The sequence below is a fragment of the Lepus europaeus genome, unplaced genomic scaffold (genome assembly GCF_033115175.1).
Source record: "Lepus europaeus isolate LE1 unplaced genomic scaffold, mLepTim1.pri SCAFFOLD_3_1, whole genome shotgun sequence".
In the NCBI taxonomy this organism is placed as follows: Eukaryota; Metazoa; Chordata; class Mammalia; order Lagomorpha; family Leporidae; genus Lepus; species Lepus europaeus.
In genome coordinates, this window is record NW_026909276.1 from 10,726,443 (window position 1) to 10,798,531 (window position 72,089).

The following is a 72,089-nucleotide window of genomic DNA, read 5'->3' on the forward strand; positions in this document are numbered from 1 at the left end:
AGCCTGTAAGGGTTAAGATGATAATTCCCAAATTACAGGGTCCTTCTGCCCTTCTAAAACCTGGATAAATAAAAACGTTTGTTGTTTCCTTACCCAATCCATGTTGCTGTGTTGTTGTTAAGAGAACTAAAGTGATACCCCCTAGAAAAAGCTGTGCGAAGAGGTCAGCATCCTGGAAGAGACCCTGAAACCAACGTGTTTAGAAAACTTGGGAGAACCAGGTCCCCATGGGGAAGGAAGGAGGAACCAAGGGCTGCATAAATGAAAGCTCCTGCTCCACATGAACCCCATACCCAGAGCCCACATTCTCCCTAGTGAGCACCCCCGTCCTCACAGCAAAATCTGGGGTGACGCAGAGCTGCTGCCACACAGCTACTCATCTATGGCTCCTGGGTCCGAGAAGTCTCGTTAGCAGGGAAGGAGCAGGGCGTTGGGGGTAGCGGGTGCTGGTGCAGCCCCCAACCCATGGATCTGAGAGGACTGAGCGAGGCCGTGTACCAGCGCCCACAGATTCTGGAGGCGCTTATCCTCCTGGCCTTCGGCTCTGCCTTCCCACTCTGTACACTGCGGTCCACACACTCACCATGTCGGCTCTCGGCTCCCTAGATGTCCAGCATCTCGGTTGAGCAAAGGTGGAGAGCCGCAGAGTCCGACTTCCCTTGCGAGCCTCGGGAGCCTCGCGGCAGCAGAGACCTCTCCCTCTCCACGCTCCACCTCAGATTGTGATGTCAAGACCCCGCGGGATGACTTTTCATGGACGTCACCATGCCTGAATGGACAGCTTGCATGGCCTTGAGCGAAGCAGCTTCACAGAAGAAGAGCCGATCAGCATTCCCCCAGAGCATGGACCTGCAACCTCAGGTGGTGCTGGATGGGATCAGCTGGAGGGCCTCTCACCTCTGCACTCCTGCTGCTCACAGGGACACCCAGTGTCACCCAGGCCTTCTCCTTGGCGGGTCCTGCCTAGAGCTTGTGGTAAGTAACATGCTTCAGGTCTGTTTATCAGCTTCTGGGCCTTTCTTTTTCCTCATATTTCTGCTCATTTTTCTGATGGGTCTTTTGTAATACTTTTTGATGTTGATTTGAAGAATGCTTAAAGACATCACATGATTTAATCTTTTTTTCCTTTTCTTCTGTCAATATTTGTTTTCCACTCTGCCTATTGACCTTTAATATTTTTTATTTGTTTCTTGCTGGTACATGGTAATCTAGTAGATTTTAAAAATATTAATCTTTCCCACAGTCTCATTAAAATCATTTTCAATTGTATCTGTTTTTAGATTTTATGGATTCTCTCTAAATAAATATCTCCAATTTATTGGCAATTTATTGTTTAGAAATTGATCTTTACTCCTTATTTTTATTTTTTCTCTTTCCCCTTCCCTTGACTACTCCCCAGTAAGAAGTTGGAGACAGTGGAAGCATCCTGGTCTAGGTTTACTTACAGGGAAGAAGCTATCAATGATCCTGTATTAATTGTGTTGTTTGTTATAGAATCTTTTTAAACAATATTAATCCAAATAAGAAAGCCACTGATTTTTTACTATGCCACTAGCAGATTTTTAATTACATGCTAATTTCTAAATGCTTCTCAACATTTAATCTAAATGGCCATGTGTTTCTCTCGAGTTTTTTCACCTACCTAGAAAATATATATGGCTCATTTAGAAATGTTAACCACCTTTTGCGTTTTTTCTTATGTGGTACTTTTTTAAAATTTTTTTTATTTTTGACAGGCAGAGTGGGCAGTGAGAGAGAGAAACAGAGAGAAAGGTCTTCCTTTGCCATTGGTTCACCCTCCAATGGCCGCCGCGGTTGGCGTGCTGTGACAGGCGCACCACGCTGATCCGATGGCAGGAGCCAGGTGCTTATCCTGGTCTCCCATGGGGTGCAGGGCCCAAGCACTTGGGCCATCCTCCACTGCACTCCCTGGCCACAGCAGAGAGCTGGCCTGGAAAAGGGGCAACCGGGACAGGATCGGTGCCCCGACTGGGACTAGAACCTGGTATGCCAGCGCCACAAGGCAGAGGATTAGCCTAGTGAGCCGCAGCACCGGCCTTATGTAGTACGTTTTATTCATTATATTTTCATATGTGGTTTTATTTATTATAAAAATACTAAGGATATTTGCATCTGTTTAAGAAAGAGAGGCTTATGCTTAATTCATATTTCAGGTTCTGGTCAACTTGCATCATGATCAATGTAATGCTGACTTTCTAAAAAAATCTGAAAATGTTCTCTGCTTATTTATATTTCAGTACATATGGGAAATATAGGCATGGTTTTTTATTCCTTAAATTGTTTGGAATATTGTGTTTCTATAATTGAAGTTTTACTCCTGTAACTTTTATTGGTTAGTAGTCTTCAGATTAGGATTCAACTTTCTTGGTTTAACTTGGAGTTTTCCTATTTTACATTTGTTATATTGGATTTTGGAAATTTATATTTGTGTTTTTGGAATTTGATTTTCGAAGTGTTGTGGATTTTGATCTCTAGTAAAATTTGTACTCATAAGAGTTTTACAAATTTTTTCTAGCATCTTGACAATGCTATATTCTCTGTAAAGAATTGTGGTTTTTTTGGGTTTTTTTTGTTGGTTTGTTTGTTTTTGACAGGCAGAGTGGACAGTGAGAGAGAGAGAGACAGACAGAAAGGTCTTCCTTTTGCCATTGGTTCACCCCGCAATGGCCACTGCAGCTGTTGTGCTGCGGCCGGCGCACTGCGCTGATCTGAAGGCAGGAGCCAAGTGTTTCTCCTGGTCTCCCATGGGGTGCAGAGACCAAGTACTTGGGCCATCCTCCACTGCACTCTATCTTGTGTAATTCAGAGAAAGAGATTTAAAACCATGACACATGGGGCCAATGCTGTGGTCCAATGTATTAAGCCACAGTCTAAGGCACTGGCATCCCATATCAGAGTTCCCAGTTCATTTCTCAACTGCTCCACTTCCAATCCTACTCCTACTAATGTGCCTGAGAAGGCAACAGAGGATGGCCCATGTGCCTCCCATGTGGGAGACCCAGATGGAGCTCCAGGCTCCTGGCACTGTCCTGGCCCAGCCCCAGCTGTTGTAGTCATTTGAGGGAGTAAATCAGTGTATGAGAGTGCCCCCCCCTTAACTCTGCCTTTCAAATTAACAAATATACTTTAAAAACCCGCCTATTTGCTACCCGCCATAGGTAGCAAAGCAGCCAGAATTATGCATGGTATTCTGAATTGTCTTGGTAGACTAAAGAAAGTACCAGAGGATGGGAGTTTTTCTAGGGCTGGCATCTTGGCATTGCTCTGTTTCTAGGATCTACATGTGCATTTAATTCATAGTAAATGCCCAATAAAATGATCTTTAGTTAATATAAAATTTTAGTTACCTATAGAGACTCAATGACTAGGTTTGGTTAAACATATATCAAAATAAATGTTGTAAACTTGCACATTTTTCATCCTTTATAGATCAGTATGTTCCTGTTGGGAGGACTCTGTGGCCAACCAGTGGAAAGAGGCCACATTTGATAGGATCAGTGTTGTAGAATAATTGTGTGTGTGTGTTTTATGTGTGTGTATTTAGCATTGCTGCAGCTGGGTGATGTTCTCATAGAGGTTTTAGTCTATCTTTGTACATGTTTGGAAACATCTATAAAACACTTAAAAAATACAATGTGTGGGGTGACATTGTGGTACAGCAGGTAAGTTGCCGCCTAAAATCTTGACATCCCATATTGGTGCCTGTTCATGTCCTTGCTGCTTCACTTCCAATATAACTCCCTGAAAATGGTCTGGGAAAGCAGTGGAAGATGGCCCAAGTGTTTGTGCCCTTGGAACCCATGTGAGAGACCTGGATGAAGCTCTTGGCTCCTGTCTTCAGCCTAGCCCCACCCTGGACATTGTGACCATCTGGGAAGAGAATAAGCAGATGGAAGACCTCTGTCTCTCTCTCCCTACATAACTCTGACTTTCAAAGAAATAAATAAAAATCTTAAATAAAAGTGTGCACAAAGATTCCATGCATCAACAAAACGAAAAATTTGAGCTCTCTTATCCCATCCATCACCAGGAAAGGAAGTTGCCCTGCAGAGATGTTGACAGCATGTCAGAAGATGAGGAGGGGTCAGCATTGTGGCCTATTGGGTTAAGCTGCCACCTGCAATGTCAACATCCCATATGACCAATGATTCAAATCCCAGCTGCTCCAGTTCCAATCTAACTTTCTGCTAATGCACCTAAAAAAGCAGCACCCATGTGGAAGACTTTGGTCTCCTACACCCATGTGGGAGTCCTGGAAGAAACTCATGAATCTTGGCTTCAGTCTTGCCCAGCTCTGGCCTTTGGGGAGTGAATCTGTGGATGAAAGAGTTCTATCTCTCCATCTCTCTTCACCTTTCAAATAAATAAAACAAATATTAAAAAAGGAAGATGACAAAGTCTTCAGATATGTCACTCTGTGCCAAGTAGTGTATGATACCTAAAACAACAGACTACAAGCATTATAATTAAATATCAATATATGAGTATGTGTCATTGGATAGCTGAAAGAATGGGCTCTGGAGTCAGACAACCATATTCAAAAACCAAAATTTCCTCTGTAGTTTTCAGCTTGTAATTGAGTTCATTACTTAATTAACCTATGCCTTATTTTCTACCTATGTGAGATGGGAATAATTAGAATTTGGGGGTAAATTAAATAAGATATATGTAAAGGAGATAGAACAGTGCTTGGTTCATAATTGACTGCCGGTAGTTGCTACTGTTATCCTGGGGGAATGAAGTGGGAGGAATCCCGATACGTTCAGTTCCATGGATTGAAGGACCATGGTGAATTTCTATGAAGTAGTAACACTGATGCCAGCCAGATATCATGACCAATAGAATCCACAGTACCAACTTCATTAGAACTGGAGTGTTGGAACTTCAGCTCTTCCCATTTTGGTCTATGTCCTCAATAGTTTTTTGTGATGACACAAGAATAGTGAAGTTCAAGGTAGCTGACAGAATGGGTTGTAGAGAAACACTCTGACTCACAGAAGGAAGGCAAAGTGGCGTGACTCATGTTGGACAATAAATAGAGCTGTCTTACACACTTGGCAGAGATGACAATTTCCCACTTAGGCAGTTCCATGGATGCTGGGAAAGCCTTAGAGCCTCTTCCCAAATTCACCCTATACATTGATTGATGTCTCATATTTCCTTGTGAGACTCAATCATTTTATTTAAATGTGTAAGCCTTGTCAAAATGCACATTTCCTGATAATGTCACATTTTGAGTCATTCTAAGACTTTTTTTAAACTTTTATTTAATGAATATAAATTTCCAATGTACACCTTATGGATTACAATGGCTTCCCCCTCCCATAACTTCCCTCCCACCCACAACCCTCCCCTCTCCCGCTCCTTCTCCTCTTCCATTCACATCAAGACTCATTTTCAATTCTCTTTATATACAGAAGATCAATTTAGTATATATTAAGTAAAGATTTCAACAGTTTGCATGCACATAGCAACACAAAGCGAAACATACTATTTGAGTACTAGTTATAGCATTAAATAAAAATGTACAGCACATTAAGGACAGAGATCCCACATGAGGAGCAAGTTCACAGTGGCTCCTGTTGTTGACCCAACAAATTGACACTCAGGTTTATGGCGCCAGTAACCACCCTAGGCTCTTGTCATGGGTTGCCAAGGCTATGGAAGCTTTCTAAGTTTGCCAACTCTTATCACATTTAGACAAGGTCATAAAAAACAGGATGAGGATAGTAACCAATGATCCTAAGAGTGGCATTAACCAGGTCTGAACAATTATACAGCATTAAGTGGGGAAGAGGACCATCAGTACACACAGGTTGGGAGTAGAGCCATTGGTGGTAGAGTAGAGGTTATGATTACAAAGGAATGAGGCCCAAGTGCGCTAGACAGGGTCTAGAACAAAGGACAGAGTCATTAGTAGAGGAGCTAAGAAAGGTGCTGTCTAAGCTACAATCAAGTTTTCTGATTGAGAGGCAAATAGAACCTGACAGAAGGGGCTTGATAATAATGTGTTGGGCTTTAGGCCTTGTAAGTTAAGAGGCCCAGACCTATCTATCTCTTCACATGGGGTACATCCTAAGGGAGGTGTGAACCTCCTAGGGGAAGGCACTCTGTTGACCTTCATTACTTGGCTGTCCTGGGAGGAGAGCTGGCCAGGTAAAGGCAGGGGGCATCTCTAACAAGAAATTTACAGTTCTGCCTGCAATGTTGCTGACCCTACTTGGCCGTCTCCTCAGCTGCAGTGGTCACTTTGGAAGCTAGGCTGAGTGAAGGGCTTTTCAGCTTAGAGCCAATAAGATCTGTGGCTCTGACCTGGGCATCCTTCAACTCCAGGGCAGGTCCATTTCCAGTGATCCAACTCTTGGCAGAGCTGCCAGGGCTCTTCACAAGCTGACTTCTGCTGAAGCTCAGGCTTACCACATTGAAAGCCACTGCAGTGGACTGGCCTGTTGGGTCTCCTTGAGGGCAGATCACTGTACAGATCAGCCATTCATAGGCCTGCCACCCATTGCTTCTGAAGCCTAGCTTTCTTTTCCTCCTGGTTTTTGTTCAAGCAGACCAGAGGATACAAGTCAAGGGAGTGCCCAAGTCCAATCTCTAATCTTTGGTGGCCTAAACTACAAGCCTATAGTCACAGGCATGTTCTGAAGTAGTTTTTCTAAGGTAGACAATGCCCATGAGGAAAATTATATTCTCACTTTAAAGCTTTCTTTCCCTTTGGTCTGAAAGGGAGGTTTTTTCTGCTTACTGTTTACTTTGCTGATGGCGAAGTAAATCTAGCTATGAAATTATAATTTAAGCTCTTATTTTGGATATTCTATTACAGAAAAATGTTAGCCATCTTTTTTTATAAGGTCTAAAGATTAAATTGTGCATCCTACAGATTCCTTCATAATAGAATTAGTTTCCTACCTTGAAGAGAATAGAGAAATGAAAGAACAAGTTGGGCTTAGAATAGAGAAATGAGGGAGCAAGTCCTAGATCGCTTGCTGACAATAGCAATATCACAGAATACTTAGCAAACCATTTCAACCATTAGATAACAACTTAAGAAAACATTTACCAGAAGGTCCAATGCCTTCTATAAATTTTAAGAATCATGTATTTGGAAACAACTCTTAAATATCTAACATGGTGTAGTTTGTTTAACCAGTAAACTTAAGCACAAACATATAAAATGTTTTTAGTTTCTTTCTACCAACAAGTCTAAAACATATGATACACAGATTCAGGTCACATGAATTAAAATGTATCTTTGATTAATTTTAGCAGCTTAAATTTATGGACAATCTTATCTATAAGCCATTTAAAATAAAACTCTTAATAAAATTTCCCCATGTGGACATACAATATGTACACACATATAACATAACATAATAGACTAATATAGCAATTTTAATACTAGCTTTTAAAGTCTTTATCTCTTTTTGTAAATTGCCAATTGATTTGAATTGCTTTTTGTTTTTAGTACCCTCAGTTAACCATACTTTTTCTCAGTTGGTACTGTTAATACATTATTGGCTTCATCTGTTTACAGAGCCATCCCAAAGTACTGAATACAATAGAATTGGCTAGAAAAAGTCCATAGGAACCTATAGGAGGACAGCTAAACACAGAACCAACGACACTTTAGTTTAATGAGCAGCAAATCATATATAACTGTGGATGACAAAAGACTTTAAGTCGCCATGTTTAAATTATAAACTCATCAACCAACAAGAGGCACTTGCTTACTTCACAGTATTTTTGAAAGCACCTGTAGGATTTTACAAGTATTTAACCTTTTAGGCCTCTGGGGCTTTCTCATTAAGATAACTATCATGTCTAGTAACATAAGATCATTAGACTTTTTAATTCTCAAACATTTGTATTAATAGCATTTTCCATTATAGAAACTTAAAATTGAGTACCATGTCACATCTTGAAAGTACTTCTAATATAATCCAAATAGCCTGATTAGTTGGTGTCTCTATAAGATGAGAGACATAGGTCCTTCGATTTTTTCAGTTGGGCCCAAACTGGAAAAACCAAAGTCCAGGATTTACGGGAAATTTTAGAGACCAGATTGTTTGAAACTTTGATTTTTCGAATGCCTGTCAAGAATGCCAAGAAGGCTCCAAATCCGAAATATCTGGTTGAAATAAGATTCCTTAAAATCATGATATAACATAGACCAAATTTGATCATTGTTACAAGGTGATTATTCAAATCTTTGAAAATAAGCACATATTTAAATAACCCATAGCTCTTAATAAAAATTCAGCTGTTTTTGAACAATTAGAATTTAACAGACATCAAGAGAATATAATAGATTACTTTAACACATTGCTTTAACAGAGAATCAGATTTTAATTCTATGTCAAAGAGAAATTGAGCTTCCTGTGATCTTTTGCTGTGAGGTTTCCTTCCTTTACCTTCTTTCATATTGGTGACCATGTTTCTGTGTTTCTGTGTGTAACACATCTTTAAGCATCTTTTGCAGGGCAGGATGAGTGGCAACAAATTCTTTCAGTTTCTGTTTGCTATGAAAAGTCTTTATTTCATCTTCATTCATAAATGAGAGCTTTGCAGGATATAATATTCTGGGCTGGCAGTTTTTCTCTCTTAGTACCTGGGCTATGTCTCGCCATTCCCTTCTAGCTTGTAGGGTTTCTGATGAGAAGTCTGCTGTGAGTCTAATTGGAGATCCTCTGAGAGTAATCTGACATTTCTCTCTGCACATTTTAGAATCATTTCTTTATGTTTCACTGTGGTGAGTTTGATTACAACATATCGTGGTGAGGATCTCTTTTGGTCATGTTTATTAGGAGTTCTATACGCTTCATGTACTAACATGCCTCTGTCCTCCAAACCTGGGAAATTTTCTGCTAGTATCTCACTGAGAAGGCCTTCTAATCCTTTCTCTCTCTCCATGCCTTCAGGAACTCCTAGAACCCAAATGTTGGGTTTTTTAATAGTATCCCGTAGATTCCTGACAATATTTTTTAGGTTTCTAATTTCCTCTTCTTTTCTTTGGTTTGCCTGTTTCTTTTCCTGTTCTCTGTCTTCTAATTTGATATTCTCTCTTCTGCTTCGCCCATTCTGTTTTTAAGGCTCTCCAATGTGTTTGTCATTTGATCTATTGAATTCTTCATTTCATTATGATTTCTCATCACTATCACAGTTTCTCATTCTACTAGTTGTTTCATTTCATTTTGATTCCTCCTTAATATTTCATTTTCACGAGAGAGATGTTCTATCTTGTCCATTAAGGATTTCTGTAGCTCAAGAATTTGTTTTTGAGAATTTCTTAATGTTCTTATCAATTTTTTGAGATCTGCTTCTTGCATTTGTTCTTTCTCATCATCTTCATAATCTTGAATTGGGGTGTCTTTTTCATTTGGGGGCATCATAGTGTCTTCCTTGTTCTTGTTACCTCAGTTTTTGTGTTTGTTGTTTGGCATGTTGGGGATATTTGATTTCTTCACTGTGGTGTTTTTTCTTGTTATACTATGGCTCTAGATTAGGTAGACTGTCTGCTTTTGGTGGAGCCTTAGAGGCTTGAGATGAGTGTGGCCTGAGAGCTCTGTTTGGTTCCTCAGGGTTGAGGGTGTGCCAAAGGTGACACTCCCAGGTTAGGCGTGGTAAATCTCTTTCTTTCTTTCTTTCTTTCTTTCTTTCTTTCTTTCTTTCTTTCTTTGATTCAATAGGGAATTAATTCCACACAGCTGAGTGGAATTGGAGGTAGTTAGCAGGCGAATGATATACCCACAGGAGCCAGAGATCAGAAGCTCTTTCCCAAGGACCACACAGGGAATCTGTGCTGCCCTCAGTGTGGGCTCCAATTCTCCTGCAGTCTCCCACTGGGTTGCCAACTTAGATCCTAATCTCCTGTTATTTCACCCCCCCCCCCAGAGTCAGGTGTTCCTGCTAGGCTTGGGCCGGTGCAGACCTGAGGTTGCCTTGCTTATGACATATGTCCAAAATGGCGCCTGCTCTTTGTCTTGCATGCCTTTGAGAGGTGAGCAGAGAGAGAGAAACTCATGTCCATATCGGTCACTTTTTTTGTCTCTCTGTCTCTCTTCTAGTTAGCCTGGTGAGCTTTTCCCCAAGGAGTTTCAAGCCTCATTCCCTCTAGTCTCCTTTTTCCACTTGCCCACCAGTGTCTCGGGCTATTGAGGTTCGGCTCACCTCACGTTCCAGTGCTGGTGTGTTGAGTCTGCCACTGGTGTCCTGAACTTGGGCTCCCATGCTCTCCACGCAGGTTCACTGTGAATCACTAGTTCCAGGATAGTTTCCTCTGCTGTTTCTTCCCCTACTCTTCCTTGAACCTGCAGTATCTCCACTTTTATTAAACTGTCTCTTCCCGGACTATCAGTGTGCTCCCTTCCTATTCCGCCATGTTGCTGCTCTCTCTTTCCATTCTAAGACTTTTATACTTTATTCTAAATAAATATTCATATAATTTTATATGATTACATATATGTGTGATGGGCAAAGAAACTTGATAATTTCTGGATGTCTTTGGAGAAAATGTGGTGAGGACATTGCAGAAACAGTTGCAATGTGGAGAGACTGAAGGCCAGAAATCACTGCTTACATTTCACTTCTCTTTAGAGAGCTAGTTCTGGGTAAATGCAGTGGCCACACAGTTACAAAGCTCAGTAAATAGGCCCCTTCAGAGCCAATGTTGAGTAGTAGCATGGAACATGGACTCAGCCACCTGGGATTTTATTCTGGCTCTGTTAGTTTCCTCTTCCTTAACCAGCTTACTTAATCTGTTTTCTCATGTGTAAAATGTGGATAATAAAATTCTATAATTCTTAAGATTTATGTGAGAAATAGAGGAGTTAATCTTTCTAAAGTGCTTAAAATGGAAGCAAGTATGCAGGAAAATTTCAATAAATTTTAGGAACACATTTAATTTACTTGCTATGGTACATATTAGAGAGCATATATACTGAACAACCACCATTGATGTTGGGATGGAATGAGGGGTGATGTAAGACATGAAAGGGAGAAAATGGCTTCTGCCCTCATATAACTTCCAGTTATTTGGGGGATGTTGTATTTTATCAAATGCTTTCTCTGCATCTACTGAGATAATCATATAGCTTTGATTCTTCAATTTGTTAATGTGATGTATTACAGTTATTGATTTGTGTATATTGAACCATCCCTACATACCAGAGATAAATCCCAGTTGGTCTGGATGAGTGATCTTTCTGATGTGTCAATTACCTAGTATTTTGTTGAGAATTTTTCATCTATGTTCATAAGTGATATTATTTTATCACTCTCTTACCAGCACCCATATCAGATGCCGGCACTGCAGGTGGCAGCTTTACCTGCTATGCCACAGTGCTGGCCCTGATGATTCTTTTTTTATATGTGATATTCATTATAACATCTCTTTTTTCATCCCCAATTTTCAATATGGGTTTTCTTCCTTTTCTTGGGTTAGTTGGGCCAATGGTAAATATTTTTTATTTTTTCCAAAAAGCAGCTCTTCATTTCACTGATCTTTTCTATATTTTTGGCCTCAATTTTGTTTATTTCTTCTCTAATTTTAATTATTTCTTTCCTCCAAGTATGGATTTGGTGTGTTCTTGTTTTTCTGGGTCCTTGAGATACATCTTTAGATCATTTATTTGATGTCTTTCAAGTTTCTTGATGTAGCCACTGGTTGCTATAAATTTCCATCTTAACACTGTCTTTGATGTTCAATTCCTGGGTTTACAATCTACTAGCTGTGTGATCTTGGATAGTAACTTAACCTCTTTGAAAGCTCATGTGTCTAGTTTTAAAGATTTTATTTATTTACTTTGAGAGGTAGAGTTATAGACAGTGAGATGAAGAGACAGAGAGAAAGGTCTTCCTTCCATTGGTTCACTCCCCAAATGGCCGCAATGGCCAGAACTCTGCCAATCCAAGCCAGGAGCCAGGTGCTTCTTCCCAGTCTCCCACATGGGTGCAGGGGCCCAAGGACTTGGACAAACTTCTACTGATTTTCCAGGCCACAGCAGAGAGCTGGATTGGAAAAAGAGCAGCCAGGACTAGAACCAGTGCCATATGCGACACCAGCACTGCAGGCAGAGGATTAACCTATTGCGTCATGGTGCAGACCTCATGAGCTCATGTGTCTTATATAAAAAGTGAATATGACAATGCCTTCCTCCTGAATTTTGAATTGCAAATATGTATTGTGAAGTTATTATCTTAAAACTACATTAAATGCTACAAAATGGCAATAACAATTATATGCAAGTTTACACAAAGATAATAAAACCTAGAATGATCTCAATTACTTTAGAAAGCAATTGAAGTTATTAAATAATTCAACACATACTTTATAAGAATTAAATTCATGTGCAAAAGAGTGAGTACAAGATCTGAGATGCCTGAGAAATCCCTTGCAGGGAATGGTTTAAGGGAGTGGAGGCCTGTGTTGGATGCTAGCAGAAGTCAGAGAGGCAGTAGCATTGTCCAGGGCACAGCCAAGTGTGGAGCTAAGCTGAGGGAAGGATGTTTGGAAGGAAAGTGAGTGGGACTGAGTGAAGGTGGCTAGGATTCAGAGCCAAGAATTTGGACTTCATCTTGTTTATAATGAGAAGAGAGGGATATCATGAAAGAGGTTTAGGTTTTAAGAAGTGTGGTGTGGCCCATGGACAGTGGGAGAAAGTTCAGAATCTGTGCTCTATGGTCTTGTGTTAGGAGACAGCCTCTTGACCTTATGTGGTGAGAACAGACTGGCAACAGTAAAAGTCAAGAGTGAAAAGGGCCTGAATAGGCAGGAGGGTGAGGTCTGATGCTGCAGGCAACTTGTGGAATCAGCACTTGGGTGAAGCTCTCATTTGGGCAGGCAGGAGTCATGAGAGATTGTTGGGCCAGAGGTTTCCTGAGTGAAGTGAGGCAGTAATCAAACTTTTGTGAACTGAACAAAATGGCTGATGAGAAAACTTGTCAATTTATTTCTCATTTTGACAAATATTTGTCACTGATGAAAGTGACATAGTTAACAAGAGGGAATTCTTTCCTGAGAGTTTAGATATCAGTGTTGGGGATACAGATGAGTTGGGGGCAAGGGCTATTTGATATGTCACTTACTATGTGAGTAGAGTGGTCTACACTGGGGCTCAAGTACTTGGGCTTAAGTGCTTGGACAATGAAGTGTTGGGTTCCTCACTGCAGCTGAGGGATCTTAGTCAAGGTGGCTTACTCTCTTCTTTTTGCTCATCTAAAAATGGAAAAAATAGTAGTATCACCCTCAGAGGGAGGTTGGGAGGCTGCTGCATGTAAAGACACTTGGCACACATAGGGGTTCTTATAGGCAAACTTATATGCATAGATGTGTGCCTGGTACATGGAAATGTTCACAAAAGCACATGTGCATGCATGGATATGTGCCAAGTACACAAAGGTGCTAACATACACACACATACATGTGTATGCATGCATACATGTGCCTGGTACACAAATGTATTCGCACACAGACATGCACAAGCACAGATGTGAGCCTGGTACACAAATGTGCTCACACCTGCACATGAGCACACAGATGTATGCCTCATATACAAAGGTGTTCACACAAGCACATGTGCATTCATGGATGTGTGCCTGGTATACAGAAGGTACTGCTGTGTACATGTGAATGCACAGACATGTGCCTGGTACAAAATGTTTTTACACATAGAAATTACATGCACAAATGTGTGCCTGGTACACAAAGGTGCTCACACATGCCCATATGCATCCATGGCTATTTTCATGCTACACAGAAGGTATTCACCCTCCCATGTACAAATATGTCTCCAAAGATGGAGGTAGACACAGAATGTGTTGGGTATCCAGGCACCCAATTAAGACAGGAGAGCCCAGAGCTGCAGGTGAAGCTAATTAGGTAGAGTGGCAAGTCAGAGATGTCTGAACTTCTTTGCACATAGGAGGTACCAAATATAAGTTAGCTCTCTTCAGCCTACAGAAAATGTATGGCCCACAGGGCATGCAGGCCACAATGCCTTCTCATAGCATCTACTGGAGCACATAACTGCAGAGGAGGCATTGTTCAGGCCTGTCTTGTAGTGGGATCATTTTTCCTCTGATTTCATCTGTACTATTCAGAAGATTGTGCTTTTCTCAGTCTATCAGCAGGGATCTATCTGAAGTGGAACAGGAAGGACACAAACCAGCACCCATGTGTTATACCAGTGTTGCAGGTAACAATATTATGTGTTATGTCACGATACCAGACCACAATGACAAGCTTTTTGTCTAATTGTTTGACGCACTCTTATTTGATCACAATGAAACTCTCATTTCTGCCTGACTTATTAAATTAAAAAATACAATAAATACAGGTTAATTTGAGGATCATAAAAGCAATGTGATTACTCTGGGTGACAGAGTAGGGAGGGAGCTTGCTGCTTTACTCTAGTAGAAGATAGTTTTTAAAAAGTGGGCCAGTGCTGCAGCTCAATAGGCTAATCCTCTGCCTTGCGGTGCCGGCACACTGGGTTTTAGTCCTGGTCAGGGCACCAGATTCTGTCCCAGTTGCCCCTCTTCCAGGCCAGCTCTCTGCTGTGGCCTGGGAGTGCAGTGGAGGATGGCCCAAGTACTTGGGCCCTGCACCCAATGGGAGACCAGGATAAGCACCTGGCTCTTGCCATCAGATCAGCGCAGTGCACCGGCCGCAGTGCGCTGGCTGCAGCAACCATTGGAGGGTGAACCAACAGCAAAGGAAGACCTTTCTCTCTGTTTCTCTCTCTCACTGTCCACTCTGCCTGTAAAAAAAAAGTGGAAGGAGTGCAGTCTCAGGGGAAATTTAAAGAGAAAACAACAGCAAAACAAAAATAAACATCCTGGGTATACACAGACAATGTTACAGTTGAGAAAGAATTTCTAAGATCAATCCCTTTCACAATAGCTACAAAAATAATCAAATACCTTGGAATAAATTTAACCAAGAATGTCAAAGATCACTATGATGAGAATTACAAAGCATTAAAGAAAGAAATAGAAGGTACAATAAAAATGGAAAAATTTTCCATGTTCATGAATTGAAAGAATTAGTATCATCAAAATATCCATTCTTCTAAAAGCAATTTACATTCAATGTGATATCAATCAACATAACAGAGACATTCTCCTCAGATCTAGGAAAAAAATGAAGCTGAAATTTATATGGAAATACAGGAGATCTCAAATAGCTAAAGCAATATTAGACAATATAAACAAAGCCAAAAGCATCACAATACCAGATTTCAAGACATACTGCAAGGCAGTTATATTCAAAAAAGCCTGGTACTGGTAGAAAAACAGATGGATAGAACAATGGAACAGAATAGAAATGCTAGAAATCAATCCAAGCATCTACAACCAACTTATATTTGACCAAAAAGCTAAAACCAATCCCTGGAGTAGGACAGCCTCTTTAACAAACGGTGCTGTGAAAATTGGATTTCCACATGCCAGAGTACGAAGCAGGACCCCTACCTTAGACAAAATTCCATTCAAAATGGATTAAAGACCTAAATCTATGACCTGATACCACCAAATTATTAGAAAACATTGGGGAAAACCTGCAATATATTGGCACAGGCAAAGAGTTCTTGGAAAAGACCCCAGAGGCACAGGCAATCAAAGCCAAAATTAACAAATAGGATTACATCAAATTGAGAAGCTTCCATACAGCAAAAGAAACACTCAGGAAAGTGAAGAGAAAATCAACAGATTGGGAGAAATTATTTGCAAACAATACAATTGATAAAGAATTAATAACCAGAATACGTAGAGATCAAGAAACCCCATAACAACAAAATAAACAACCCAGTTAAGAAATGGGCAAATGGGGCCAGCACTGTGGTGTAGTGGGTAAAGATGCCGCCTGCAGTGTCAGCATCCCATTTGAACTCCAGTTCAAGTCCTGGCTGCTTGATTCCAATCCAGCTCTCTGGATTGGACCTAGGAAATACAACCCAGCTCTCTGGATTGACCTAGGAAAGCAGTAGAAGTTGGCCAAATTCCTTGAGCCTCTGCACTCACGTGAGAAGACCTGGAGGAAGCCCATAGTTCCTGGCTTCAGATCAACATAGCCCCGGCTGTTGATGCCAATTGGGTAGTGAACCACCAGATGGAAGACCTCTCCTTCTCTCTCTGCCTCTCCTTCTCTATGTAACTCTTTCAAGTAAAGAAATTTTTTAAAGAATTATTTATGTTATTTGAGAGAGTTACATAGAGAAAGAAGGAGAGGCAGAGAGAGAGAAGCTCTCCATCCATTGGTTCACTCCCCAGTTGGCTGCAATGGCTGGAGTTGTTCTAAACTGAAACCAGGAGTCAGGAGCTTCTTCTGGGTCTCCCATGTGAGTGCAGGGGCCCAAGGACTTGGATCATCTACTGCTTTCCCAGTCTATAGAAGAGAGCTGAATCAGAAGTAGAGCAGCTAGGACTTGAACCAGTGCCCATATGGGATGCCAGCACTGTAGGCAGCAGCTTTACCTGCTACATCACAGTGCCAAACCTGATAAATAAAGAAATCTTTAAAAAAAGAAATGGGCAAAAAACTTAAACAGACATTTTTCAAAAGAGGAAATCCAAATAGCCAACATACACATGAAAATGTGTTCAAGATTACTGGCATCAGGGAAATGCAAATTAAAACCACAATCAGTTTGACCTCACCCCAGTTAGGGTGGCTTTCATACAGAAATCAACAAAGAACAAATGCTGGTGAGGATGTGGGTAAAAAGATACCCTAATCCACTGATGATGGGAATGTAAACTGATACAACCAAAATGGAAAACAATTTGGAGATACCTCAGAAATCTGAATATAGACCTACCATATAACCCTTCCATCCCACTCCTGGGAATTTATCAAAGGGAAATGAAATCAGCAAAAAAATAGTTATCTGCACCTCCATGTTTATTGCAGTTTAATTCACAATAGCTAAGACATTAAATCAACCTAAATGCTGGTCAACTAAAGACTGGATAAAGAAATTATAGCTTATATAATTATTATTATATATTATATCATACATAATAATATATAATAATATTATATATACAAACCTATATATATTATATGCATATAAACCTATATAATATATAGGTTATATATTCATAGGTACTCTATGAAATACTACACAGTGGTAAAAAAAATGAAATCCAGTCATTTGCAACAAAATGAATCAATCTGGAAAACATCTTCATGAAATAAGCCAATCTGAAAGGGTCAAATACCATATGTTCTCCCTGATCTGTGATATATAATAGAACACCTAAAAGGAAATATGTAGAAGTGAAATTGACACTTTGAGAAGCAATGACTTGAACATCCCTTGTCTTGACTGCTGAGGAACAGATTTTTTTTTTCTCTTCTTCATACCATTTGTCAAACTCTTTACTTAACATAGAGTTAATCACATGTGTATAAAGTCAGTTGAAAATAGATCTCTCTGGGTTATCCCAGCAGTTAGCCTGAGCCCAGGCACATTTCTCCCCACCCTCACTTTCTGCCAATCAGGTAAACTGATCCCAGGTGTGGCCCTGGCCCTTTAGGCCCCCCAGAAAAGCTGAGTGGAGAGACATATTGGTATCAGTATCAGTTCTGTCCTATAGTCAGTGTTCCCCTGAGTTAGTTATGTTCCTTCTCCCTGCTCTTTAAAAAGCATATGTGGCTGTTAATAAATGGATGTGTTCCCCAAAACTTGTCTCTGGTGTTCTTTGTGGGAAAGGACACTGCTGCCCTACTCTTCCACAATGGTATGGCTTTGCAGGACAAGCTACAGTTGGTGACCTGAACAGGGACCCGAATATGTAAGGTAGGTGAAGAGCAGGGTCCTCTTTTGCTCACTGGTCGGGCCCCCGAAACCCTCCCTCCTGCTAGGTGAAACTCCTATACATCTCATTATAGAGATTTTCCCTCCCCCCACCGCACAGGCTTCTGGGCGTCTCTGCCAGGAGAGAGGAAATCATGTCTCGTTGCACAGATTACGCCCGTGACTGGCCCCAAAGATTTCCATCTGCCATAGCCACAAGCTCCCCATGTGGAAAGGGGACCCAGCAACATGGTGAGAAATGGCTGCCCAAGCCTTTTTGCTCTGCTCCTCCTCCTACACTAATTCGTCTCTGCCCTCTGCCCAGGCTGTGGGCAGGGATGGGGAAGGTGGGGCTTGGGTGTGCTCGCACTGTAGAGCATGTTCGCACAGACCTGCCTGAGACCTGTATTGGCTTCTGCCAATGCAAGAACTCCACAGCGGGGAAGGCACCTCGTTCACGGCGGTGGTGGTGTTCACCCACACCACGGCCACCTGCATTCTGGTGGTTCAGACATGCACTGCAGCCCCAGGCCACCATGAGGCATGATGGCAGTGCCCGCTCCAGCAGGCCCACCCTGGGCTCCCATGGCTCTTCAGGCTCATATGTCAACTTGCTGCTCCCAAATACAGACACAGATGAGAAAGATTTTTCAATTTAACCCTATAGTTACTGTCACAGGTTGTCCCCACCTTGTAACTGAATACTGAGAAAATCTCTCTCTTTGAATCCAGCAGAATTGCTGCCTTCAAAATTATTGCTTTGTAACATGTCAAACTTATTTTGCAATATATATTTTAACAGGTTTCCAGTGCTAAAGAAATGGGTAATCAATCAGTACTAGATGAAAACAGCAATGGGTAATCAGTACTAGTTATAGATAAATGCAGTTTTGATTTTGATTAAGTTCAGATAGAGACATAATACAATATAATATAATATAATGTCAGCATCATAAGTCATTTAGGTATTAAGTGCTAAATGTAAAATTGGGTAACGCTAATGAGATGAATGTGTCTATATAGAAAAACCACTTGGGCTTGCTAACATGTTTTCCTAAATTGTCCATATGAAAATAGTTCAACACCACTTGGAAATAACTAGGCTTGAAATTTGATGTATTACCATATTTTAAAAAGTGTTGTCTTAATTCAATGTGCACTATGAGAAGTTAGCTGAACGATACCTAGAGAAACAATGGAGACTGTCTTTACCAAGCACTTTTACCACGCGGCCTCCTCTGGAGCCATCTCATGTTGGAACTTTTAGTAATAATTTACTGGGCCATAGACCTTTTATCTCACAAGAAAATGCAGGGACTTCAACAAGACCACAGCCTTCCTACCACAGCATGCTGCACCCTTCAAACATGGTTAGAAATAATTGTCATCTTTCTTTTAAGTTTCAGACTTTTTAAAATATTTTTTAATTTTGTAAAATACTGAATTTGACTCACTTATGTTAAATGTCATAATTATCTTCATTAGTATTCAAAGGGAACACATTTCCAACTTTTTAATAACTTTATTCAATGAATGTGACCCAACAGGCACATTTTAAAGTTCTTTAAAAAAAAAAAAAGTGTTGTCTTAATGTGGAGAATCCTAGAGGGTTATTTCAAAATGTAAATCTATTCATCTATTTGACATAGAACTAAAATCTGATCCTCTGTTACAGCAATGAAGACTTTACAATGCATGTGTTAGTAAATATTCCAAAATATTGCTAAAAATCTATTTAAAAACCTGCAGCATCTCCTTTTGATAGCTTTGTTTAATCAGTGACTCTGCTCAGTTTTCTAGCCAGCTCCAGTAAGCTATTCTCTCTTCCCTAGTTCTGACCCTGTTAAGACATCCAAATTATGGGATTTGATTCAATATACCAGCTCTTAAATTTAAGGTTTTATTTATCACTTTTGGAACAACCAAAGAGATGCAGATGTTGTGTTAACTTAACCTATTATGTTATCTTAATGTCTCTGCTAGGTTCTAATTGTTTAAAACAGCTGAGTTTTTATTTGGGTTATGCTTTGTTTAAAATATATGCTTATTCTCAAATGCATATAATCACCTTATAACAATGATCAAATTTTATCTATATGATGTCATGATGTAAAGGGATCCTATTTCGACCCGATGTTTTGGATTTTGAGCCTTTTTGGCATCCTTGGCAGGCATTCAAAAATTCAGTTCCAAAAATTTTGGACTTTGGTATTTCCAGATAGGCCCCTGGAAATATCAAAGGACATGTCTCTCATCTTGTAGAGACACCAAATCATCAGGCTATTTGGGTTGTATTAGAAGTACTATCAAGATATGAAGTGGTGCTAAATTTTAAGTCTTTATAATATAAAATGCTACCAATACAAATGTCTAAAGATTAAAGTCTAATGATCTTGTGTTACTAGATATGATGGTTATTTTAACGAGGAAGGCCCAGAGGCCTAAAAGGGTTATTTCTCTTACAAAATCCTACAAGTGATTTTTTTAAAAGATATTGTATGGAGTAAGCAAGCACCTCTTGTTGGTTAATAGGTTTGTAATTTTAAACATGGCTATTTAAAATTTTTGTCATCCACAGTTTTATATACCATATCTGCTGGTCATGAAACTAAAACCTTGTTGGTTCTATGTTTAAATGTGTCATTTTAGGTTTAAAAGGATGTCTTTTTCCCTGACCTCTATTGTGTTCAATACTCTGGAACAGTTCTGTAAACAGATAAAGCCAATCACGTACTACAGGTTCCAACTTCACCAAAGTTTGGTTAATTTAGGTTATTAAGAGCAGCATGTAATTCTAAATGGTTGTTGATAGGCCGGCGCCACTACTCAATAGGCTAATCCTCCGCCTGCGGTGCCGGCACACAGGGTTCTAGTCCTGGTTGGGGCGCTGGATTCTGTCCTAGTTACCCCTCTTCCAGGCCAGCTCTCTGCTATGGCCCAGGAATGCAGTGGAGGATGGCCCAAGTGCTTGGGCCCTGCACCCCATGGGAGACTACAATAAGCACCTGGCTCCTGCCTTCGGATCAGTGCAGTGTGCCGGCTGCAGCACGCTGGCTGTGGCAGCCATTGGAGAGTGAACCAACAGCAATGGAAGACTTTTCTCTCTGTCTCTCTCTCTCTCACTGTCCACTCTGCCTGTCAAAAATTTTTTTAAAAAATTAAAAAAAATTAAAAATGGTTGATGATAATAAAAAACAGCTAAAGATTTTAGGAAACTATTAACAAAACTGCTTCATTGTTCTGTCTTGTATGTTGTGTTATATGTGTGTATATATTGTACACCTACATAGGAAAATTTAGTTAGAGCTCTGTCTTAATTAGCCTATAAATGAAAGATTGCTCATAAATTTAAACTGCTAAAATTAAATCAAAGACACATTTGATTCATGTGACCTAAATCTCTTTGTAAGATGTTTTAAATCTATTGGTAGAAAGAAACTAAAAATGCTTCATATGTGTGTGCTCAAGTTTGCTGGCTAAGCAAGCTACACTGTGTTATATATTTAAGAGATATTTCCAAACATATGTAAAGGTCCTGGCAAAGAAGTGCTCATTGTTCAAGAAAGGACCCACATGACTGTTCTCCAGGTCCAAAGAAATCCTGGGATGCCTTTCATTAACCTTGTTGTCCTGTTGCAAAAGGAAGTAATATCCCCCTGTTCCCTCAGCAAGGTAGAATGGATGACCTCCCAAATTAAAACCCAGGAGATCTAAATAAAAGCAGTTATTTTGGCCTTAGGGTTCTTTAAAGATCAACCCTTTAATCTTATTGCTGATTCTTGATATGTTATAATTTATTGTTTCATTTACCACATGCTCAAATTAGGCTGTGAGAAGTCAGATGGGTTAATAGGCAATCAGGGTAGTCGGAATGGAATTGGGGGTGTAAAATGCTTCCTTTCTCCAAAAAGTTGTCCTTAGCAAGGTCAGAAGTGCCTGCCTGCCCAGTCTTTAGAATCTCACAAATTTACCATGAGAATAGCAGGCAAGTAGTGAGCTCCTGAGCTCCCAGTTTATTGTGAAAACAAATTAGGCATCCTACCCTTGTGATTTTTTTTTTTTAACATAAGCAAGCCAGATATGAAAAGGATTGCAAATTGGGTCTTTTGATGGGTTTTGTCCCTGCCTCTTAGCTGAATGCCAATCTGTCAAGTTTTTTTCCTTTAAAATTGTACTTAAGAAATTGTACTTAAAAAACCTCAGGTGCGGGTGCCATGGAATCTCTTGGGTTTTGCTTTTCTTACAGTTCCCTTTCATGCCATTCTGGCTGGAGGTCTTTGACTCTAGTAAATCTTGCTTTTAAACCTTTAAATATTGCTTTTCTCTTTACCTTATCAGCTTGGAAATTCTTCCATGTGAGACAAAAATCTAGGGTAATATTAATTTCTTTGCTGCTGTTTTCCCATAACACTACCAATGATCTTAATTTACTTAGTCATTTTTTATTAACCTTACACTCTGCTATGCCAATCCCTTTGCATGCTGCTATATTCACAGTCACTCCTCTTTACCAGGTTTTCTTTCAGAAGGCAACAGACATGTGGATGAAGCTTCACATGTCAGTGTCCTACTTATTGATCCTCTTCAGTCATGAATTTTTCATTAATCAGCTAAATCTCTCCATAAACAGTTTAAAATTCCTCTTCCTGATGTTCCTGAAACAATCTGTAATTGTTCCCAATGTGATCAAACTCCTCATTATTTTCCTTTTGCTGCTTTCAACCCTCAAGGCCATCATGCCAATGAGCTTTGACAAATGGACATAACTCATTGTCCTTTATCAAAATCCTTCTCTTATTGACATGTTATTATTAATACCCATTCAGGTTACATTTGGACAACTCCACTTAAAGGAGAATCTACTTGCTATGTCATTGTGTTCAATTTTTTTTTTAATAAATCAAGCCCAGACATTTGTTTATAAAAATCTATTTGGAGGAAGGATGATGGTATAAACCATTTACATTAGTTTTATCTTGACAAGTAAAGCATTATCCATAATCTAAGATTTGTTACTTGTGCCCCCTACTTCTGTTTTTTTAAAGTGTATAAGTTTGTAATGTGGCAAAAAGAATATATGAATTATATAAAATATATATAAAAATTTCCTTTTATCTCTGCTATAAAGAAACTATTTCTCCAAATGAAAAATCATGGTTGTCATGGACAAACTTATTCAATTAAAGACTGATAGTGGGCCCACCTATACCTCTTCTGCATTCAATCATTTTTGTCAATTATAAGATATTAAACTTACTCATGGCATTCCCATAATCCTGCAGGTCAAGTCATTGTTGAGCACGCCCATCATATGCTTAAAACCTTTCTTTAAAAACAAAAGAAAAGGGGGAAACACCCCTGGGGAGATTAATCATAAAATGGCCATTCTTTTATTTACACTTAATAATTTAACTTATTTTTCAAAATTCAATTCTACCTCTCTTGATTCTGAAACCCTATCACAAAAGCATTCCCATCCAGCTCATGAAGAACCATGACTGTTAGTTTATAAGTAGCCCCCCCATCCTAACTCAAAGGGCTCTAAACCACTCAAAACATGGGGAAGAGGGTTTGTTTCTGTTTTATGCCTTTACAGGTCCTGTGTGGATTCCAGCCCACTGTGTCTGACCTACAGACACCATGAGTTGGCACCAGCAGTTACAGGATACAATTCCTCCTTTACAGCTAAAGAAGACAAAAACTCAGTGCCACTGTTTCACCCTCTTTCAAAGAATCAAAAACAAAGCCACTTCATTGCAAGTCCCCCAGGACAAATCGACCACCTGGGGAGATATGAAGTCATTGATTGCTGATTGCTTCTGCACAACAGAAACACATAGAAACTCCTGAGACTTTATTTACCACTATTTTTGCTCAACTTACATACAGTTCTACTTTGATCTTGTTAATCATTATGTTATGCTTTTCTCTCCCTGTTGGCTCTTATTGTTTAACAACTGTTACTCCTGAAGTAAAGATACCTGTAGGAAACCCTGTGTTGTTATCCTGTTTTTGGAATTGTTATCACCCATCTTCCTAGAAGAGCTTGCCTATTTTTAAAAAAAAAACTGCTAAGGCCATCGCTGCATTTAGAGTTAATTCAAATTCATGAAGGTGTTTTACAAAATTATGCTGCAACAGATAGACCAGTCTAAGTTTAAAAGTGATAATATAAATAACATCAAGTACCTGGTAAAAAATAGAATTAAAAAAGAAGGAAGGACCAACATGGGAAGCAGTTCACACAGCAGACTCCTAGAATGACTTTTGCAGTAAATAACATTCTGACCTCAGAATCAACCCTTAAGGCTTCCTGGTCAAGCTGAAAGGCCTGCAAGAGCATTTCAGGCATGGAAAGACAAAACTCTGACAAAAAAAATCCTACACGGAGGATCTCTGTGAGACCTCAGAGGAAAGAAAAGGTCATCAAAGGAGACACTGTTCTCTGAAGGAAGAAGAGAACATCCTCTTTGCTTATGGCCGTGTCCAAATACCAATAGCGTCTATGGTCACAAAAGGCTTCCATAGCCCTGGCAGCCCATGACAAGGGCATCAGATGATCACTGACATCATAAAAAGAGTGTTAATTGTTAAAGGAACAACAGTAGTCACTGTGCACTTGCTCCCCAGGTAGGACCTCTGTCCCTATTGAATTGTAATATGAGAATCAACTGCAAATTCTCTCCCTAAACTGTACCCTACATGTTGTGTGTTGGCATGGGGGCAAGTTGTTGAAATCTATGATTAGCATAGAGTTGGTCCTCTGTATATAAAGTCCTACTAAAAATGATCCATAATGAGGAAGGAGATGGGAGAGGGAATGGGAGGTGGGATGGGAGGGGGATGGAGGGTTAGGGGGAAAGAACCACTGTTCTGCTGAAGTTGTATCTATGTAAAAATGAATTCATTAAATTAAAAAATTGTGCTGCTCTTGATTATTTACCACTTAAACATCAAATTGGATGACAATAATTTCCAGGATTGTGTTGTTTCAACATCACAGATAATTCTAATTTAATTCAAAAGGAAATTGATAACATCAGAAATGAAATTTCTCATTTAAATATTAAGCCTGAATGGTGGCAATTGGGATTCTGGCTGCATTGGCTGCTGCACTTTGTGGTACCAGTTATTATGGTCCTCATCCTGTGTTTGATACATGCATCATCTCATGCATACCTAATCTAGATCTATGCTTAAAATAAAGAAAAGGGGGAAGTAGAGGATGCTGCCTAAGTGAGCACACTCCCCTGAAGTTAGAGGCATAGCCACAGTTTCTGATATCCACCAAAAGAGGCTGCGGAATGGGCACACTTACCCTCAAAGGAATGTGGCAGCAGAGACAGCAGGGGGCTAATGGACATTAATTGGTACCTGGCATGTTTTCCAGAATTTGTAGACTTCCAAGTATTTGAATGGACCTGTCTTTGAAGATTTACACCACTGCTCTGTTCTCTGTCATGGATCACCAGACTGGATTCTTTTCCCACCTAAAGTTGTACACCAACTGTGCCTATGTGCTTGCTATCTTGTAGGCTTGCTGGTATCCTCTAATAAAAAGTGCTGGCCAGAGCAATCTGGGGAGCACTCTGTATGTGAAAATGTCTGTGTTCTGTCTCATTCATTTTTGAAACCCCACACCTTAGATGTATTGAAAGTTTGTTTATTTGGTGCCTTTCCAATTTTTTGATGTAGGCATTCAATTGTTATAAACTTCCCTCTTACACTACTTTGGCTGTATTCTATAAGTTTTGATGTGTTGTGTTATCTTCATTCATTTCCAGAACTTTTTTTTATTTCTATTTCTTCTATGACCCACTATTCATTCAGGCACATGTTCTTCAGTCTCCATGTGTTTGCATATGTTTTATAAATTCTTGAGTTGTTAATTTCCTGTTTAATTCCATTATGGTCAGAGAAGATGCATGGCATGATTCAGATTTTTTAAGATTTCTAAGACTTGCTTTATGGCCTAGCATATGGTCTATAATATAGAATGTTCCATACAATGATGAAAATAATGTGTCTTACAACTGTGGAATGAAAAGCTCTGTCAATATCATGTAGGTTTACTTAATCCATAATATCAATTAGCTCTGTTGTTTCTTTGTTGATTTTCTGTCTAGTTGATCTGTCCATTGAGGAAAATCAGTGTTGATGTCTCTCATTACTATTGTATTGGAATCTATGTCTCCCATTAGATCTGTTAATATTTCTTGTAAATAACCAAATGCCCTGGCATTGGATTTTAAACATTTATTATTGTCTCATCTTATGTTGAATTGATCACTTAATCTCCACATAGTGCCCTTCTTTGAATCTTTTAACAATATTTTGGTTAAAGTCTATGTTGTCTGATATTAGGATGACTACACTTGGTTTTTTGTTGTTGTTGTTGTTAATTTATTTGACAGGTAGAGTTATAGACAGTGAGAGAGAGAGACAGAGAGAAAGGTTTTCCTTCCATTGGTTCACTCTCCAAATGGCCACTGGTGCTGCACCAATAAGAAACCAGGAGCCAGGTGCCTTCTCTTGGTCTCCCAAGTGAGTGCAGGGGCCCAAGCACTTGGGCCATCCTCTAGTGCCCCCTTGGGCCACAGCAGAGAGCTAGACTGGAAGAGGAGCAACCAGGACTAGAACCCAGTGCCCATATGGGATGCCAGCACCACAGGCAGAGGATTAACCAAGTGAGCCATGGCACCAGCCCCTTTTTTGCTTTCCATTAGTGTGGAATAACTTTTCCCATTCTTTCACTTTCAATTTGCATTTCTCCTTGCTGTTGAGGTGTGTTTCTTGTAGGCAGCAAATAGACAGGTCTCGATTTTCAATTCATTCAACAAGTCTGTATCTTTTAACTGGAGAGTTCAGGCCATTTACATCAAGGTTATGATCAATAAGTAATGGCTTGGCCCTGTCATTTTTTTCTATATATATTCATATTGTTTGCTTTATATTTCTTTTGTACTTTTACTGCCTTCACATTCTTTCATAATGAAGTCTAACTTTCTGTGTTTCTGTGTGTAGCACATTCTTAAGGCACTTTTGTAAGGGTAAGCGAGTGGTGACACTCAATTTCTGTTTGTTATGGAAGCTCTTTATTTCACCTTAATTCATAAATGATAGCTTTACATGGTACAGTATGTGGGGTTGACTGTTTTTTCAAAGACTTGTATTATGTCTCTCCATTCTCTCCTAGCCTGCAGAGTTTCTGATGAGAATTCAGATGTGAGTGCAGTTGTAGACCCTGTGAGAGCAATTTGGTATTTTATGCTCATTTTAGAATCTTTTCTTTGTGTTTTATTGTTGAAAATTTGATTGTAATGTGTTGTGATGAAGACTTTTCTTGTCTTGGCTATAAGGAGTTCTGTGTGCCTCGTGTACTTTGACTTCTCTTTTTTTTTTTTTCCAAATTAGGGAAGTTTTTTGTAATTATTTCACTGAATATGTTTTCTAATCCATTTTCTCTTTCCACACCTTCAGGAACTCCTAAGACCCATATGCTGGGTCCTTTGATAGTATACCAACAGTTTCCAACACTGTTTTAAATTTTTCTCATTTCTTCTTCTTTTTTTTGTTGTTCTTACTGAAAAATTCCCAGTGATTGTGTTCTAGCTCAGATATTCTTTCTTCCGCCTCAACCAGTCTGTTGTTAGGACTTTCCACTGCCTTTTTATTTGACATATTTAACTTTTCATTTCTAATAATTTATTTTGGATTCTCTAAAAATTTCAACTGTATGGAACAAGTTTTCTTTCATGTCATTTATGAATTTCTTTCATTTTTGAATTTTTTCTCATTGCTTCTTTTTTTTTTTTAAACAGGCAGAGTGGACAGTGAGAGAGAGAGACAGAGAGAAAGGTCTTCCTTTTTGCCGTTGGTTCACCCTCCAATGGCCACTGTGGCCGGCACATCTCGCTGATCTGAAGCCAGGAGCCAGGTGCTTCTCCTGGTCTCCCATGCGGGTGCAGGGCCAAAGGACTTGGGCCATCCTCCACTGCCTTCCCGGGCCATAGCAGAGAGCTGGCCTGGAAGAGGAGCAACTGGGATAGAATCCAGCACCCCGACCATGACTAGAACCCGGTGTGCTGGTGCTGCAAGGCAGAGGATAAGCCTGTTAAGCCACGGTACCGGCCTTCTCATTGCTTCTTAATCCTTTAATTTTTTTTTTGACAGGCAGAGTGGATAATGAGAGAGAGAGAGACAGAGAGGAAGGTCTTCCTTTTTGCCGTTGGTTCACCCTCCAATGGCCACTGTGGCCGGCACATCACGCTGATCCGAAGCCAGGAGCCAGGTGCTTCTCCTGGTCTCCCATGCGGGTGCAGGGCCCAAGCACTTGGGCCATCCTCCACTGCCTTCCCGGGCCATAGCAGAGAGCTGGCCTGGAAGAGGGGCAACCAGGATAGAATCCGGCGCCCCAACCGGGACTAGAACCCGGTGTGCCGGCACCGCAAGGCGGAGGATTAGCCTGTAAAGCCACGGAGCCGGCCACTTTGATTAATTTTTTGAATTACATTTCAGGTATTTCATCAACCTCTTCATCTTCAAAGTCTAATATTGAAGTGTTTGCATTCCTTTGGTGGAATTATGTTGTTTTCTTTTTTCTTTATCTTGAATTTCTGCATTTATTTTTAGGCATTTGTGGAAACATTTATTGGATTTTTCCTTTGATGGATTATTTTTGAACTATGCCTCTGTGGCTTAGTGGAGCATCTGCTCTTTCAGTGACTACCCAGATGCTTGAGCTGAGTGTGTCCTGGGGGCTCTAGTCTGTGCTCCAGGATATAGTGAGTATACAGGGTCACACCCATTTTGGACATGGTATGTCTTCTTAATTGTCAACAGAAAGGAGGGAATGACCACCTATGTTGGCATCATCACACCTTTCCCTCTGCTCTTCTAAGGTGTCCAATGCCTGAGTGTTAGGCCCCAGTGGGTGTAACTTTCACCTATGCTGGTATATGAATTGCACAAAGGATGAGCACAGATCCTGCTGAAATGTCCCACCTTAATTAGGGAGCTCAGAGTGTGTGGAGATATAAACAGTAATTACCCAGAAAACCAGCAACACCCTGTACTCTCTCAGTCACAGAGTTCCCATAGTGTTATCCCACAAGGCACAATCACAGTCATGTTGTATATAGGATCCACTCTGCCCCCACTAGCCTGGCCCCATTCACAGAGAGGCAGAGATATTCCCAGAGCCAGCTGCATGTGAGTATACTGCATAGACGGTTTGAACCTCATGGCAGCAATACATTGAGAAGCTGGGGGCACCTCACAGTTGTACATGGGTGCCCAGCCCCCATCAAACCAGCAGACTTAAAGACAGTGGGAAACATGGATTTTTTTCTCTCTGGTAAAATCCCTGGATCCCACATGTGCACAATACACACTGGCTGCAGCCTTACTCATTTCAAAATCACCCCTTCTTCCCACCAGTTACTGGGCACATACAAGAGTCTCTTCAACTGTTGCTAATGTCAGCATGGCACCTTATCTGCCCCCATTGCATGGAGCTGCCAAGATGGCATCTGTCCTTGCTAGTTTCTGGGCAAGTGCACAAGAGCTGCTATAGCTGCTAAGTACTTATATGCAAAATGGCACCCACCCTCTTTCAGTTGGTTTCCAGGCACTGTTGTGTGTGTGAGGGAGATAGATAGGTAGAAAGAATTATGCCCCTTTTTTTCCTGGGTGAGCATGCACCCTGTTCCCCTCAGGTCTCCTGGCCAGATTCAAAGTGTAGTCTACTAGGCTCTCATTCTGACTATATCACCAGTGTTACAGGATGCTGCAGTCTGATCACACCTCACCCTCCAAAGCTGGTACTTTCTCCAGCTCTTGGCTTCTGGGGTTATGTGGTGTGTCTGTGCACATTGCTGCACATCTGCACCTTCCATACAGATCCACAATGTCTCTCCTCCTTCCACAGAATCTTCACTGCAGTTTTCCCTCCAACTCACTCCTGAAAATGCACTTTCTTCACCTTTTTTTATTATTTTCTTCTAGCCTAGTGTAGTCTGATCTTTCTCTATTCTGCTACCTTGGAATCCCTGGCAAAATAAATTTTGATTTGAAGTGTATAATTATTTAGATGTTTGTCATGACTGTCTTTGAAATGAAGTTTAAAACTTGAAAAAAAAATAAATTTTGGGGGCCAGCGCTGTGGCACAGTGGGTTAATGCCCTTGCCTGCAGTGCCAGCACCCCATATGGGTGCCAGTTTGAGACCTGGCTGCTCCACTTCCAATCCAGCTCTCTGCTATGGAGTGGGAAAGCAGTAGAAGATGGCCCAAGTCCTTGGACCCCTGCACCCAAGTGGGAGACCCAAAAGAAGCTCCTGGATCCTGGCTTCGGATCAGCACAGCACCAGCTGTTGCAGCCAACTGGGGAGTGAACCAGTGGATGGAAGATCTCTCTCTTTCTCTCTCTCTCTCTCACTCTTTCTCTCTCTCTCTCCTCCCCTCTCTCTGTGTAACTCTGTCTTTCAAATAAATATATAAATTTTGGTAAATAAATGTTGGTAAACATTCTTCCAGTATGAGAATAAGTGAAATCATGATATGCAGTATTGAAGCACATAATAAAAACATATAATAAAGCTCTTTTTGTAAGAAAAAAAGATGTTGATCAAGATATGTAGCATAATGTTAAAGAATGAAAAAGTCAATTATGACATGAAAATGATATTATATGCTTCCACAAAATCAAATTTAAAAATTAATTCTCAAGGTTGGTGTTGTGGTGTAGCAGATAAAGCCAGTGCCTGCAGTGCCAGCATCCCACATTGGTGCTAGTTCAAGTCACAGCTGCTCTACTTCCAATGCAGCTCTCTGCTATGGCCTAGGAAAGCAAAAAAATGGCCCAAGTCCTTGGGCCACTGCACCTGTGTGGGAATACCTGGATGAAGCTCCTGGCTCCTGGCATCAAATCATCCCAGCTCTGGCCATTGCAGCCAATTGGGGAGTGAACCAATGCCTGTTCTGGGAGCTGCTTGAATGAGCAGCCTGGATGAGGTAACTTGGCCACATTTTTCCTTGGTTTTTAACCAGAGTTTTTCTGATCAACTTGAAGATTAGTTAAGCCAGTTAGCAGCAGGATACCTTGAGTCATGCTTGACAATTGCAGTATAGAAAGGAAGAGGGTATCCCAGATGAAATTGGGGTGCTCTGCACGTGAGATGGGGACAGGGGCTTCAGTGTGGTTTGGGCAGTACCTGTCTGCAAGGGCTTCCTGCTAGCATTGTGGGAGTCTTGCCTGTACTGGGCTACTTTCTGAGTAAAGCGCTCACCAGCCCTATTGGCTCAATAAACAGCTTCAGTAAGGAGTGAATTTCCTCTCTCTCTCTCTCTCTCTCTCTCTCTCTCTCTGCTTCTCCTTTTTTCTCTGTATAACACTGACTTTCAAATATATAAATAAATCTTTAAAAAAGAAAATTGGCTGGCACCACGGCTCACTAGGCTAATCCTCCACCTGTGGTGCCCCACACACCAGGTTCTAGTTCCAGTTGGGGTGCCAGATTCTATCCCGGTTGCCCCTCTTCCAGTCCAGCTCTCTGCTGTGGCCCAAGAGTGCAGTGGAGGATGGCCCAAGTGCTTGGGCCCTGCACCCACATGAGAGACCAGGAGAAGCACCTGGCTTCTGGCTTCGGATCAGCACGGTGCGCCAGCCACAGTGCACTGGCCACAGCGGCCATTGGAGGGTGAACCAACGGTAAAGGAAGACCTTTCTCCCTCTCTCTCTCTCTCTCACTGTCCACTCTGCCTTTCAAAAAAAAGAAAGAAAATTAATTCTCAAAGTTATTAATGTTACTCCAGTGTATATTCATTATATCAGACTAAAATGATAATGTTGGGAATTTGCCCACTATGGTATTCAAAATGTATGGTATTTCAATGTACTGTATGTATCCAATTAGACCAAACATTCTGCACTTTTTATTTGATAAAGCTGGCAATCTTAATTGCTTGAAATGACATTACCTGGTGCCATGAAATTTAAAAATAATTATTTTAGGTGTGAATTTTGTACTGGAGGTCTGGTGGACAGTGTTGCTGATCTGGGCCAGCTCTGGCTAATCTTGCCTGATCTTCTATAACATCCCAGTATGCTATTATAGGATGGCCTTACATTTTTATGTCAATTTGCTCACCATTGAGTGGATGTTTGGCACAGATGTTAAATCACTATTTGGTGTTCCTTCATCTGATACATGAATGCCTGGGTTTATATCCCAACTACTTCTGGTTTGTGCTGCTGTACACTCTGGGATGCAGCAAATGATAACTCAAGTGAATGGCTCCTTGCTCCTTTTGTTGGACCTCTCAGTTGCAGAGATGCCCACTTGCTCGGGAGGACGCCCAAAGATCCAGACTCCAGACCAGTTGATGCAAAAAGCACGAGGTTTTTATTGAACGTTTGCGCAAACAGGCCCCCACCTCAGGTAGTGAGGAGCCCTGAGCAGCAGTTTCACACAGGTTATATAGGCAACGAATTAGCATATTCCTAATGTGCATGCGTAGGATTGGTCAGTTCAGAGGGACCATTAGCATATGGGAGAATGCTGGCGAAGAATGCTGGTGGAGAGTGCTGGTGGAAAATGCAGAGGTGGCACGGGATTGGCTGGTTCGGAGGGACAATTAGCATACCGGAGAATGCTGAGGGAGAGTGCTGAGGTGTTACAGGATTGGCCGGTCGCAGTGACATCATAAGTGCACGCCTAGAGACTCTCCAAAGGGGAGGGGCAGCTCTGCTCTGGGTGCGCCCAGAGGTTTCCTGGAGGGGAGGGGCAGTTCTGCTCTGGGCATGCCTAGAGGTTCTCTGAAGGGGATTGACTTTTCCTTCCCAGAGAATGTCCTGCCCACTAGACTCTGGGGAACATCTAACCTCTTAAGAAGCCCCTGATATTTGCCCAGGCCTAGTTTCTTGTCCCTCTCCCCCATAAGGGTCCTTCACTTTCATGAGAGGTACTCATTGAATTCCTCTCTCATGATTTATCTGACTTAGCACTTGTTATTGTGGACATTTGGAGAAATGAACGACTATTTCTCTGTATCTGTATGTGCCTTTCAAGAAAATAAAAATTAGATAACAACTTAAGATTTAAAACAAATAAATTCAAGTTTGTTTGATATTTGTGTATTTGAGGCAATTTTATCTTGATGCTCACTATGAGGCTTGAGAACAAATGGGAAAAATTACTTCAGGTTGGAAATATGCACATGTATATTAGCATTTTTATTGAATTCTTAACAGTGTCTATGTTTTATGGAACCATTAGTTCAAGTGATAGAAACTTACATATCCGAAGACATGTCAACACATCTAGTCATTAAACTAGAAAGACTCATAGGTTATTGTGCACCCCATATCTGCTAAAATATAGCTTTTCTTATTTATTATGATCTTTGAACCATTACTTGTCAATATCGTCCACTACAATTGCTGGAATTTAGCCCCTCTTGCTGGTTACCTCAGCTAGATCTGAGTTTCCCAGGAATCTCTGATTCTTGCTTTTTCTCCTTTACAACATTGAGTTGGGACACAGAACCCTAAGACATTGCCACCTCAGTGCCCACAGTTTCCCTCATGAGTATAGAGTTGGCCTTCAAACTGTGCTGGATGGTTTTCAGGATGACCACAGTCTGTCTCAGATAGGAAGTTGCATTGCTCTCCCAGCCAACTAAACTGTTATAGTTGACTTTCTAACTTCCCACAAAACACCTCAGAGCAAGTTTTACAATTACCAAGAACTTACTGAAGATTTTGAGATAAGTAGGAACATAACACAGGCACATCTCTGCATATCCATCAAGGAAAAAAACCAAAGCTGCCCATAAGCCTACATCAAGTTAGAAGACACCTCCATCTTACATTGTAATGATTCCATCGACTACACCAGACTTTGGAAATCTGCATAATTTGACTGTAGTCTCAGATAGGAAGAACAGTTTCATGTTTGTTTGCGTCTTAAGCACACTTACAAGGCCTACCCTGAAATTCTTATTTTCTGGATCGTATTTTTTCTAAGATGGTGGCTCCCCTTGGGCCTTCTTTAAGAGATTTTAGCCTGACCCCCTGAGACTCAGGGACCCACTGGCTCCTTTCTGACCATTGGCCACAATTAAGGAATAGATGTCTTTAACCCTGGGACACAACCTATATAATGGTGCAGAAAAAGGCAAGCTCAATCAGGCACAGAGTGAGACCTCAGAATGGCCCTCCCCTTGTGCAGAAGAGGCCTCAGCACTGCATAAACCACAACTACCTCACATCCAGCTCCATCCCTGCCAGTTACCCTGGATCACTCACCGGGTCAGTCAGCTCTAATCTAATGTTCACCAGGATGAGCACTGTGATGGCAGCCAGAAACAGGGTCCCAACCCTATGGAGACCTGTCTTATCTCAAGGCAGGTGTTTCTAAAAATGGTCTCACAACTAGGATGAGATGCAGACCAATGACTCACTGCAGGAACCCCAACCCATCTATGACTAGGCAGCAGCTCACATCCTTCTCCTCCCTAGGCCCCACCTGCTTCCCTCCTTTGTAATGCTGCAACCAACAAGGAGACTCAGGTGAATGACCAGAGGCACTTGGATTCTAGGGGCAGCAGGGCAGCCTGTCTGTCCTGAGGGATCCCAGGGCCCTGTGACCACAGGCACAGAACAAGGTTGGATTCTTCCTCCTTTGTGGAGTATCCAGGTCTGTAACTGCTCATCCTTGGCCATGGTGTCTGCTCACCCGTTTGCCTACTACACCTTCAGGGCCCATATCTGCAAGAAGCTACAAGACAAAAACATTTTCATAAAACAATACTGGATAACTGCAGGGAACTACCCTTCACAAAGCTCTTGTCCATTTCATCAAAGGAAGATTCAGGTCCACAGACAGGTGTATGACACCTGGAGTCTAGTTTCCAGAAAGGTGACTTCTTTGAAGTACAGGGACAGAGGGAGCATCAGACTTAGAGTCTTTGTCCAACTTCTTTGACACACAGGAAGACTGCTCCTCACACAGATTGGGTTATGAGTATCCTCCAGCAGCCACATTTTCCATCATAAAGGGCCATTCCCATCACATTATAGGTCATGAAGTCTCTGAGTCTGGTGCACCCACAGCTGTGAGATCACTGTTGACTATAATGGCTCCCTAGGGATTCATGTCCCTCCACAGATCCGTATCAAAGGGAAATTTGCACCCATCCCACAGGGTCAGAAACAACTATATTCATATGCAGTATACAGTGGACACCACTGGGGGTACAGCAAATATCACCTTCCTCATTAGCCAGGAGAAGTCAGGGCCACATACCTTGTAGGGACTGTCCCCAACTCAGCAGGAAATGAAGAAAGCAGGTCCCAGCCACCTGTGTTCTCCTGTGATGAATGAGCTTCCTAAATTAAAAAAAAAAAACTCCAAGTCAGTAAGCCTCTAACTGCAGTAGAACATAGAGGGGTGCTAGGCAACAGTGACATCATGGAACCAGCCCTGTCACAATGGTACACTCCACAGATACTAGGGCCAAAGTCAGCCTCCTCAACACACTGAATAACCAAAATCTCCAGGGATAGATCTTGGGGTCTCTCTAGGAAACGGGCAAAAAGTAAGATGTGCAGTAGGTATTCCATGTGACTAGCTATACCAGTGCCTTCTACACTTGCTATACAAGGTCCCAGGTTCCTGCAAGCCTCTACCTCAAACCCATCCTCCTTCCCCCAATGCAATTATATTTTGTAACAGTTTTTTTTTAGTTCAATGTAGAATTCTTTTTTTTTTAACTTTTATTTAATGAATATAAATTTCCAGTGTATAGCTTATGGATTACAATGGCTTCCCCTCCCCCCATAACTTCCCTCCCACCCACAACCCTCCCCTCTCCCGCTCCCTCTCCCCTTCCATTTGCATCAAGATTCACTTTCAATTCTCTTTATATACAGAAGATCAATTTAGTATAAAGATTTCAACAGTTTGCACCCACATAGAAACACAAAGTGAAACATACTGTTTGAGTACTAGTTACAGCATTAAATCACAATGTACAGCACATTAAGGACAGAGATCCCACATGAGGAGCAAGTGCACAGTGGCTCCTGTTGTTGACCCAACAAAATTGACACTCTAGTTTATGGCGCCAGTAACCATCCTAGGCTGTCGTCATGAGTTGCCAATGCTATGGAAGCCTTCCAAGTTCGCCGACTCTGATCATATTTAGACAAGGTCATAAAAGACAGAGTGAGGATAGTAACCAATGATCCTAAGAGTGGCATTTACCAGGTTTGAACAATTATACAGCATTAAGTGGGGAAGAGGACCATCAGTATACACATGTTGGGAGTAGAGCCATTGGTGGTAGAGTAGAGGTTATGATTACAAAGGAATGAGGCCCAAGTGCACTAGACAGGGCCTAGAACAAAGGACAGAGTCATTATTAGAGGAGCTAAGAAAGGTGCTGTCTAAGCTACAATTAAGTTTTCTGATTGAGAGGCAAATAGAACCTGATAGAAGGGGCTTGATAATAATCTGTTGGGCTTTAGGCCTTGTAAATTCAGAGGCCCAGACCTATCTATCTCTTCACATGGGGTATATCCTAAGGGAGGTGTGAACCTCCTAGGGGAAGGCACTCTGTTGACTTTCATTACTTGGCTGGCCTGGGAGGAGAGCTGGCCAGGTAAAGGCAGGGGGCATCTCTAACAAGAAATTTACAGTTCTGCCTGTAATGTTGCTGACCCTACTTGACCATCCCCTCAGCTGCAGTGGTCACTTTGGAAGTTGGGCTGAGTGAAGGGATTTTCAGCTTAGAGCCAATAAGATCTGTGGCTCTGACCTGGGCATCCTTCGACTCCAGGGCAGGTCCATTTCCAGTGATCCAACTCTTGGCAGAGCTGCCAGGGCTCTTCACAAGCTGACTTCTGCTGAAGCCCAGGCTTACCACATTGAAAGCCACTGCAGTGGACTGGCCTGTTGGGTCTCCTTGAGGGCAGATCACTGTACAGATCAGCCATTAATAGGCCTGCCACCCATTGCTTCTGATGCCGAGCTTTCTTTTCCTCCTGGTTTGTGTTAAAGCAGACCAGAGGATGCAAGTCAAGGGAGTGCCCGTTTCCCATCTCTAATCTTGTAACAGTTTTTTAAGCCCTTTTAATTTTGAATCAAAATTTTTGCAATGAGTCCCCACACAAACCTACTACATCTTCCTAAGGTTCCCATACTCTGTTTCCATTCCTTCAATAAGAACTGAGTAATACAATGGTAAAACCTCCTCCACATAAGAGTCTTCACACAAGCCCTGCTGATCCAATCTGATGCCTTCTGCTCTAGTACTGCCCCATCTCTCGTGCTGTCAACATTGGGCTCCAGGGAGTCCTCCTGGAATGGTGGAAAGGGGAGAGTTTAACTGAGCACAGCCTGCCTGGGATCTTGAGCTGTACAATCTGTATGAAAAACAGGGACACTTTTCTTGATGCAGGTGAGGGGTTAAGGGGTGGATCACTCTTACTTTTCCTGACACTCATGTGCCCAACACTAAGGCTGATGTTGAGAGTACCTAGGATATCTGCACACTAGGAGGACCCTGACTCAGAGTGGCAGACATCCCTGTCACAAAGAGCAGCCCCATCTCTCCAAGTCCTACTCTCCTCCTGTTCTCTTCTGGCCCTGCAGAGGCAGCAAGAGACTGGTCAGTTTTCTGTAGGTTGAAAAACTAGCTCCTGCTGTACTCCAGCTGTTTCTTGCTCTCCCCACCCTGGACTGCATTCCCCTGTGTAGTTCATGGTTGTGCCACTGTGCATGTGAATAAGTCCATGAGTATCCTGTGGGTGTGTATGTTCTACCACTCTAGCAGGGCCTTGCTGATTCATGCTCAATATACAAAACTCATTGTCACTGTCACCTCTTGAATGAGACTTCCATCAGAGTTGCAGCAGGTGCCTCCCAGTTTTCCCAGCATACTCCAGGGGCCATCATGGGGAAGTATGTGGGAGTTGGCAGAGTCTGAAGCCCTATTAGGAAACACACCTGTTACTAGGGGGATCTAGGTAGTATGGTAGGAACAGAAAAATAAGTCACAAAATTCTACTCATATGTGAAATATAATAAAGCTGATCTCAGAAGTTGGGGTATTTGGATAGTTACCAGAGTCTGAAGCGACTATGGTGAGAGAGGATAGGAAAATGTAAATGGTACAAGTGATAGTAAAATCCTACACTACACATTGGGGATGAAAGTTCTGTTGTTGCATTGCACAGTAGAGTGACAATACATAATGATAATACTTATTTTATTTTAAGTAAATGTTAAATGTTTATTTAGATACTATGCTCCTAAATCTGCATTTATGAAATAAATGAAATTTGTTTACCATAAGAAATTTTAAAACAAATGAAAATTAATAGAAAGAACTTAGGGTATTTTCACCATAAGATATATTTGGGGACGACACTGTGGCATAGCAGGTAAAGCCACTGCCTGCAGTACTAGTATCCCATATGGGTGCCAGTTTAAGTCCCAGCTGTCCCATTTCTGATCCAGCTCTCTGCTATTCCTTGGGAAAGCAGTAGATGATGCCCTAAGTCCATGGGCCACTGTATCCACATGGAAGATCCAGAAGAAGTTCCAGGCTTTTGGCTTTGGATTGGCCCAGCTCTGGCCATTGTGGCCATTTGGGGAATGAACCAGCAGTGGAAAACTTTCTCTACTTGGGAACAAATAACAAATATTATGTAATACCCCATGCTATGAAAAACAAAATATTCATGATAGTATATAAAGAAGATCCAAATGAAGTGGAAAGTCATAATACCTGCATTGACTATAAAACTCAATGTCAGTGTGGTCATTGTCATGCAGTGGGTTAAGTTGCCATTTGGGGTGCTAATGTCCCATATTAGTCTACTTCTGATCAAATCCCACCTCCACATCTGACTACTGTGTCTGGGGGACAGAAATGATATACTGAGTGCTTGGGCCCCTGCCACTCATGTGGCAGACCTAGATAGATTATTGTGTTTTTGAGTTTTGTTTTGTTTTTATCTTTGTTTTGTTTTTGGCTTCACATAGCTCTGTCTATTACAAGTATTTGGAGATTAAAACTACAGATAGAAGATTCATTTCTATTTTTCCCTCTGTCACCCTGACTTTCAGACAAATAAAGCTAAGAAAATTCAGTAATTTGAGACATGAATTTCCCCAAATTTATTTTAAAATATGAAGAAATGCCATCACAATTCCAACAACTCTGTGTGTGTGTGTGTGTGTATCCTCATGAAAAACCACCTTCTAAATGAAAAACATACTTTAAAATGAAAAGTACATAAAACAGTAAAGCTAATTTTAAGAAAGATCAAATATTGTGATTTTCAACTACCTCATACCAAGAGTTAAAATGGGAGAATGACATTTTGGCATAGTGCATAAAGCTGCTGCCTGTGGTGCTGACATCCCATAAGGGTGCCAGTTCATGTTCTGGCTGCTCCACTTCCAATCCAGCTCTCTGCTAATGCACTTAGGATAGCTGTGGAATATGGCCCAAGTGCTTGGGCCTCTGCATCCACATGAGAGACCCAGAAGAACCTCCTGACCCCTGGCTTCAGCCTGGTCCAGCCCTGGCTGTTGTGGCCACTTGGGGAGTAAATCAGCATGTGGAAGATCTCTCTCTCTCTCTCTCTCTCTCTCTCTCTTTCTCTCTCTTTCTCTCTCTCTCTCTCTCTCTCTCTCTCTTTCTCTCTCTCTCTCTCCTGTGTGTTTGTGGAGGGTGTCTCCTTCTCTCTCTGGAACTCTGTTTTTCAAATATGTGACTACTAGAGTCCAAAAACTGACCTGATTTCATTTGATGATATTCAACTAATGCACTCATGTAATCAAAGTGTTAAAGGTTAGTTAAAGCTTCAGTGAATGACATACCACACAGAACCCCAAGTTATCCCATAAGATTATATTGACAAGTAATGGCATAGATCTTGACTTGTGTAGATATGTTTTGTGATGTTCATCAGTAACAAAATTGCCTAATGATGAACTTCCCAAAATGTATTCTCATTGTAATACATGGCTATTACATGGAAGCCACTTACTTGGGGAATAAATTCACCAAGATTTGAATTATGTATTTATATTCATTTGATTTGAAAAGCAGAGAGAGATACACACAGAGAGAAAGATATAGAAAGAGAAATGGAGGGGCCAGCAGTGTGATGTAGAGGGTAAAGCCAACCCCTGCAGTGCTGGCATCCCATATGGGCTCCAGTTCAAGTCCTGGCTGCTTCAGTTCTGATCCAGCTCTCTGCTATGACCTGGGAAAGCAGTGGAAGGGCCTTGGGCCCCTGCACCCATGTGAGTGAGCCAGAAAAATCTCCTGGCTCTGGGCTTCAGATTGGCCCAGCTCCAGCCTTTGTGGCCATTTGGGGAATGAACCAACAGATGGGAGATTTCTCTGTCTCTGCCTCTGTCTCTGCTTCTCTGTAATTCTGCCTTCCAAAAAAATAAATAAATCTTTTTAAAAAGAGAGGAGTGGAGAGGGAGATACAGTGACAGAAGAACATCTTCCCTATGCTGCTTCATTCCCCAAATGATTGTAACAGCCTCACAGTGCCTAATTAAAAATCATAGCCCTGGACTCATTCCAAGCTCCTGTATGGATAGTAGGATCCAAAGTGCAGCCAAAAGTTGCAAGCAGGCATTTGGATATGAATGTAAGTATCCCAAGCAGCATCTTACTTGCTACATGAAATGCCCACAGCCAAGCCAAACTTTTATAAATCAGACATATGAAGAACTCTAATAATTCAATAATAATAAAACAGTAAGTCCTATGATACATGAAAAATACTTCAAAAGATGTTTTAAAGGAGCTTTGTGTATGCCTACTAGTGTCAAGAAAAGAAACTCAACATAAGTCCTATTAATGGAAGTTCAAATTAAAACACTTTCACATATCACTAAATACCAGCAGACTGACTAAATTTAAGAAGACTGAGGATACCAAACATTGGTTAGGATGTGGAATCACTGAAACTTTCATATATTGCTGTTCAGAATATAAATGGAACAACATTTGGTGGCTTGACAAATTTACACAATTAAAACACGTATTCCATGAGTTACCAACTGCACTTCTATGTATTTTCCCAAGAGAAAAGAAAAAAAAATACACACCAATATTTTTACAAGAATTTCACCGAAGATCTATTCATAAGGGTCATTAATTAGGGATTAAAATTTTGTATCACCTAGAGTAAATTTATAGAACCACAGATATTCTCATCATTGAAAAATGTTAAAAACACCATCCTGGAGAAAATGTGGTAAGATGGTTGTCTTAGATAAGGGCTATTTGAGGGAGTGAATCCAAAGGGAGCTTTCTGGAATGATGGAATTATTAGAAATCTCAAGTGTGGTGGTTACACTAATGTTTATATTTATTAAAACTCACCCAACATTGTACTTTGAAGGGATACATTTCATTATCATAAATTATATTTACACAAGTGCTAAAAATAAGGCATAAACTAAATGGTGCATAAATTTGGTATTTTTGGAAAACTATAGAGATATACACTTGTCACCTAACGCATGAGCAAAAGTCCCCCAAATTGAAAATGTTTTCATGAGGAATTAGCTCCCTCACAGATTTCTGTGTGGAATTCAAATTGTCACAGCTTCTGTGGAAGTGAACATGAAGATTTTTAGGAAACTATCTGTTCATTATGTTTTGATGCAATGATCCCACATACAGAAAATCTATCCCATAATTATTTAAATTGACAAAAATAAGGATGATTTCTCTCTCTATCTCTCCCTCTATGTCACACTGTCTTTCAAGTAAATAAATAAACCAATAAAATTTTAAAAAGAAAATGGAAAAGGAATGTAGCAAAACTGCATATCATGTGTTAATGTGATATATATATAAATAAAATTATAGTCACATGAAGGAGAGAATATGTATAGGGACAAAACCAGATAAAACATTATTTTGGTTTTTCTATGCCAAAATTCTATAGCTTTTTTATATGTCAAATTTCAAATTTCAATGACCTTTATGTCCCTGTCATTTCCAAATATGAGAGAGAGAGAGAGAGAGAGAGAGAGAGAATAAGTCTTCCATCTGCTGATCCACTTCTGAAGTGCTCACAACACTTGGGGCGAGGTAGACTGAAGCCAGGAATCTAGAATTGAATTTAGGTTTCCCTAAATGTGGACCACATACCTGCTGCCTCCCAGGGTATGCACTGGTCAAAAGTAGAGTTGGAAATAGAGCCTGGACTCAAACCCAGCTACTCTGATATAGAATGTGGTCAACCCAAGTAGTGGTGGGAAGTAACATTGTGGCAGGGATGGCAGGGTCAGTGCCAGGATGTCCAATGTGGCAAGGACAGGTGGTGAGGAAGGCTATGACAGGATTTCAGGTGACAGCAGGGACATCGTAGATACCAAAGAGGAAGATTTGCATGGAATATAACTCTCATTCAAACTCCACATGCTGTAATCAGGGAGGGCCCATGGTCTGGCCTTCTGGTTTGGTGTTGCTCTTATTGGCTCCATAAAGACCATGTGGCTATGCCTGGGCATGACAGATACCCTGTCACACTGTTACCAGATCTGGTACCTGCTCCAATCACCACCATTTGCCAAGGCTAGAGGAATGCTTTCAGGAACATATCAGCTTTGTGCACTTGGAACTTTCTATACCATATGGATAGCAGTTGCTGCCCATGTCCTGGACCTCAGCACATGTCATTGTCATATTTTACATAAGATCACATCAGGGGAACCATCATCCTGACCTTGATTTGACATCTGCAGTCACAGCCCTGTTGGCCTGACAACTGCACCTGGGTGGGATGGGAGGAGAGGAACAGCTGCTAATGAGCCCAGCTGGCTGGAAACTCCATTTCAACTACCACACCTTGGTTACCATGGGTTTGGCAAGCTGTTTTTTAGTAAATTATATATTTTTGGAAATGAACCAGTGTCAGTTGACAGACTTCCTGAAAAAAACCAGCCAGGTGGGCTCAGCCAGCAACCCCTTCTCTCCTTAGACTCAGAGGCTCAGTGGTGAGGGGTAGCCCTGATGAGTAGCCAGGGGAGATTGAAGGCAAGCCCTGGGAGGCCCTCTCAACCAGACTTTCCTTCACATTTGAATGTACAACCCATTCCAACTGTCAGAAGGCCTCCACCCTTAGGCCTTGCTTTCTGCTGTTATGCTGTCTCTCAGGCCTGCAGGTCCCTCTCCCACCGCACACTAAGAGCTGGAACAGGTGGCCTGGAGGGAAGGACAGACACCATGGGCCACTTGGGGTAGACACAGAAACGTCAATATCTGCCATAGAAGGTGTCCCATCCTCTTCATTCACAGCTAATGTTAAGCCCATTTCCCTCCATATACATGGCTGCTACAGTCCCTACTGCCATGACAGCATTTTGCTCCCTCCCACCCATGGGAGGGGCCAGGCAGAGACCTCATACTCCAAGTACAGGAAAAATAAATAGAGGAAATATATGTTTTGAACAATAAATATGGTATCTAGAATGTAACACTGCATGACATTTAAAAATGTTACAAAAGCGCTTTTATAGAATTATAATCAATATATATCAGTTGGATACAGTAACACAATGGAAACCAGTAACTTTATTACTGTTATTGATTCTGAAACAGACAATGAAGATAGACTCATTTATTTGATGGGAGGAATGTCTCTGAAAGAGTGGAAATTGAAATGATACCATACACTGCCTTTAAGGGTGAATACACACATAACTGAACAACAAGGAAGATTGTTTTTCACTAGGTTGATGTCTCAAATTAAAATGTCTAACTCATTAAACTTAGAGCATCTTATCAACCCCATCACACCACACTCCTTGTCAACCTCCCAAATTCACCATCTCTGTATATTAGGAAAATGATTTTTTTTTTGACAGGCAGAGTGGACAGTGAGAGAGAGAGACAAAGAGAAAGGTCTTCCTTTGCTGTTGGTTCACCCTCCAATGGCCACTGCAGCCAGCACGCAGCAGCCAGTGCACCATGCTGATCTGAAGCCAGGAGCCAGGTGCTTCTCCTGGTCTCCCATGGGGTACAGGGCCCAAGGACTTGGGCCATCGTCCACTGCACTCCCGGGCCATAGCAGAGAGCTGGCCTGGAAGAGGGGAAACCGGGACAGAATCCGGCGCCCCAAATGGGACTAGAATCCAGTGTGCCAGCGCCACTAGGTGGAGGATTAGCCTGTTGAGCCATGGCGCCAGCCAGGAAAATGATTTTTACCTAAAAATATGCACACTATAGGATAATCATTTTTATTTTCAATGTTTATTTTGATCTTCTGCTTTGTTTCAGTTTGTCTGTTTCTGAATAATTTATTTTCCATCCATAATCAGATTTTTAGGCCCTATGCTTTTAATGTTAATTTTCCATGTAATACCTTCAAATGTATTAAAATTGTATTGTTATTTTCAATTCATTTTTGCTTTCTTAATTTTATTTTTGAATAAAGAACAAAGAGCTAACTTTGAACATTTTCTTATATTTTTTCATGTGTATCAACAAGACTTGCATAAAATCTGTTAGCTTATCTTGCTTAATAGCTGCTACTGTAATTCACAACACATGAGCAAAAATATCTGTTGTGATGTATTTTCTTGATAACTAAGATGAAAGTGGAAGTCATTGAGATACTTTTGTTGGAATGTTGATTATAAAGGAGGAAGTTTTACCTGCAAAATCATTTTCTTTATTCCTTCCTAGAACACAGTGTGTTGGTCATATATGTAGCCATGAGATAAGAGTATGGAGACTATAAGCCACATGATCATGATCATGTTAATGTTACACTCTCAGACTACTGTATTATCCCCAGATCATATAATTTGGGGAGCTTGTTAGAAAAATACAAATGATTTAGAAAAGCCCATGAGTTCAATTATCTATTATACTCAATCAGGTTTATTCTTAACTGAATGGAAACAATATTTTATTTAGTTATTTATTTATAATCATTATCAATCGCCCTCCTTATCTCTTACCCAGGTTGTCCATTATGGTAATTTAGTCTCCCACAAATGATGCATGAAGCCCCTCTGGTATTAGGGAAAAGACTTCCCAGTGTCTGTCCCCCTCAGCTTCAACACAATCCTAGCATTACTTCAGGAGCATAACTGTGAAAGATTTACCAAATCATATAGATATATTGTACACTATAATATTTTTAGAGTCTAAAACAATGCTTGTTTTTCCTCTTTTCTATTAAAAGAGACAGCTGGGGAAGCAGGACACACAGCAGACTCATAGAATGGCAAATGCCCAAAACAGCACTCCTGTCTCAGAATCAACCCTTGGGACATTCGGATCTGGCTAAAAGGTCCATGAGAGTCTCACAGGCATGGAAAGCCATGACACGATGGCAAAAAACAATCTAAATGAAAGACCCTGGTTAACAAGACCCCAGCAGAAGAAACAGCCATCAAGGAGAGAGGCGCCTTTCTCTGAAGGGAGGAAGGAACCTCCACTGTGACACGGCCTTGACTAAAAAAGTTCAGAGTCAGTGAACTCAAGGGACTTCCATAGCCTAGACAGCTCATAGCAAGAGTCTTGGGTGATTTCTGACATCACAAATAAGAGTGCCAATTGTTAAATCAACAACGGGAGTCACTGGGTACATGCTCCCCACACAGGATCTCTGTCCTTAATGTGTTTTACTATGAAACTTTAAAACACTACTAATCGAACAATACCCTATACCTTGTGCGGTTGTGTGAATGCAGCCTGTTGAAATCCTTGCTTAGTATATACTAAGTTGATCTTCAGTATATGAAGGTAATTGAAAATGAAACTCGATAAAGGGTGGGATGGGAGTGGGAGAGGGGAGGGCCACGGGAGGGAGGGAGGTTGGGGGGGAAGCCACAACAATACAAAAGTTGCACTTTGTAAATCCACATTTATGAAATAAAAAATTAAAAAAAGAGAGACAGCTGATTATAATTAATTTAATCAAAACAACAGTATTATTTTTACTTCAATATGACTTCACTATTGTAGTTTTTTTCCTACAATAAGCAAACATGTAGAGAAAGCAATTTTCAAGACATTTCTTAAAATTTTCCCTTTCAATTAATAAATAGATGGCAGTCAGAAAGCTAGAGAAATTAAGAAAAGGTATTATAATTTAAATAAATACCTATTGGGGACATACTAATACTTGCCTGTTAATTATACACATTCAATTCTTGCTAGTAATGCCTGGCTCATTTTGTTATCACTTATTTTTATCCACAAAATAATTGTAATCATAGCACATCAGGTTAATCTGACACTTAGAGTGTACATAGCAATCCGCCTTCCTGATAATTCACTTGTGAGGAAGCAGATAGTGGCTCAACTAGATGGGTTCCCCCCACAGACACAGGAGACCTGGATTGAGTTTCTGCCTCCTGGCTTTGGCCTGGCCCAGCTGAAGCTATTTATGGCACTTGGGAATGGAACTAAAAAGAAGATTCATTCTCTTCTCTCTCCCTCTCTCTCCCTCTCTCTCTCTCTCTCTCCCTCTCTCTCCCTCTCTCCCTCTCTCCCTCTCTCCCTCTCTCCCTCTCTCTCCCTCTCTCCCTCTCTCCCTCTCTCCCTCTCTCCCTCTCCCTCTCTCCCTACCTCCATCTCTACAATTCTGCCCTTTCAAAAAAAAAATAAATGAATACTTTTTTTTGACAGGCAGAGTTAGACAGTGAGAGAGAGAGACAGAGAGAAAGGTCTTCCTTCTGTTGGTTCACCCCCAAATGGCTGCTATGGCCGGCATGCTGCAGCGATCCAAAGCCAGGAGTCAGGTGCTTCCTCCTGGTCTCCCATGCGGGTGCAGGGCCCAAGCACTTGGGTCATACTCCACTGCCTTCCTGGGCCACAGCAGAGAGCTGGACTGGAAGAGGAGCAACCAGGACAGAATCCAGCCCCCAACCAGGACTAGAACCCAGGGTTCTGGCACCGCAGGCAGAGTATTAGCCTAGTGAGCCATGGCACTGGCATGAATAGTTTTTTGAAAAGATTTATTTTATTTGAAAGGCAGAGGCAAGAAAGAGAGGTCTTCCATCTGCTGGTTCATTCCCCAAATGGCTGCAGCTGCTGCAGCTGTGCCAATCCAAAGCCAGGAGTCAGGAGCTTCTTCCATGTCTCCTGCACTAGTGCAGGGGCCCAAGCACTTGAGCAATCTTTGACTGCTTTCCCAGGCCACAGCCGACAGCTGGATCAGAAGTGGACCAGCCAGGACATGAACTGGAGCCCATATGGAAAGCCAGCACTGCAGGCAGCATCTTTATCTGCTATGCCAAATGCCAGCCCCAGTGAACACAATTTTAAAATAATACATTTTTAAAAGTTGGCAGTATTGTGGCAGCAGCTGGCTTCCAGGAAGCTCACCAATTATTAAGAGCCTGGCCCTGCACATTGCTACAGTGAGCTGGGCTGAACTGCTGTGCCACAGGTCCTTTTAGAATAAATCATGGGATTGAGCTTCATTCAGATGTAGTGGAATATGCCAAGGAAAAACTGGAGAGCTTTGTCAAAAATAATAGCTTTGATAAATTTGAGTTCTGTGAACCTGCATTAGTAGTTGGTAATCACCTCTAGAAATGTCCTACAGTTATCAGTATGATCGAATTTACTGTGGTGCTAGGGTCCAAAAAGGCCATGAAAACTATGTGAAAATTTTACTGAATGTGGGAGGCATGCTAGTCATGCCTATAGAAGATCAGTTAACACAGATTATGTGACCGGGACAAAACACTTGGGAAAGTAAAAATATCCTTGCTGTTTCATTTGCTCCACTTGTGCAGCCAAGTAAGAATGGTTATGGCAAGCCTGCTTCTGTGGGACTCCCCCCTGTGCTGTCAGGAACCTGCAGGATTTGGCTTGTATTTATATTCACATCCCACTTAGAAATTTCATAAACAATGAAATGCAGGCCAAAGGTTTTCCCAAAAGGTTCCACCCAAAAGGAAAAGAAAGAGAGTGAAACAGAATTAACAGGCACATCCTTGTAGGTAATCAGCTTATGCCTCAGCCTCTTAGTGAGGAGGAAGAGAAAATGGAAGATCCCAAAGAAGAGGAGAAAGATCACAGTGAAGCTATGAAGCCAGAAGAGCGGCCTCAGAATTCATGGAGAAAGAAAATCATCAGCTGCCCTCCCTGAGTCTTTAAAAGCTTAATTGGCTGGCACCGCGGCTCAGTAGGCTAATCCTCTGCCTGCAGTGCCAGCACACCGGGTTCTAGATGGGGCACTGGATTCTGTCCCCGTTGCTCCTCTTCCAGTCCAGCTGTGGCCCAGGAGTGTAGTGGAGGATGGCCCAAGTGTTTAGGAGACCAGGAGGAAGCACCTGGCTCCTGGTTTCAGATTGCTGCAGCCCACCAGCTGTGGCAACCATTTAGGGAGTGAACCAATGGAAGGAAGACTTTTCTCTCTGTCTCTCTCACTGTCTATAACTCTACCTGTCAAATTTTAAAAATTTCTTAAAAGAAAAAAAAAAGGGCCGGCACCATGGCTCACAAGGCTAATCTTCACCCTGTGGCACCCGCACCCCAGATTCTAGTCCTGGTTGGGGCACTGGACTCTGTCCCGGTTGCTCCTCTTCCAGTCCAGCTCTCTGCTGTGGCCTGGGAGTGCAGTGGATGATGGCCCAAGTGCTTGGGCCCTGCACCCGCATGGGAGACCAGGAGAAGCACCTGGCTCCTGGCTTTGGATCAGCGCAGTGCTTTGAACTGCAGCGGCCATTGGGGGGTGAACCAATGGAGAAGGAAGACCATTCTCTCTGACTCTCTCTCTCACTGTCCACTCTGCCTGTCAAAAAAAAAAAAAAGCTTAATTGACATGTTTTACAGACAAAAAATCAGATTGAGAATAAAAAATGCCTACTGATAATTCCTGTAGTCTTGAGCATGTAGCATTTGTTAGGAGTTAAAATAACTATTTCTTTCATCAGAGTGAATTTTAGGGAGGAAAAAGTATAACTTGTTTCTGTTAGTAACAAAAATAATGTACTGAGACATTAAAAAGAATCCCTTTTATAAAATCTATTTTTTTAAACCTTGGGAAAATGCTGCTGTATAAGAGTCACCCACAATGCTGGAACTCTTAAACCAAATACTTTTTACAGTGAACTATAGAAAAATGATCCTTAATAGACCTTGAAAATTGCCAGAGTCAAGATAACCTCATTAACTTTAAATACTGAAAATATAAAGGAGCAATAAAAACTGAGGATTGTATTAAGTGTATACTTTTTTTTTAACAGATAGAGTTAGAGAAAAAGATCTTCCTTCCATTGGTTCACTCCTCAAATGGCTGCCACAGCCGGAACTACACCGATCTGAAGCCAGGATCCAGGTGCTTCCTCCTTGTCTCCTACACACTTGGGCCATCCTCCACTGCCTTCCCAGGCCACAGCAGAGAGCTGGACTGGAAGAGGAACAACCGGTACTAGAACCTGGCACCCATATGGAATGCCAGCGCCGCAGGCAGAGGATTATCCTAGTGAGCCATGGCACTGGCCCCAAGTGTATACTTTCTAATATTCACTTGCTGTGCTCTTAAAAACCTCTGAGAGAAACAGATATCCCCACCCATCCACACCCCCCCCCCCACACACACACAGGTCTTTTGGCAACAGATTAAAATGCAAAAGTTGCAGGGCTGTAAAATTTCATGAAACCTGTGTTTTTTAAAAGATAAATTACTTCATATGTTGCATTATTACTGCACTCATATATTGCCTGGAATATATCTACAGCAACTCAGAAATAGTAATTGCAACAAAAGTAAGGTAAATAGGTCTATAGAGCATTTGATTTCCTTATAAGATAAGTTTTCATAGAGGAAATAAAATAACTGCAATTCAAATCAGATTTATATGCTTAAGAAACAGGCAAAGAACTTGAACAGATGTTTTTCACATGAGGAAATTCAAATGGTCAGCACATGAAAAAATACTCAGGATCACTTGCCATCAGGAAAATGCAAATAAATACCAAAATGAGGTTTCACCTCACCCCACACAGAAATCAATAAAAAAATTAATGCTGATGAGGATGTGTGGAAAAGGGTACCCTAACCACTATTGTTGGGGTTGTAAACTAGTACAGACGTTGTGGAAGACAGATGTCCATCAACCAATGACTGGATATAGGAAATGTGATACACACACACTATGGAATACTATTCAGCTGGAAAAAAGAAATCCTGTATTTTACAATAAAATGGATGCAACTTAAAACCATTATATTTAGAGATATATGCCAGTCTCAGAAAGACAAATACCATATTATTTCCCTGATCTATGGTAACTAATAGTATACACAAAAAGTTTTTATATGAGCAAAAATGACATTTTGAGATTCAATATTTGTTTATAGCCTCGTCTCTGCTTTTGAGGAACAGTGCTATTTCCTGCTTACTCTTTGTTGAATTCTTTACTTAGTTTAGGGTTAATCTTATGAGTTTAATAGATTATGAAAATTATAGCATAAGGAAGGAGGAGGAAGGGTGACAGCATGGGTAGGAAGTATCCCTGCATGCCCAAATTTGTATATATGAATTCTGTTTACCTTAAAAAAATAAATTAAAAGGGACTGGCACTGTGGTGCAGTAGGTTAATTCTCCACTTGCAGTGCTGGCATCCCATATGGACGGCAGTTCTAGTCCCAGTTGCTCCTCTTCTAATCCAGCTCTCTGCTATGTCCTGGGAAAGCAACAGATGGTCCAAGTGCTTATGCCCCTGTACCTGTGTGAAAGACCAGGAAGAAGCTCCTGGTTCCTGGCTTCTGATCAGCCCAACTCCTGCCATTGAATTAACCAGTGGATGGAAGAACTCTCTCTGTGTCTCTCCCTCTCACTGTCTGTAACTCTACCTGTTAAGTAAATAAATAAATCTTTAAAAATTAATTAATTAAAATGGAAAAAAGAAAAAAGTATGTGAAGCCAAATCAGATTACTCTGCTGGAACTTCATCAATGACTGTTAACTTCCCATTAGAGTTGTAATTGTGCTGCTCATTCTAACACTTAGGAATGATCTTTCTTCCTAACGTTCCTCTATTAACTGGACACCTACACTCTAATAACCAGAGGTAATTAGGAAAAAAATCTCATGAGCACATTGTGTGGGATTAAACAGAAACTTTAATTTTAGTTCTAAAGAGCAAAAGGCTAGTATATGCCAAGGTAATCTGATGTAAAGATGAAGAAAATGATCATAATGGGCAAAGAGTACACAGAAACATCTCAAACAATCTGGAATTATGTCAGTGTACTACATTTTGGTGAGGATCAAAGATGTAGTTAAAAAAGAGACCAAAGAGTAAGAAGAGTTACTGACTTTGTAAAACAAAGACAGTGATCTTGTGATGAAGAAATTAATGTTTTAAACAATTCAACCATAATTCCAAGTTCTGATATTTGCATTTTAGATATGAAAATGAGGCTTATATATATATATATATATATATGTATAGGCACACACACACACATATATATATATATATTTAAAGATTTATTTGTTTTGAAAGTTAGAGAGTGAGGGAGAGACAAAGCGGTAGTTCTTCCATTTGCTGGTTAACTCCCTAGATAGACACTATGGCCAGCACTAGGCCAGGCTGAAGTCAAGAGCTAAGAGCTTCATCTAGGTCTCCCACATGGGTGGGTCATGGCCAAATGAGCCATTTTCTGTTGCTTTTCCCAGGTCAGTAACAGGGGGCTGTATTGGAAGCATAATAGCTGGGACATGAACCAGTGCCCATATGCGATTCTGGCATTTCAGGTAGTAGCTTTATCCACTATGTCACAACGACAGCCCCACAAAAATATTTTTAAGTTTCTAACATCATAAGAATTTTTATTTGAAAATAACATATTCTCATATAAATCACATTATGTGCCTATGCCCTATATTCTTGACCTTAAATTCCAATCAGGATCAAATTTTGTTAAGGTAAGAAAGTAGACCATGGAATTATTGGGATGACCTCAATGGGGATTCCCTTATGCCACTAATCCCTGACACTCTGAATCTTTCCTGAAATCAGCGATCACAATGAAGTGACTGGCATAGCCTGCCACGATCTTTCCCTGAGTCAGGCAGCCTCTCTGGGTGTTGATCCAGGTCACTGAGGGTTAAACCATACAGCAGCATGTCCCTGGGAGACAAATCTTTCCCTTCTGCAGGGTTTGAGCAAATATACCGGTGACAAGAAGAAAAGTGAGGAGAGTGAAACACCTCAGATATGCTTTTGTCTCCACAGCTGAGAGTGAAACAGGAGCAACTAAATCTTGTCTGTATTCCCACTTCCTCCCAGGCTGCGGGGCCAGGACCCACCAGCAGAGAGTGCTGAAGGCTTATTTCATGTCTCTTACTTCTTGTTATCATTGAAGGTGCCAGAAGTTATTTATCCTTAACTATTCCCTCTTACTGGGTCTAATGTGTTTAAACGATTATTGTTCATTCAAAATGCACACTAATAGAAAACAATCAATAATATAATATTATACATTTGCTAATGATCTAAAAAAGGCTACCAATGACAAGGACAACAAATAATCATTGGTTTAACTTACAGTGACTTTTTTTTGTAAGACTTCTAATTAGAAGTTACAAACACTTTATCTTCAAGCTCCCCTTCAGACAATGTGGCTGTTGGGCCAGGAAGAACTGGTGGGGCAAGAAGCTGGGGAGCAACTGAAAGAGCGAATATGGAGAGGCTCAAAAGGAGAAAGTGGAGAAGCAGGAGGGAAGCCCGGCCCAGCCGAACAGTCTCCTCGGAGAAAAAAAAAATGGCTACGCGAGAGGGGCTGGCATAGGGAATGGTGGCATCTGAGGAGGACACAGTCACTGCCGGTGAGGGCGCCCCTCACTCCCCCAGGCTCCAGGTGGTGAGGAGAGTGGCCCGGCCTACTGTGCAGCACCCAGCACTGCCATGGCCGCCCCCATAGCACAAAAAAAAGGTGCGGGTTCAGCCTCTGCCTGGGCTCCGCGTCAGGCTCGCCCCACTGTCTTCTAACTTTACCTCAGGACTTGGTGCCAAAGCGGCCTTCAGACAGGGTCCATGACTGGGAAGCAGCAAGCAGCGAGGCCCCACTCTTGTAGTAGGCAGGTGCAGGGAAGATACTGGAGAGGAGGACTGCCCCGGAGTGCCACCGGAGTCACAGGGACGGAGGCCTGTTAACTGTCAGCGTCTCTGACCCTGGTGCCATCGCTGCCCCTGTAACAGGGAAGAGGCCAACGTTCCTCTTCCCGGCTCAGTGTCGCCCCGGAGAAGGGCGGGTGAGTACACCATTGGCTCATGGGAGTGACTTGGTCCATCTGGGCCCCTGAGTGTGGGCCAGGGTTCGGACGGTGTGGCCCCTGGTACGCCTGGGCTGGAAGTGACCCAACCGAGGCCTTGGAGCGTCATAAAGCCTAGCAGACACTGTGGCTGTGATCCAAGCTCTGAGCCAAGGGCAGCGAGGAGGGACTGCTGGGCTCCGGGAGCCTCTACTGGGCCTCCCATCGCATGGATTTCTCAGGCGCTAAGGAAGCCTTGAGAAAAGAAGCGGGGACCCTCGCCCGCGTGCTGATTTGTGCAGCCTTGCCACAGAACAGAACGCCTGAGATCGGCAGTGGTTGCTGTCCTGGGTAGGTATGGGGACTTTTTGTTAGTTCCTGAATGCCAAGGTTTTTTTTTTTTTTTAAAGATTTATTTATATTGTTTGAAAGAGTTACACACAGAGAGAAGGAGAGGCAGAGAGAGAGAGAGAGAGAGGTCTTCCATCTGCTGATTCACTCCCCAGTTTGGCACAACAGCCTGAGCTTCACCAACATGAAGCCAGGAGTCAGGAGCTTCTTCCAGGTCTCCCACATGGGTGTAGCAGCCCAAGGACCTGGGCCATCTTCTATGCTTTCCCAGGCCATAGCAGAGAGCTGGATCAGAAGTGGAGCAGCTGGGTCTTGAACTGGGGCCCATATGGAATGCTGGCACTGCAGGGGCTTTACCCACTATACCACAATGCTGGGCTGGCCCCATTTCCTGGCTGCTGGTTTTTATTTCATCTTCAAAGACCCGAGATTGTGTTACAGGTATTCCTTATACATCTCTGCCCTCTTCATTAGGATTGTCTCTTGTCTGGAAAGGTGCAGCAGGTTTTGATCTTAGACATGCAGGCCACACCTGCCTTCATCCTCATGCTTTGTATGTCACAGAATCTATACCAATAGATTATTTCCCCTCTGTATTTTCTTCCACATTAGGAACAAGTACTGACTCCAAGACGGATGAACTAACTTTTTTTCCTTCAACACTTCCCATTGGAGCTTTTTATCAGCTTTCCCCACCCAACCTGTCCATAAACTTATAATATTTCTGTTTGATAGGAAATGCTTGAAACACACCTGTTTTCTCTTCCTGCTTTTTCTAACCTTGCAGAGTAGGGAAAAAAACTAGATTTGTGTAACTTCAGGGTGAACCATATATCCTGAGACTGAAGAGAGTCAACAGATGTTACTGTCAAATCATTTTCTGGTAAGATTGTTTTCCCTAATTTATATGCAAGGTGCCTAAGGTAACACAATATTTGTATCATGAATCCTTAAAAACAGCACTGCATTGTGCTTGTTTATTCAAAAGAATTAAGTTTTTAATATTAAGTAATTCTTCCAGATGTAATGTAAAACTTACATATGAATGAAGGGGTTTTGAGACTGCACTTGTACTAGATTTTAAGTAGATAATGTTTTTGTGTTACTTATAAGTTTCTGATTTCTTTCATGCAATACTAGCTGGGAATGAAGTCCTGTTACTTCCATTTTACTGAGGTGCTGCAACTGACCCAGATGAGAAATGTGCCCATGTTACAGGTGTAATAAGTGAAAACATGGTTGTGATCTAACCCTTTGGAAATGTCTGTTCAGGCAACCAGCTGTATCAATTTACCCCATTTGTAACAGTGTTCGGATTTTCTTTTAAAAACTAGTTGTTTAATATTGAAAATATTGTCAAGGATTCATAACCTTTATTTGCTTGCCCAACTCTTGTTTCCCTGGAAGAAGATACACATGTATGCATGCACACAGATTATGCATAGTGTCAGCTGAAGTCAGCACTGCTGTGGGCCATTTGTTGTTGCTCTTGTGTTTTGATTAGAAGTCTTTTTAATGAGAACTTTAAAAAGGTTTGTGACACTTATTGTTTTGTGGTAAAAAAAAATACAAGTGGTATGGCAATGTGTGTGTTCCTGCTAAGAATCATCCAAGTTTTTGTTAGCAGTCTTTGAAATGAAAGAGTTTGACTAGGGAGTTACTTCAGAACTGCCAGGCTCCTAGAGGTTTCTAAAGCAGTAAGCATTGGGTGAGGCAGTGCATGTGCACTTCTTAGCATCACAGGTAATTCTGATGCACACTGATCTCATTCCAAACATCCATGACAAAAGATAGCAAAACTTTGGATGTTTCACCTTCTGAAATGCATCTGAGGAACTTTTAAAATCTTTGATCCTTTTTGGAAATTATGTATTGATAGAGAGGTCAGTGCTAAGTGATGATACATCCAACAATCCTCAGCCCTTTTACCCTCAAACCATACTGGAACCCTATGGGATGTGCTTTGTTTCTCTGAACCCTTAATACAGTACCTGGTGCAGAGTGAGTGTGAAGCGGATATGAATGCTTTTCCCAAGGACATTGTATGATGAGCGATATTTAATTGTTCCAATGTGTACAGATGAACTCAGTTAAAACATGGTTTGGTGACTTCCTTGAGCTAGGATGTAACCAGGGATTCCTTGCCCAGAGTTCAGTGGATTGACCCCTTTGTTCTCTCCATTGTACCAGTGATTCCCTGGGCAGATCTTTTTGACAACACTTACCAGGCTGTTCTATCATCAATCTGATTGATTTTTCTGTCAGCTTCTGAGCCAGAACTGTATTGTACCAATTTATTTTGCACAGAATAAACATTTTGCCATCAAATGTTATTTTAAATCTGTAAATAACAAATATTGAGTCAATGAAAATAAAATTTTGATTAGACAGTGGTTGTAGATGTGCTATATTTCTCAAATTATTATAAAACAGAAATTTTTACTTGTAAATGTTCTGATTTTGTGTGCATAAATATTTTAATGTAAATTAATGACTGATAACTTTTGTAGTCTTAGATGGGAGATTTAACACCTTCATATGTATTTGTCTACAAGTTTATATCACTGTTCTGTAATAGTACATGTTTATTGCTATATGTAATAATCTTATCAGACATGTAATTTCTAGAATTGCATATGGCTGTAAAATAACTTTAAACCTCGACAATTTATAAATGTGAGGCTAGCAGTGACCTAGAAGTTTGGGGTGGGGTTCAACTAAGAATAGCTGTCCACAGGCAGGTCCTATGGTGACAGATAATAGAAACTTTATCCTGGACTGGAAGTTTGTGTACACAAACATAACAAGTGAACATGGCTATCAAAATGATCCCAGGCATGGTGGACACAGGTCTGTTCATCAACATGGCTGAAAAAGTCTTCTTTGGGAAGCAGGAGGCTAAGTGAATGTGTGGGAGAAACCCTTCTGTTGACCCCATGAGGAGCAGATGTGTTCACCTCGATCTCCAGCCCACATTCAGGATGGACATGCCTTTCCTGGAGTCTTTGCCTTAATATATCTTTGTGTGGGTGGAGGGACTAAATCCAATCTTCTGTAGTACTGTTACTATATGTCTTTATAAACAGAAATTTAAAGATACATATTTAACTATTAAAAATATTCAGTTTTAGTGGGAGACACAGCAGACTCATAGAATGGCAGATGTCCTAAATAGCACTCTGGCCTCAGAATCAGCCCTTAAGGCATTTGGATCTGGCTCAAGAGCCCATGAGAGTATTTTAGGCATGGAAAGCCAAGACACTTTGAAAAAAAAAAGACCTAAATGAAAGATCTCTATGAGTGAGATCCCAGTGGAAAGAACAGGGCCATCAAAGAAGGAGGTACCTTTCTCTGAAGGGAGGAGAGAACTTCCACTTTGACTATGACCCTGTTGAAATAAGATTGATGTCAGCTAACCCTAAAGGCTTCCATAGCCTTGGCAACTCATGACTAGAGTCTAGGGAGATTACTGACGCCATAAACAAGAGTGTCAAATTGTTAAATCAACAACAGGAGTCACTGTGTACTTACGTCTCATATGGGATCTGTCCTTAATGTGTTGTCCAATGTGAAGTAATGCTATAACTAGTACTGAAACAGTATTATTACACCTTGTGTTTCTGTGTGCGTGCAAACTGATGAAATCTTTACTTAGTATATACTGAACCAATCTTCTTTATATAAAGATAATTGAAAATGAAATAAAAAACTTGGTGTTAAATTGGAAATTGCATAGAAAATTAATCAATTTTTTTTAAAAAAATCATGTAGGATCTCTGTCCTTAATGTGCTGTACATTTTGATTTAATGCTATAACTAGTACTCCAACAGTATGTTTCACTTTGTGTTGCTATGTGGGGGCAAATTGTTGAAATCTTTACTTAATATATACTAAACTGATTTTCTGTATATAAAGAGAATTGAAAATGAATCTTGATGTGAATGGAAGGGGAGAGGGAGTGGGAAAGGGGAGGGTTGCGGGTGGGAGGGAAGTTATGGATGGGGGAGCCATTGTAATCCATAAGCTGTACTTTGGAAATTTATATTCATTAAATAAAAGTCTAAAAAAATTCAGTTTTTATATAAAGCAGAGTTTGATTTCATGGTTTGTCTGAAATATTTACCAAAAAATAAAAATAAAAATAATAGGGCAAAAAGGGGAAAGACTATCTCTAAAACCTTTGACATGAGCCTGCTGGGTAAGCTTCTGAATATTGGGTTTGCTGAGAAATGAATATCAGAGTTTTTCTTGAAGCTGATAACATGAAGGACCTGGCCAGCAGTGATCTCCTGATGCCTAACAGGATGCTTTGTTTACTTTTCTGCCATTATCTGTTGTGTTTTTAGTCTGTTCTCATTGTAATCATGCACAATACAGTTACTTATGAAGATCAAGTTTACAAAGTCTGCTGAGTGGAGCAGTGTGACATGTAGTGACTCAGAATGTAAACTCTCAGGGGCAAATGTGGTAGTACCTTTGCTCAGATCAGGGAGTTGTTCAAATCCCTCATTTTTGAAGAAGTTGGCCAGAAATACTTGCCAATGCTGTCAGAGCGCTACTGCAAAATGTGAAATATTTGTTTTTTAAATAATTTTCTTTTTGTTGTTAATTGTTTTGCTGTTCCTTTATTATCACTGGCATGGTTTGGCATCAGATGTCATCATGTCTTTATATTCTTTGAAGATTCAAATAAAAAGTGTGGTGCCAAAAGAAGAAATACAAAATAAAATTCAAAGATAAGATTAGTAATATTTTTATGAGAATAATGGTATCAGTGACTCAACTTTGACAAGAAATGTATAAAAGTTTTATTATTTGATGAGATCCTTCAAGGTATGCTCGGCAGAGAACCTGGAAAACTTTCTTTAAAGCACTGCTGCTGTGAGGGGATGATTGGGTTACAGAAAAAAAGTATTCCAACCACTGGTTGGACTTCATCATCCAAGTGCAATTTGCTAGAATAAACAGTGCAGGAAAAGGAAAAGCTAGAACATGGCTGTGCCTGAGATTGAGCTAATAATTGCCCCACACTCAAGTATTTGCAGCACAAAGTAGTCACTGTAGACTGTCATCATTTCTTCTTTGTAGTTTCTCCTGCATCATTTAACTGAGTAAAGCACTAGTATCCCACAGTTCACTCCATACATTTATTTTTTAAAGTTGTACAGTTTATTAATTCTTATGAAAAATTCACAAAATCACCATAAAGTCAATACAAAATCTTTACTCCTTCAGCTTTTTGCCAGCACTAACATTGGATTTGGCAGTTCCCCTGAACTTCTTCAATGTGTTGTAACACTCCTGTTGCTGTTGTGTTGAGTCTTTTTCTTCTCATACAGGCTACGTCTTGCAAGTCAATGTTTGATTTCATTTTTTAACATAATCCAAGGAATCATAAATCATACCAAAGACCATTGTCTTGCCACCGCCAAAATGGGTTCTAAAACCAAATACAAAGATGACATCAGGAGTTGTCTAGCACATTTTGGCTAGTTTTTCCCAAATCTCTGTGGAACAGATGCCTTCCCAGAGTGGAGCATGTCAATGACCATTTGTTCCCTCTGAAGTGGTTGGTTAGTCATGAACTTCCTGGTACAAATAGTACTGTGTCATTCATTATGTCAGCTGATCACTACAAAAAGAAAAATGTTACTATATTGCTATAAATCTCAAATAAAATGTAATTCAATTCAACTGAGACAAAAGGTATAAAGAGTGATACCTGGGGCTGGCACTGTGGTGCAGCAGTTTAAAGCCCTGGCCTGAAGTGCTGGCATCCCATATGGTTGCCAATTCTAGTTTTGGCTGCTCCTCTTCTGATCCAGCTCTCTGCTGTGGCCTGGGAAAGCAGTAGAAGATGGCCCAAGTGCTTGGGCCCCTGTGCCCATGTGGGAGACCCAGAAGAAGTTCCTGCCTCCTAGCTTTGGATCAGCTCAGCTCCAGCAGTTGCAGCCATCTAGGGAGTGAACCAGCAGATGGAAGACCTCTCTCTATGTCTCTACCTCTCTCTGTAACTCTGTCTTTCAAACAAATAAAATAAATCTTTAATAAAAGAGTGATACCTTATTCATAAAGTTACAGTCCACAAATAAGATAAAATAGCTGTGATTTTTTATATACTTTCACAGCAGTCTCATATTCACAAGAACTAATCTGATGAAAACAAGTTGATATTACAAAAACAATACTATGACAGATAAATGTGGAATGTTCTTACTGTGAATGAACAGATCAAACATGGTAAAAAGTTTTATAAAATAAGATTCTACTAGTTAACCTTCAAGTACTAAGAAAAAAATCTGTTGTTCCTCAAAACAAATTTTGTGCATGTTATAATCACTGATCAGCATGCAATATTGAAATTATGGCAAAAAATAGAATACATATATATGATTGTACTTTGGATAATTCATGGAAGAATGGAATTAAAGATGTGTTTTGAAATCCATTTATAATTTTAATAGCATAAATATTTCATACGAAATTCAAAAATTTTTTGTATACATGGATTTCAAAATTCCATTTCCGGGGCCAGCATTGTGGCATTGCAAATGGTGCCTACATAAAGAAATTGGGAAGACAAAAAATAAATGAGCTATCAATGCATCTCAAGGATTAAAAAAAAAAAACCCACAGCAAACCAAACCCAAAACCAGTAGGAGAAAGAAATAATTAAAATTAGAGAAGAAATTAACAAAGTTGAAACAAAAATACAAAATATCAGCAAAATGAAGAGATGGTTTTTTGAAAAAATAAAACTGATACATCATTGGCTGCACTAGCAAAAAAAAGAAGACCCTAATTAATAAAATTAGACATGAAAGAGGGAATGTAACAGACACCATAGAAATAAAAGGAATCTTAAGAAATTACTACAAAGAGCTGTATGCCAACAAACTAGGAAGCCTAGAAGAAATGGATAGATTCCTAGACATATGCAACCAACCGAAATTGAGCCATGAACACACAGAAAACCTAATCAGACCCATAACGAAGACAGAAATTGAATCATTAATAAAGGCTCTCCAAAAAAAGAAAAACCTAGGACTGGATGGCTTTACTGCTGAATTCTACCAGACATTTAAAGAAATAATTCCAATTCTTCTCAAGCTATTCAAAATAATTGAAAAGGAGGGAATTCTCCCAAGTTCTTTCTATGAAGCCAACATCACCTTAATCCCTAAACCTGAAAAAGACGCAACTGAGAAAGAGAACTACAGACCAATTTGCCATGAACACAAATGCAAAAATTCTGTACAAAACTCTAGCCAAACAAGTCCAACAACACATCAGAAAAATCATTTACCCCAACCAAGTGGTATTTATCTCTGGTATGCATGGATGGTTCAATATTAAAAAATCAGTAGGAGCCAAGATGGCATAATAAGAAGGGAGCTTACTGACAGTCCAGGAGAAGGCAGATTAATAAAAGTGAAGATAGTGTAGTCTCAGGGAAGAATTAGGAAAAAAACAACAGAGGAAACTCTTTTTTTTAATTTTATTTCTTTCTTTATTTTTTTGACAGGCAGAGTGGACAGTGAAAGAGAGAGACAGAGAGAAAGGTCTTCCTTTGCCATTGGTTCACCCTCCAATAGCCGCCGCGGTTGGCGCACTGCGGCCTGTGCACCACGCTGTTCCAATGGCAGGATCCAGGTGCTTCTCCTGGTCTCCCATGGGGTGCAGGGCCCAAGCACTTGGGCCATCCTCCACTGCACTCCCTGGCCACAGCAGAGAGCTGGCCTGGAAGAGGGGCAACCGGGACAGAATCCGGAGCCCCGACCGGGATTAGAACCCGGTGTGCCGGCGCTGCAAGGCGGAGGATTAGCCTGTTGAGCCACGGCGCCGGCCAGAGGAAACTCTTGTGTAATTAGAGGGACACAGTGGACCTACGTGGAGGGCACAAGTACCCACAGCTTGGGACTCTAGCTGTTGAGAGGCTCTGCACCAGCACTGGAAAGAGAGGTGAGATAAAACCAGTAGCCTGAGACACTGGCAGAAAAGTGGCAGGAAGAGCCTAAAGGGAACAAGGCTTGAAGCCACATGGGGAAAAAAAAAACACCAGCTTAACTAGAGGAGAGAAAAAATAAAAGGGACAGTACGGACATGATTCTATCTCTCCAATCACCTTACAAAAGCCTAGGAGCCGATAGAGCAGGCACCATGTTGGACATATGTAACAGTTGTGCCAGCTTGGGGCTGCACCCAGCAATCAGCCAAACAGAAAAAACCTTACCCTGGTGGGGATTAATAACAGGAGACTAAGACCTAGTGAATGTGTGGAGCTTATGAGCTGGGACAGTGAAAAAAACCTGTGTGTGTGTGTGGTATAACTCACAGTGTGGCTGAGACTTGAGTAGTCTTAGTGGGAGATGCCACAAGCACGGACCACACTGGCTACCTGGTGAAAGACATTGCAGGGGAATCTGAGCTTACAGTGAGGACTGCACAGATCTTTTGTGTGGTCCTTGGGAAAGAGCAGATGAATATTGTACCAACAGGGGCTAGTGCTCAGGCACTGATTGCTACCAAGGAGAAGAGCTCAGCTGAGCAGAATCACTTCCCTTCTGAATAAAAAGAAAAAAAAAAGAGGGAGAGAAGATTTACCACACCAAACCTGGGTGTGTCACCTTTGGCACACCCTTAAGCCTGAAGAACTGAACAGTGCTCTCTGGCCACACCTATCACAAGCCTCTAGAGATTTATGAAAAGCAGATAGTCCACTTAAACTAGACATAGTATAATGAAAAAAGCCACCACAGCAAGAAAAAAAAAGAAGAAACCAAAGAATATATCCACAATGCCAAAGAACAAACACAAAAACCAAGGAAATAAGAAAAAGGAAGACATCATGAAGCTCCCAAAACATGACACTTCAATACAAGAATATGAAGATGATGAGATAGAAGAAATGGAAGATACAGAATTTAAAAAATTTATGATGAGAACATTTAGAAGTTATCAAAAACAAATGCAGTGGCCAGCACTGTGGCTCAATAGGCTAATCCTCTGCCTGCAGTGCCAGCACACTGGGTTATAGTCCCAGTCGGGGTGCTGGATTCTGTCCCAGTTGCCCTTCTTCCAGTCCAGCTCTCTGCTGTGGCCCGGGAGTGCAGTAGAGGATGGCCCAAGTGCTTGGGCCCTGCACCCCATGGGAGACAAGAATAAGCACCTGGCTCCTGCCAGATCAGTGTGGTGTGCTGGCCGTAGCTCACAGGCCACAGTGGCCATTGGAGGGTGAACCAATGGCAAAGGAAGAATTTTCTCCCTGACTCTCTCTCTCACTTACTGTCCACACTGCCTGTCAAAAAAATGAAAAACAAATGCATGAACTACAGAAATTCATTCAGGACAGGACAGAAAATCTCTCTCATGAAAATGAAATCTTAAGGAGGAATCAAAATGAAATGAGGAATTTAATAGAACATGAAATTGAGGTACTGAAGAGAAATCAAAATGAAATGAAGAATTCAATAGAACAAATGAAAAACACATTTGAGAGCCTTAGAAACAGAATCAGTGAGGTAGAAGAGAAAATATCAGACCTAGAAGACAGAGCACAGGAAGGAATACAGTTAAACCAAAGAAAAGAAGAGGAAATTAGAAATCTAAAAAATATTGTTGGGAGTCTACAGGGTACTATTAAAAAACCCAACATTTTGGTTCTAGGAGTTCCTGAAGGAATGGAGAGAGAGAAAGGATTAGAAGGCCTTTTTAGTGAGATACTAGCAGAAAAATTCTTGGGTTTGGAGAAGGAAAAAAGCATCCAAGTACAAGAAGCACATAGAACCCCCAATAAACAAGACCCAAAAGGATCCTCACCATGATACATTGTAATTAAACTAACCACAGTGAAGCAGAAAGAAAAGATTCTAAAATGTTCAAGAGAGAAATGTCAGATTACTCTCACAGGATCTCCAATTAGACTCACAGCTGACTTCTCATCAGAAACCTACAGACTAGGAGGGAATGGCAAGATATAGCCCAGGTACTAAGAGAAAAAAACTGCCAGCCCAGAATATTATATCCTGCAAAGCTCTCATTTGTGAATGAAGATAAAATAAAGACATTTCATAGCAAACAGAAATTGAAAGAATTTGTCACCACTTGTCCAGCCCTGCAAAAGATGCTTAAAGATGTGTTACACACAGAAACAAGGCCATCAATATGACAGAAGGTAAAGGAAAAAAAATCTTCCAATAAAAGATCACAGGAAGTTCAAAGCACATATTAGAAATATCTTTGAAAAATTGCAGGGCAAAGTCACTACTTATCCATAGTCACATTGAATGTAATGGCCTCTACTCTCCAGTTAAAAGATACAGACTGGCTGAATGGATTAAAAAACAAAACCCATATATTTTCTGCTTACAAGAAACATGTATTTCCAACAAAGATGCATGCAGACTGAAAGTGAAAGGTTGGAAAAAGATATTCCATGCCAACAGAAACCAAAAAAAGAGCTGGCATAACCATATTAATATCAGACAAAATAAACTTTAACACAAAAACTGTTAAGAGAGATAAAGAGGGTCACTATATAATGATTAAGGGATCAATTCAACAGAAGATGTAACTATTATAAATGTACATGCACCTGATTACAGGGCACCGGGTTATTTAAAAGATATATTAAGGAATTTAAAGGGAGACTTAGACTCCAATACAATAGTACTGGGGGACTTCAATACTCCACTTTCAGCAATAGACAGATCAACCTGACAGAAGATCAACAAGGAAACAGCAGATTTAATCGACACTATTGCCCAAATGGATCTAACAGATATCTACAGAACTTTTCATCCTACACTTGAAGAATACACATTTTTCTCAGCAGTAAATGGAACCTTCTCTAGAATTGACCACATACTAGGCCATAAAGCAAGTCTCAGCAAACTCAAAATAACTGAAATCATACCATGCATCTTCTCAGACCACAGTGGAATGAAGCTGGAAATTAGCAACTCAGGAATCCCCAGAGCATATGCAAACAAATGGAGACTGAACAACATGCTCCTGAATGAACAGTGAGTCACAGAAGAAATCAAAAGAGAAATCAAAAACTTTCTGGAAGTAAATGAGGATAACAACACAATATATCAAAACTTCTGGGATACAGCAAAAGCAGTGTTAAGAGGGAATTTTATAGCAATAGGAGCCTACATCAAGAAACTGGAAAGGCACCAAGTGGATGAGCTATCAATGTTTCTCAAAGATCTAGAAAAACTGCAGCAAACCAGACCCAAAACTAGTAGGAGAAGAGAAATAATTAAAATTAGAAAAGGAATCAACAGAATTGAATCCCAAAACACATTACAAACGATCAGCAAAATGAAGAGCTGTTTTTTTTTAATAAACGAAAATTGACACCCCATTGGCCCAACTAACTAAAAAAATAAAAGACCCAAATCAATAAAATCAGAGATGAAAAAGGGAATGTAACAACAGACACCACAGAAATAAAAAGAGTCATCAGAAATTACTACAAGGACTTGCCAGCAAACAGGGTAATCTATCAGAAATGGATAGATTCCTGGACACATACAACCTACCTAAATTGAACCATGAAGACACAGAAAATCTAAACACTCATAACTGAGACAGAAATTGAATCAGTATTAAAGGCCCTCCCAGCAAAGTCCAGGATTGGATGGATTCACTGCTGAATTCTACCAGACATTTAAAGAAGAACTAACTCCAATTCTTCTCAAACTATTCAGAACAAGTAAAAAAGAGGGAATCCTCTGAAATTATTTCTATGAAGCCAGGCTCACCTTAATTCCTAAACGTGAAAAAGATACAGCATCAAAAGAGAATTACAAAACAATTTCCCAGATCAACATAGATGCAAAAATCCTCAATAAAATTCTGGCCATTAGATTGCAACAACACGTCAGAAAGATCATCCACCCAGACCAAATGGAATTTATCCCTGGTATGCAGGGATGGTTCAACATTTGCAAATCAATCAATATGATACACCACGTTAACAAACTGCATAAGAAAAACAATATGATTATCTCAATAGACTCAGAAAAGCATTTGATATAATCAACACCTTTTCATGATGAAAACTCTAAGCAAATTGGGTATAGAATGAACATTCCTCAATACAATCAAAGCAATTTATGAAAAACCCACGCCCAACATCCTATTGAATGGGGAAAAGTTGGAAGCATTTCCTCTGAGATCTGGTACCAGACAGGGATGCCCACTCTCACCACTGCTATTCAAATTATTACTGGAATTTTGAGCCAGGGCCATTAGACAAGAAAAAGAAATTAAAGGGATACAAATTGGGAAGGAAGAACTCAAACTATCCCTCTTTGCAGATGATATGATTCTTTATTTAGGGGATCCAAAGAACTCTACTAAGAGACTATTGGAACTCATAGAGGAGTTTGGCAAAGTAGCAGGATATAAAATCAATGCACAAAAATCAACAGCCTTTGTATACACAGGCAATGCCATGGCTGAGAAAGAACTTCTAAGATCAATTCCATTCACAAGCTACAAAAACAATCAAATACCTTGGAATAAACTTATCCAAGGACGTAAAAGATCTCTATGATGAAAATTACAAAACCTTAACGAAAGAAATAGAAGAGGATACCAAAAACTGGAAAAATCTTCCATGCTCATGGATTGGAAGAATCAATATCATCAAAAGCAATTTATACATTCAATGCAATACCAATCAAAATACCAAAGACATTCTTCTCAGATCTGGAAAAAATGATGCTGAAATTCACATGGAAGCACAGGAGACTTTGAATAGCTACAGTAATCTTGTACAACAAAAACAAAGCCAGAGGCATCACAATACCAGATTTCAGGACATACTACAGGGCAGTTGTAATTAAAACAGCATGGTACTGGTACAGAAACAGATGGATTAGACAATAGAACAGAATAGAAACATCAGAAATGAATCCAAACATCTACAGCCAACTTATATTTGATCAAGGATCTAAAACCAGCTCCTGGAACAAGGACAGTCTATTCAATAAACGGTGCTTGGAAAACTGGATTTCCACGTGCAGAAGCATGAAGCAAGACCCCTGCCTTACACATTACACAAAAATCCACTCAAACATGGATAAAAGATCCAATTCTATGACCTGATACAATCAAATTATTAGAGAACATTGGAAAAACCCTGCAAGATATAGACAGCAGCAAAGACTTCTTGGAAAAGACCCTGGAGGCACAGGCAGTCAAAACCAAATTAACAATTGGGATTACATCAAATTGAGAAGTTTCTGTACTGCAAAAGTAACAGGAAAGTGAAGAGGCAACCGACAGAATGGGAAAAATATTTGCAAACGATGCAACAGATAAAGGATTAATAACCAGAATCTATAAAGAGATCAAGAAACTCCACAACAACAAAACAAACAACCCACTTAAGAAATGGGCCAAGGACCTCAATAGACATTTTTCAAAAGAGGAAATCCAAATAGCCAACAGACACATGAAAAAATGTTCAGGATCACTAGCAATCAGGGAAATGCAAATCAAACCACAATGAGGTTTCACCTCACCCCAGGTAGATTGGCTCACATACAGAAATCTACCAACAACAGATGTTGGCGAGGATGTGGGGTAAAAGGGGCACTAATCCACTGTTGGTGGAATGCAAACTGGTAAAGCCATTACGGAAGTCAGTTTCGAGATTGCTCAGAAACCTGAATATAACTCTACCATACAACCCAGCCATCCCACTCCTTGGAATTAACCCAAAGGAAATTAAATTGGTAAACAAGCTGTCTGCATCTCAATTTTTATTGAAGCTCAATTCACAATAGCTAGGACCTGGAACCAATTTAAATGTCCATCACCGGTAGACTGGATAAAGAAATTATGGGACATGTACTCTACAGAATACTATGCAGCAGTAAAAAACATTGAAATCTGGTCATTTACAACAAAATGGAGGAATCTGGAAAACATCATGCTGAGTGAAATAAGCCAGTCCCAAAGGGACAAATATCTTATGTTCTCCCTGATCAGTGACAACTAACTGAGCACCTAAAGGAAACCTGTTGAAGTGAAACTGATACTATGAGAAACAATGACTTTATCCACCCTTGTACTGATTGTCGAGGAACAACTTACTACTTTATTACTCTTAGTATTTTTTTTGTTCTACTTAATACCATTGGTTGAACTCTTTAATTAACACACAATTATTCTTAGGTGTTTAAATTTAACTGAAAAGTGATTCCTGTTAAATATGAGTGGGAATAAGAAACGGAGGAGATGTACAGTTCAGCACATGCTCAATCGGACTTACCCCTAATGGTAGAGTTAGAAACGTGCTAGGGGATTCCAATTCAATCCCATCAAGGTGACATGTACCAATGCCATGTCACTAGCCAAATTGATCAGCTTTAGTTCATAATTGATCACAATGATAGGATTAAGTGTCAAAGGGATCACATAAACAAGACTAGTGTCTGCTAATACTATCTGATATAATTAAAAAGGAGAGAATGATCCAACATGGGAAGCAGAATACACAGCAGACTCATAGAATGGCGGATGTCCTAAACAGCACTCTGGCCTCAGAATCAGCCCTGAAGGCATTCGGATCTGGCTAAAAAGCCCCATGAGAGTATTTCAGGCATGGAAAGCCAAGACACTGTCAAAAAAAAAAAAACCTAAATGAAAGATCTCTGTGAGTGAGATCCCAGTTGAAAGAATGGGCCATTAAAGAAGGAGGTAACTTTCTCTGAAGGGAGGAGAGAACTTCCACTTTGACTATGAGCTTGTCTAAAAAAGATCAGAGTTGGTGAACTCAAGGGCATCCATAGCATTGGCAGCTCATGACAAGAGCCTCAGGTGATTACTGATGTCATAAATAAGAGTGTCAATTGTTAAATCAACAATAGGAGTCATTATGCACTTACTCCCCATGTAGGATCTCTGTCCTTAATATGTTGTACTATGTGAATTAATGGTATAACTAGTACTCAAACAGTACTTTATACTTTGTGTTTCTGTGTGGGTGCAAATTGTTGAAATCTTTACTTAGTATATACTAAACTGATCTTCTGTACATAAAGATAATTGAAACTGAATCTTGATGTGAATGGGATGGGAGAGGGAGTGGGAGATGGGATGATTGCAGATGGGAGGGTATTTATGGGGGGCACTATAATCCAAAAGCTGTACTTTGGAAATTTATATTTATTAAATAAGTTTAAAAAAAACCAGAGAACCCAAGATATGCTACGCATGAAGTTCTCATTTCCTAGCTCAGTTACTAAAACAGCAAAGAAGAAACTCTTGAATAGAATTAGACTCATATTCGCCCTACTACTTAGAACAATTTAAATACCTCAAGAAAAGCTAGAGGTCAGAATCAAATCACCCTGCTCTCTAAACTTTTAAGCTACAGGAGCTGACTGACAAACTGAGGAAGTTTCCAACTAAATGCAAACTGTAAAAAAAAGAAAAGTTGCAACATGGAAAATTACAATCAAATATGGGTTGAAAAACTCTAAGAGCAGAGTTCAAAAATCAAAGATCAAAACTTCTTGTCAACTTTTTCCTAACAGAAAACCTGGTTGTTTTAACATTAACATGTAGGACCAAATTCTATCTTCATGTCAATGTGCCTTTTGTATTAATGCTCAATTTCCAGAAACTCATGTGGCCAATTCCATGATAACCTCAGCCAATCTACCACAAATCTACAACACTTTATATTTTCCTCAGCTGATTGTCCTGTTTTGTTCCTCTTTCTCTGTGCCAAACACCATTGTACTTTAGGGCAAATATTACCTTTTCCTTTATTTAAAACATATCTCTTATATTCCATAACTTCACTAAAAGTATGTCTGTGTATCACAGTTTTGTAACCTTTTCTCTTAAATTTGGTTACCATATACTTGTTAGAATTATTCCTTATTCTAAGTAACTTAATTTCTAACAAAAGCTTAGTAAACAATTTTGAACTGACATACTTCAATAATTGATGAAAGCACAGTTACTTGTAGGTCCAGTGCCTTTTATATAATTTAAGATGTCAAGAGTTCATGAATTTACATTTAGAAGCATTTACCTCTTTCAGGGGTTAATCTGGTAATGCACAACTATAGTAAAAAGGGTGGTCCTTACTAGCACTTCTTGCAGGCTTATGCCAGGTGCTTGGCTGAGGGATCTACACACCTTAAGCTTTTTGATCCTCATCACAGCTTTCTGGGGCTGTAACTATGGTTATCTCTACTTCTCAGTTAAGACATGACAAACATACCCTGATAAATTTCCTCTAGTCACAAGTGAGCATAAATTCTAACATGATAAAAAGCTTCAGAATATTAAATAATATGAACTTTCCATGTGTAAAATGTTTATGGAAAATATGTATCATGACAAAGCTATGCATGGATTATCAAAAAATTTTATACCAAAACAAACATACAATTTTTCTTCCCACAAACTTTTTCAAGTACAATAATGTAGCTCCCAGCATTATTTAAAGTATTTAGAAAAAAAAAACCTGTCAATTAACAGATAACTCTTCCAAAGCCAAGAAACACTTCTTTAGTGAGCCAGAGTGTTCTGCCCCATTCAGTCCTACAAAGTGATCACAAGCCAAAAAATGTTTCATTCTCAGCCTAAGTCAAATTCTCCATTTTCTCAAACTCCTTATCAACCCAGTTTTCTTTCAGGTAAGCTCCTTCTTGAATCCCAATATCCTGGAGACCTTTCTTGAAGTTTCCTAATTAACACTGCACTCATGCTCCAGTCCTTTCAGAAAGGTCCCTCCTCCCAAATTCTCCTTTCCCCCACTTTTCCTAAGGATTTTCCACAGGCCCCATCTCACATATCCCATGAATCCCTGCTACAGCTCTTGCAAAAGTCATCTGCTTTCAGCAATAATGTTCTTCCCTTTTCCTATCTATCCTTGGATGGAGACACACACAAATTACTTGTTCTCCCCTCTCCCAGCTCTTTCAAGGCACCTAACCCTGTGGGGAAATTAGTTACATGATGGTGCCCAAAGGAAGTAAGGTGGGCAGAATCCAAAGTTGTTTACCACTAAAACTAATTGGATGCACAACATCAGGGGAGGTGACAAAACTAGTAACAAGTGTATAGACATATGGCTAGTCCTATAGAAATCCCCCCATAAAATGACCGTTTAAGTGATTGGTTGGTCCTTAGCCCTGCCCCAATGACTCTGCAGTTTTGTGCTATAAAAGGTTCTGTTTCGCAGGAAGTAAATGAGTCCTTGCTAGACTTGGCTCCCCGCTGCGTCTGATTGTCTCTGGGATCGGGAGGCTGGGGAACGGGCGAGCGGTGCACTTACCTTTCCTCGGACCCAGTCCATCCTTGTACGGGTGGACTAAGACCCAGCATAACCCTCCTCCAGAGTTTCCCTCCAGTGCTGTCAACCTTGGTCCTGAACTCTAAACCCTGACCTTTTTTCTCAGTCTTTCAAATCCAGAAGTGCTGGGGTTTTACTCTTTGTCAACAGCACACGACTTTCCCCCCAGGTCTACCTCCCATGCCGCCACACCCAAGTCTTCTCGGCCCCCTGATTCCCTGCAGAACCCCAGAGAAACTCAGTCCCCAATATCCCTTCTTCCCCTCCTGTCTCTGTGGCCCCTAATTCTCCTCTAGGTGCCCTTGGACCCCAGATTTCTCCCCATACCTGCGGCCCCTCTCTGCTGCAGGACAGAGGCCCACCTCACTGCCTCCAGGGCTTGGGGATCCTTTCCCTTAACCTTGGTGCCCCCAGGCTGCTGACAGTGTCAGTCTGGCCAGACTGACTCACCTGCTGTTCCTGTCCAGGAGGAAGGCACAGGCGGCCAGGTTAAGCCAATGCCGAGCAGCATCTGAAACTCAGAGAGGAGCACGTCGTTGTTGAACTTCGGTATCACTTTCAGGTCCAGCTTCAGCCCCGTGTCCTCCAGGGCCCGGCCGACTCCAGTCTCCTCCTCCTCACGTCTGAGCCTCTGCTGCTGGGACCCTAAGAGGCCTGCTGCCAGCAGGTGCTGTGACTGCACTCCACTGAGGTAGGCCCTGGATCTGTCACTGCCTCAAAGATAAACTCAATCACCAGTGAGCTCCTCAGGCCAGCGCCGTAGCCGCCACCTCTGCTGCAGCCCCAGGCTCCCCTTGGCAGCCCCAGGCTTCCTCACTGCACAGAAGCCTGAGGTCTAACTTCGCCCCCACCGCCGCTGGGACCACGCTCAAGGCCCGTTGTTTAACCACCGCGGCCGCCATCTTCCCACGCTCAACATTGCCTCCTCCCCACACTTCGCTTCCAATGCTGCAGCCTTGCCAGGATTCATGGCTGCCACTGTCGCAGCTGTCCCACTCTTTGGGGCCACCCTACTCTTCGTGCCTGCGGCTGCCGCCCCCACTCTGCAGGGCAGCCCCACTCTTCATGGACTCAGCCTCCGCCAACGTCCAGAATTTGTGGTTGCTACTTCTGCCGCTTGGTGATATCGCACCTGCTGCATCACACGCCCGGCCCCGCCCCTTCCTCCTGGTCTCAGTCGTCCCCCTCCTACTTTCACTTTCACCTGTCCCGTGGACTCCATGGAGTTGACCCTCTGAGAGTTTTTTCCTTACCAGTGACCTGGGGGTATAGGGCCCTCTTCTGACATCTCTAAGTAGTAA

General features: G+C 41.0%; 2 pseudogenes; one reads left to right on the forward strand and one right to left on the reverse strand.

The window, feature by feature from the left end:
- Window positions 1-18,639: 18,639 nt before the first annotated feature.
- LOC133755195 (protein-L-isoaspartate O-methyltransferase domain-containing protein 1-like) lies at window positions 18,640-47,983 on the forward strand (annotated as a pseudogene).
- Window positions 47,984-58,676: 10,693 nt separating this feature from the next.
- Window positions 58,677-59,050, reverse strand: LOC133755147 (small ribosomal subunit protein eS24-like; annotated as a pseudogene).
- Window positions 59,051-72,089: the final 13,039 nt, after the last annotated feature.